Raw genomic sequence first — 63,223 nt, 5'->3', positions numbered from 1 at the left:
AGCAGTGTGTGTAATATGTAGCTATTTTATATTAAAGTGGGATAATGCCTTAGGTTGACATGTTGCATTAAAGAATCCATTATAGGCATCCAGTTTTCCTGTCCTGTGTTCACTTTTCACTACTAAAGCATCAAAACCTTTAAGCCTTGTTGAATTTAAGGGGATGTTAGATTATCATTGATCATCCTAAACACTGACCTGTAGAAAGAACCCTATCTAATGCACCTAGAAGTATTAAAAGCCAACACATGGTTATTTAAATGTGTAGCAATGAAAGGCATTTTCAGCCATTTGGTCCCCCAAAATCTCAAACGGGTGGCAAACACCCTGTGTATAATTGCCCTTAGCATGGTTGCAAGAGCTTAAACTCTAATTTTTTACTATGTCATTTCTTAACCCCTGTTTGTTATTGTAATTCCCGTGCTATAGGATATGCTGATTTTCTTCACTGCTCCCCTGCTAGGGTGCAGGGTGAGCTAACCTATGATATATCAAAGTACCAAGATCCCACCAAGAAAAGTCAGTCCTATAAAAGAAGACCAAAGCTTCTGTGCTTTTTAAAGATATTTGATTTTCAGTTCGCTATTGGCCTGCCCTGTTTTTTATTTTTTTTTGTTTTTTATTCAAAACATTGCAATTTGACACAATAAACATGCAGTCTACTTTTGTCATTAGAAAAGTCACTAAAAACTCTTAAAAGGGATCGAAACCTAAAAATGTAAATGTACTCAGTGCTTTTTGGAGCATCTTTTCTTAGTGGTTTCTGAGATATTTGCCTGTTTGAACTGCTAATACCACACTGACCGTCAAAGAGTACTGTTGAGCTGAAATACTTCTATTAAAGGAACAGTAACACAAAATTTTCACTTTAAAGATATCAATTCTATATACTTTTATTAAGCTATGTAACCTTAAAAAAATGCAATATTGTAAGTGGTTTTTAAAAAAATTACATTGCCACTGACTTACTGGGCCAAGCTCAAAAGGCGATGGGGTAGACTTCTGGTTTAATCCGGCAGTTGATTTAGTGCATTCTTCGGAGTCCTTTCTAAAGTGATTTACGGGCTACCAGTGATCTGGCACAGAGAGGGAAAGGAGAGGGATAGGAGACGGACCTTTTCTCTTCTTCCCCTGCATCTGCATGTCTGTTACAAGGATTGCTGCACGGGGAAAGGGAGGGGGTGGAGGGGGAGTGGAACGGAAGCAGGCTGCGAGACTTGGGAGAGATGTGCTGCCTGAGCTCAGTAAGTCTTTGGTAAAGTAATTTTTTTAAAAAAACCACATATACTATTGCAAGCTTTCTTTTGTATATTTGCTAATAAAAGTATTTAGAAAGGATATATTGAATATAAAAATTTTGTGTTACATTTCCTTTAAAGGAGAACGCAAGTCAAAATTTAAAAAGCATACTGCCCAATAGTCCTCCTATTGTTTAGTAAAAATGCCACACTTTTGGCTCACCTAATCAAATATTTTAGTAAATATTTGATTAGGTGAGCCAAAAGTGTGGCATTTTCTTCACATTCTTCACTTACTTCACATTTTCTAGAACAGGCAGCCATCTCTAAAAAGGTATTCTCCCTTCCTTTCCCTCCTTGCTTCATACTGCACGTGTTTCATTCCCTCCCCCGCCCTCCCCTCTGCCAGATCCGCTTCTGATTGGCTGGTGGGCATGTGTAGCTCAGAACAGGAGACAGGATCAAGTTACACACATGCTCAGAGAATAGGAAGGCTGCCGCTGGCACCTACAGGAAGGGGAGAGAGATTTCAGTGATGTCACTGTAGTCTTCACACTGCTGTAGGCTGCCAGCACCATATCTCAGAGAAGCTAACAGGGATCTGGGAATTTAGATAGGCAGTAAGTACTTAAAAATAATGCCTTTAGCCTTACTTTTAATTTATATTAACCTTTCATTGTCCTTTAAACTAAAATGGCCAAACTTTTAATACCTCAAAAATCTCAAACTAGAAAATTTATGTAAATTGCTAAAGTGCTTAGGACTCTGGGCTAGGACTATGTAGGTTCACAAATTCATTTTTTGGGTTTTAGGACCCCCTTTATCTGGGTAAACGTACTGGGTCATACTTTTACAAATATTACAACACAAGCCCGTTTAGTTATGGTTTAGTGTCTAAAAGAAGAATATTATATCCTCTAAGTACCTTTCATATATAGGCCTGTTAGTCTGACATCAGTAGTAGGAAAACTTTTGGAAGGGGTAATAAGGGATAGGGTACTTGAATACATTGCAGTTCACAATACTATTAGCTTGTGCCAGCATGGTTTTATGCGTAACAGATCTTGCCAGACTAATTTAGTCGCCTTTTATGAGGAGGTGAGTAGGAACCTCGATGCTGGAATGGCAGTTGATGTCATCTACTTGGACTTTGCTAAAGCGTTTGATACAGTACCTCACAGAAGGTTAATGATCAAATTAAGGAATATTGGCCTAGAACATAATATTTGTAATTGGATAGAGAACTGGCTGAAGGATAGATTACAAAGAGTGGTGGTAAATGGAACATTTTCTAATTGGACCAGTGTGGTTAGTGGAGTACCGCAGGGGTCAGTCCTTGGTACTTTGCTTTTTAACTTGTTTATTAATGACCTGGAGGTGGGCATAGAGAGTACTGTTTCTATTTTTGCTGATGACACAAAATTATGCAAAACTATAAGTTCCATGCAGGATGCTGCCGCTTTGCAGAGCGATTTGACAAAATTGGAAAACTGGGCAGCAAACTGGAAAATGAGGTTCAATGTTGATAAGTGCAAAGTTATGCATTTTGGTAGAAATAATATAAACGCGAACTATCTACTGAATGGTAGTGTGTTGGGGGTTTCCTTAATGGAGAAGGATCTAGGGGTTTTTGTTGATAACAAGTTCTCTAATTCCAGGCTACTAAAGCAAATAAAGTGCTGTCTTGTATAAAAAAGGGCATTGACTCAAGGGATGAGAACATAATTTTGCCCCTTTATAGGTCCCTGGTAAGGCCTCACCTTGAGTATGCAGTGCAGTTTTGGGCTCCAGTCCTTAAGAAGGATATTAATGAGCTGGAGAGAGTGCAGAGACTGCAACTAAACTGGCAAAGGGGATGGAAGATTTAAACTATGAGGTTAGACTGTCGAGGTTGGGGTTGTTTTCTCTGGAAAAGAGGCGCTTGCGAGGGGACATGATTACTCTGTACAAGTACATTAGAGGGGATTATAGGCAGATGGGGGATGTTCTTTTTTCCCATAAAAACAATCAACGCACCAGAGGCCACCCCTTTAGATTAGAGGAATGGAGCTTCCATTTGAAGCAGCGTAGGTGGTTTTTCACAGTGAGGGCAGTGAGGTTGTGGAACGCCCTTCCTAGTGATGTGGTAATGGCAGATTCTGTTAATGCCTTTAAGAGGGGCCTGGATGAGTTGAACAATCAGAATATCCAAGGCTATTGTGATACTAATATCTACAGTTAGTGTTGGTGGTTGTATGTGTGGTTTATGTATGTGAGTGTATAGATTGGTAGGTGTGGGTTAGGTGTGCTGGGTTTACTTGGATGGGTTGAACTTGATGGACTCTGGTCTTTTTTCAACCCTATGTAACTATGTAACTATATAAACATATTAGTGGTTCAAATCCCCACAAAATACCCAAAATTTAACTGGGTTACTATATAAAAAATAGAGATAAATGTGTTCTCTAAAGGTGGCCATACACGGACCGATTTTTTACTTACAAACGACCGATTCCCGAACGATCCGATGCTATCGTTAAGTTATCGTATAGTTGGTGGTGTACGAACGATCGTCGGCCCACTAAACGAGCCGACATTATCGTCCCCAAAATCGATCGGCCAGGTTTAAAAATTTTGGTCGTTTAACGATAAAATCTGCCAGTTGGTGTGAGTGTCAGACATTTGTCTTTCAACGATTGTTCTCTGCGCATGTCACGATTGCCAGCAACGACATCGATCGTACGTAGATGTACGATCGTAGGTATTTTACGATAATGATGCGACAAAATCTTTCCCGAATTATCGTTGCCCGTGGATGGCATATCGTATGGGAACTCGATCGCCATACGATCGTTTGTCGATATAATCGTTCATCGCACAACGAGCGAAATCGCCTCGTGTATGGCCACCTTTAGTAACCACATTATATACAGTTGTGTTCAGAATTATAGCAGTCGAACATCACTAACCTGATCGATCACTGGTTTTAGTAGAAATTATTTGTACATAGCAAATAATTTACAAGTAGGTGTAGTAGAGTAATAAAAAACCAACAGACCCAGTTGTCATGACATGCATGCTGCGGATTCTGTGTAACTAAATCATTAATTGATTCAGTTATACAGATTATTGTTCTAAAAAATAGCAGTGTGAAGTTCAATTAATTATGTCATTCATTCTTTGAAAAAACAGGTGTCAATTTCAGCCCTTATTTAAGGAAGGAAGGCAGCAAATGTTGTGCATGCTGGATATAGTGCATTTCTCTCTGAAAATGGGTTGTTCCAGACATTGTTCAGAAGAACAGCGTACTTTAATTAAAAACTTGATTGGACTCGGATCAGCTCCAGGAAGATCAAAGAAGGTCTAAAGTTACCTGTGAGTCCCATTGTTGAATATAAGACAAGTGCTAAAGAGGTTACAATTTGGCAAAAATTGGGGGACTCCATGCAATACAGATGTGCAGCAGTTCTCAGAAACAGTGGTTATACAACTAAATATTAGTTCAGTGATTCAAAGAAAAGCAAAATCTTGAAACATTTATACAGTGAATGTTCGAGTTTGTAAGGAAGAATGCAGACACTGCTAATATTCCCTTTTCTTCACTCTCTGTGAAGGAATAACACATATTTGATACATTTTTCTTCATGTTTTGATTTGGATCAGAATGTGCAGTGTTCCCAATGCATTTGTGTGTTTGGAAATATAAGCTATTACAAGGATTTTGAGCTTTATTCATTTTTTAAACATACTGCTATTATTCTGAACACAACTGTAGTTACAAGGTTTACCAGATTTCAGCACAACATATCTTATAACACGTATGATTGCAGAAAATCATTGAACATGCCTTAAAGGAGACATATTGGATAAATGGGAAAAATCCTAATTTTTTAGGCAATTATGAATAATATACGGTGCTGGTTTCACTTTGTGCTAAAAATTAATCCTATCTGTAAAAATGGCCCCTTTATTGGAGCTCCCTGTAGATCATATTACTTCTCTGCCAGAGTTAGAAATGAGGGGTGGGCGTGTCCTAACGGCCCTGCCAGAAGCTCAGTATAAGGGGGAGAGCCAATCACAGCCCTGCAGTCACACAAGCACAGACAGGCTTCAGTTCCCTATCAGGTCAGCCTAGATGCTGATTGGTTTCTATCCTACAGTTCAGTGTACTGAGGGCCGCCGGCTCCCCAGCTCATCCAGAGAATTCAGTCAGCAGGAAGTGAAATGGATGGGCGGGGCTAGTGGGGTTTTGGGCAAATTCCTCAATAAATCAGTCCAAAATACAACTTTCTTAGCACAATCCTTCTATATCTAGAGGAGTACAATTCCCTGGTACATTGTTAATTTTTATAGGATATGTCTCCTTTAATGGGCATGCACAAAAAACTAAGAAACCTGTTAAGGTAATATGACATGTTAGGTGCATGGAGGTTAAAAATGACTTTCTTTATTCTGTACCCCAACCTACAGACATAAAAATGCTTAACACAAGTGCCTCAAATGGTATAAAGTTTATTGCCAGCATGACAAATAACAAACAAGCTGAGTACAAAAATATATGTAACTGCCCAGGACACCACACGGAAAGCATATAACCTTGCAGTAAAATGGTAGAAAGAGTTATAAAGCCCTAGTGCAATAATGGCAAAGACAGACATTATTAAAGACAATTCTTGACCCAGGGCAGTCAGTAACTGGTGCATGTGCATTTGACACCACTGGCTGGGAGAACAGGTTACCTAGCAGCCCGTATAATCAGTAGAGTGATATCTGGGGCTTAACTGTCTAAATGGGGCATTTGTACCAGGAATTTAACACTGCACTGTGTCTTAATACTCTGTCAGAGCTGTTATTATGTTTAAGGTTTTAAATGCATTTCAAGGCACTCCAAAATCATTGTAATCAAGAAGGCCAGTATTTGTTGCATGTAGTCAAACTGCATTGTTAAATGATAAAAGAGAGAACACAGTGAGGCTGCACACGAGAGGGTGGTATGAGTTTTGAGTTGTTTTTTAAAAGCATACAAGTACACCAGTTTGTGTACAGCCTTTCCTTTATATGTTTAGTTTTTGTGTGCTAAAGTGCACCTCTTCGGTCTTGCTGCTGGAGTTTATGGGTGGATAAAATGGGACCCCATCAGGAATTGCATCTGGCACAGTGAGCATTATTCTCTGTTATTTATAAGGAGTTTTTGTACAAGGTGAAGCAATTACTCCAAATACATTTGCAATTTAAATTTGCATTACAAAACTGATATCTAAATTTTACATTGATCACACAGGAGTATTTTAAACCACATTGGATCAACATATAGAAAAGATACAGCAAGTTTATGCCAGAATACAAATTAGACACCTCTAAATAAAATATATTAAACAAATTCAATTTTGACGGGTCTAGAAAAAAAAGAGCATTGTGCTGTTGAAAGCATAATCCATACATTTAATGTTGAAGATTAAAAGTAAAGCAATCTCCCTTCCTTTTTTTTAGACAAATCATACAAATAAAGAAACTATTAAAGCCCATTAACCACTAAATTCCTCCTGAAGAACTGCTACTAAAAATATTTTGAGAAAAACTGTACGATGACTGTACGGACGATGAGCCAGAAGAAGCATCAAAGCTCCCCCTACGTGATCCACTTCGAGAACCAGATCGAGATCCTGAACGTGATCCTGGGGCAGAGGACATATTGTATGGGCTGCTAATCCCTTTAGAAGAAACTGAAGCTGCTTCCAACATCCGCAAGCTTGTTTTGTCTTCAACCATAGATCTATCAACTGCTTCTTTGTAAGATATTTTTAGTTTAGTCTTAGGACAGGTCAAAATTTTAGGATAGTTGTTCACATCTCGAAGTTTCTGTGCTGCTCGGCCATCAATCATACCTTTTCTGATGGCTTCCTCAGTTGTCAGTCTTCCTTGCGTTTCTGGATCAACTAGACCACCTGTTATGTACTGAAACTCAAGGAATCGTTGCCCAGCTTCATAAGGCAGCCAGTTTACCTTCATTGCTTCTGCTGCAGACAATTTTGTCTGACCTCTGATTCCATCAAATCCAAAGTAAGCTTTTTGAGCTTGTTTTAATCTTGACAACATATCATGATCTATTATACCTTGTGCAGCAGCATCTTGAAGGGACAATCTCTGGCCTGTGACAGGGTTAATAATTCCCCCTGTACAGGCCTGTGCTTCTAGTAAGCGCTGGCCAGTAATTGTGTCAACAATTCCACGATTAATACCCTCTGATATAGAGATTTTTTCAATATTTTCTGTATCAAATATGGCTGCAATGGGACTTGTCTCCTCTAATGTATCTGAATATGAGCCACTTTTTGACCATGAACTGGTACGAAGCCTAGGAGAAGATGATGAATCATGCCTTGAGGAAACTAACACATCATCACTGAGATTTATATTGCAGATCATATCTGCTAATTGAGTAAGGCTTATGGAACCAGCACGATACTGATCAAGTTGAGATTTGTTGATCATGCCCATTTCTATTGCTTCTTGAACATCATACTGGTTTCCGGATTTTCGGTCAACAAGGACAATTCTTGTTGAGCCATCTGAACCTGTAATGGTTATTTCCTCCCATTCACACTCCTGTCCAGAAAGTTCAATGTAGGTATTGTAATCGATGAGACCTTTTTTGTAAGCTTCTTGCACGGTCATTTCTCTGTTAGTATCTGGATCTACTATCACAACTCTGCGTTTTCTCAAGGTATTCTTTTGGGATGTTTGAACTGCCTTCTTCTTCTCTTTCAGAGGCAACAAACAAAGATTTGTTTTCTCATCCACAATGCACCTTTCTTTTAGTTGAAGGTATGTCAAATTTTCTTCTGTATTTGGATCAAAAAAGCCCTTGGTATCATCATCAGGACTTAAAAGAATCCCATTCATCTCTTGGTTAAAATAACCACGTTTATATGCAACATCAACTGGCAAACGGTGGCTTTCTTTGGGATCAATAATTCCACCAGTGGCAATCTGAGCTTCCAACAAGCGAATGCCATGGCCTTTCTCAATCAGTTCTTTCTTCATAGCCTGAAACAAAGATATGATATTGCCTGTTTCTGGATCTTTGTACCCAGTGACGGCTCTTTCAGCAGATAATAACTTATCCTTGAATTCATTTGCAACAAGCCCCCTCCTGTGTGCTTCTTCCACTGGAAGTCTCAAATTATTTACAGGATCCACAATGAACCCAGTTGCTGCTTGGGCTTCTAGAAGTTCAAGTGTTGTCCCAGGCCTCAGCAAACCCTTATTCATTGCATCATAGAATCCTAGTTTTTCTTTTGTAGCTTCATTGTAAATGCCAGCAATACAACTCGACCCCTGTAGAAAATCTTTAATGCGCTCACTGACTTCCTCGACAGTTATCTGACCAGATTCTAGTTGATCCACTGTATCAGGTCGTATAATTCCAGATTGAACTAATTCATCCATTGGAACTGGGTGTCGAATACCCGGGAATGAAAGGCTTTTCTTCATTACAGGTAGCAATAAAAATCCTGTATGAGGTTCAACTCTGCATTTTTTTCTAAGCTGAGCATAACTGATATTTTTCTTAGAGACAGGATCAATAAAATACTTAGCATCATCATTGGGATCATTTAAGATTTTGTATAGATTTTGATCAATCAAGCCACGAGATAGTGCAATAGCTACTGGTATGTAGACACTGATTACTGGATCTACTATTCCTCCCGCAGCTACCTGTGCTTCTAGAAGTCGGATGCCATCATCCCGTGAAATTAAGTTTTTGTTAATGGCTTCCCCAACGCCAACAATTTTTCCTGAGAATGGATCTTTAAAGCCAGTTATAGCTTTTTCTGCAGTATAAATTGCCTCTTTACCCGAGTATTCTATAAGATCTCTAGCCAGGGCATGATCTGCTGTTAGCTTTTCATTTCTTTCAATATCAATTATTCCTCCTGTAGCTGCTTGGGCCTGGAGAAGCATTACTGTGCTCTCTGGTGAAGTAAGTTTTTTACGTTTAGCTTCCACCAGTGAATATTTTTCTTTAGGTGTAACAGATACCCCAGCTATTGCCCCAGCACCTTTCAGAAAGGGCTCTACCTCTGCAGCAACCTCTTCAACAGATTTTTGCCCCTTAATTAATTTTTCATATGTCGCTTTAGTTATTATTTGACACTCAAGCAGCTGATGTGCTGTAACCTTTTTCCGTAGCCCATCAAATAAAAATTTAGAGGGATCAATTGACATGTCCTCATCTGTCTGAGTTTGCTTAATTGATCCAGGTGGACGTCTCCTAAGATTTTCCAATTCACTTTCCAGCGCTAGTTGTTGTGCTTTCATTGTCCTGTTGACATCATCTAATTTACGCCTGTACCCTTCTTCAATGGACCTTATCTCTGCCTGTAGCCTCTCAATTTCACTTTTAAGTCCAAACTTATCTCTCTCACACCTATCAAGATCAGTTTCTATTCGCTTCACATCCTCTTCTTTGCGAGTAAACTGACTTTTCCATTGGTTAAAATCATTTCGGATTTGGTTTTTTTCTTCCTCCAGACGCTGCTTATATCTAGTTTCAGAATCTAATGCTGCCTTGGCTCGGTTAAGTTCATCTTCTAGTCTCTGCAGTCTTACTTTATCTTGTTCGAAAAGCTTTATTTTCATTAGAAGGCTTTCCTTTTCTTGCATAATTTCAGAGCACTTGCTACTGGATTCATGTATCTTACTGGATGCCTAGATAAGAGAAAAAAGTTTGAGGAATATAGTTTGTTGTAATGAAAATTTCCAGTTATTAGCATTATTACATTTCTTCTGTTATTTTGTGTTATGTAAGCTATTCATAACTACCAGGTTTGTTTGCTGTTAGTTTAATGATAAGTAACAAAGTGCCTGCATTTCAAAAGGAACATATAAAGCTACTGCAATACTTAGTTAGATTTACCAAAGCCCAAAATCATTATATGAATTTTATCCAATGTAAAAATGCAGTCAAGGGTATACACAACTAAAATTTTATGGATTTTAAAAATATCCAGTCAAGGTCTAAATAATGTAGTACTTCTGTCTAATAAAATTATGTTTCTGTTTTTACAGTTTTGGGGGTTTAGCAAATCTAGCCTTAAATTATTTCAAACAGTAAACAGAAGCATAATGCAACCGGAAAAACACATTCTTTCTACAGTGTATTTCCCTGCAATAATTATTCTAACATGATGTAATTACAAAAAAGATCAACACAGAAAAGAAAAAATAATTTGACAAATAAAAAAAAGTTTAATGTGATCAGCAAGATATAAGAAGTAATGTAGATTAACATTTGGTTAAACATGATTTTATAAGTTAGAAGTGATTAAAAGCGAATATACATACTGTAGGGTTAAAATATGTGCAAAACGCAAATTTATTAGAGTTAACTGACAAACACATAATTGACTGAAAGATTATTATGGATTTTCCGACAGTGTATTACACACATAATATTTAATGAAATACAAGTACTATAAATTAATCACACTATGAGTTAACTTCCTTAAACTTTAACCTCTATAATAATTATATATTTCTGTTTTTATCTCTATAGGTAAGTTACTAGGTATTTTTATTTGCTTTTATTTAAATATTTTACACCTATTTAATTTTAAATAGTGTTACATCTATATTTTCTGCTGCCAAGTTCTTACAGAGAGAACTTCAACAGGTTTCCAGCATCAGCAGCTTCAGAAACCAAGAAGCACTGCAGTGGGGATGGATAAACAAATAATAGCCAGAGATCTAGCACTATATAATAAGATAATATGACAAAATACAGGTAAATATTATCTGAAATACTTGAAACCTGGAAATTTCTGGATAAGAGATCTTTCCATAATATGTAGCAACATTCCTTAAGGCTTCTAAAGGACATGTAAAAATAAAACCAAGCCAATAGGATTATTTTGGCACCAACATGGATTTATGTTAGATTAGTTATTAAGTATTAAGTTATTAAGTATGAAACGTAAGAAACTGTGGTATTTCAGAACATTATGAATAATGGATTTCCTGATAATGGCTCACAAACCTGCAATTAATATGGCTTATATCTTCATTTGCTGATGTCTGCAGTGCTGCAATATTTAGCTGATCATAAACATGTTTTGGGCTAAATAATCAAATTAATTTTGTTTTAAATGTAAAAGAAATTATTATTAACTATTATTATTGACCCTTCCTTTTGTGTAACTGTATAGCAAGGATATTTAGTTTAGCTATTGTTTTATAAATAAAAATACTCATAAAAGTACAATGTGCAATAAAGAGACAAGTGCTGCTTAAAGGATAAAGATAAAAACCTAAATGTTATTAAATCAATACCTTATCTTTTCTTTAGTAGGAAATAGATCAATAAATATACATGTCTAGATCTGACAAAATATCAATTAAGTGCGTTTGTATTTGAATACCTCTAGTGCTTGCTTTTGGAATTTTTCAATTTCCTGTCTCAAATTTTGTCTCTCTTTCTGTAACTCATTTATCAGGCCCTGTAGCTCCAATGAGCGTTTGTTGCTTGTTTGCAGCTGGTTCTTTAATTCTGTAATAGTTGCACTTTTTTCACCATCCACCTCGTCTTTGCTTTTCTTCACCTCATCATGTTCCAGTCTTAGGTATCTCAACTCTTCTTCTAACCTTAAGTGTTCTTTGGTCAAATTTTCTGTTATTGACTGAAGCCTTTCTATCTCTATTTTACATTCATTTAGGCTTTTGTTTCGCTCTTCAACTGTCTTTTGTAAATGCTCATTACGCCCATGAGCCTGCCTTAAATTTTCTTGTTCTACATGTAGCTGCCGACGTAGACTTTCCACCTCAGCGACCAGTTTGCTCAGCTCATCAATGTTTCTCTGTTTGTCCCTGAGTTGACTATCTAAAGATTCCCTCTGCTGTCTCAGATCATCTTCGGTTTGCTTTTTAACAACAGTAATTTGTTCTATTTGCTGTGTTAGATGTGTGATCTTTTTTAGTTGTTCACTGCTGGTTCTCCGCAAGCTTTCCAGCTCATCTTCTAATTTCTTATTAGTTGTATGTTCATCTGTTGCAATTCTCTTTTGTCTGTTTATCTCCTCTTCCAGTTTGAGTTTCTGTGTTTGTAGTTCTTTCAAGTTGGTTTGAAGTCTGAAAATTTCACTTTGTTTGTCTTGATCTTTAAGAGATAATTTTTCATAATCTGCTTTAAGCCGTATTAAATCTTGCTCCTGAATTTTCAGTTTGTTTATGGTCTCTGTGGCACTGCTGTTGACTTTCTGTAGATCATACTGCGTTCTCTGCAATTTGACATTTTCATCTTCCATTTTTTTTCTTTGCTCCGTTTCAACTTCTATGATCTTTTTCAGCCTCTCAATTTCCTTGTTACGATCCTGAATAGTTTTGGCAGCATCCTCTAGTGATTTTTTGGACTTTTGCTCTAGATCATTTTTAAGATCATTGATTTGTCGGAGCTCAATCTCTAGCTGTTGCTTTTTCCGAGATATCTCAGATGTGTAGGATTTCTGCTGGTGGACATCATCTTCTGTTTTCCTGAGATTATTTGTCATTTGTGATATAGTGGCTTTCAGTCTATCGACTTCTGCCAGATAATCTCTTTTTTCTTTTGCTAAATTGTCCATTTGTCTTCTGAACTCACCAATATTATCTTCTTTTTGAACAGTTATTTCATGTATTGTGGTTTTTGTGATGTTAATTTCTGTCTCATACTTGTTTTTTAAATTTATAAGCTGTTCGTCATAATTGTTTCTTACCTTAGCAAGTTCATTTTCATAATGCCTCTGTCGTGCAGCCTCCTCTTGTAGTTGGTACTTCAATTTTTCAACCTCGCTATTTCTCTCCTGTATTGTCCTAGCAGCTTCCTCTAGAGATATCTTATATCTTGCAGTATCTTCTGAGTGGATAGTAATTAACTTTTGTAACTCAGTTTCTAAATGCTGCTTTCTCTGGGATAGTTCAGAACCAGAAGCTTTGTGCTGGAAGGCCTCTTCTTCTGCTTTCCTACGATGCTCATTTATTTGAGCCATACCATCATTCATTCTTGTAATTTCTGCTGTGAGGTCTCTGTTATCCCGAGCAAGTTTCTCTAGCTGGGATTTTAGGTCATATGTGTCCTCTTCCTTCTGAGCAGATATCTGCTGAATTGTTGTCTTCGTAATAGTTATTTCTGATTCATACTTGGTCCTCAAACTACTGATTTCGTCATTATACTGCTTCCTTACCTTTGATAGCTCATTTTCATACTCCCGCTTCCTCTGGCCCTCATCCTGAAGAAGAATCTTCAATCTCTCTATTTCATACTCCTTCTCCTTATAAATCTTTTCAGTCTCCAGCCTTTGTCTGTTAATAGCATCAAGGTCATTTTGTTTTTTCTTCTGCATTTGGTCAAAATCATTCTTCTGCATCTCACACCTGTCTTCCAGTGCCTTTCTCCTTCTTTTCTCATCATCAATTTCATATGTTAATCGAGTTATCTTGTCATTAAGCTCAGTTATCTGGCTGTAGTATTTTTCTAAATTCTGCTTGGCAGAACTGCCATCCATTTCTGCCTTTCTCTTTATATCCTCTAGCAAAAGGATTCTGGACTTATATTCATTGCATTCAATTTGATACTTTTGAAGATTTTGATCAAGATATTTATTTTTCTGAGAATTGTCTGAATTTGCATCTCTTGCAAGCCGCAACTCCTCCTCTAGAAGTTCAATTCTAGTATTTTTCATCTAAAAAAACAAAGTAATTGTTTTTTAATATAAGCCAACAAGATAAACTGAATTATGACCCATTGATAGGGTCATATTGATACATTATATTGATGCATTATGATACCTTTAAGTCTTCCAAGCTCTTTGATAGTTCATGCAGAAGTCTGTAGTAATCATTTCCCCTGGTAAGGAGCTCAATGTAACGTGCTTGAATCTCAGCAGACTACAAAATAAATAGAATACAACAATTACAGGGTGTTCGTAGAATGTCATATATGTCTTATGTAGCAAAGGATAATTCAGATGCTTAATTTAAATCCTAAAGCCCATGTGTTCTATACACATTAATGCATCAATATTCATATTAATCTATTAATTCAGTATTATTCATGTATTATACATCCTGGTTTCTACAAGAATGTATCAGGTTTTACATGTATTTGAAAAGTAGTTCATAACCTATTCACCAAAAGTTGCACAAGGTATTTACCTTCTGTTTACAGATATAATATATTTATCAAAATGTGAAATCTGGATTTGATTATACCTGTATTTTTAGTACATTTTTGTTTTAGCGTATACGTTTGTAAGAGTCACACCTGAAATATTTATATTTCAGTATATATCTTTAGGATTCAGTGAGCTAATTAAGATAAAGAAAAGCAGATCTATTTTTCTGTCCCCGTACACACATAAAACTGCACCATACTGGCAGGGTATATGAGGTCTTGTGACCTCATATAATGTGTTAAAATGTTCCAAGGTTGTACTTACCTCTTGTGTTATCACTCCTGAAGGGGACTGCACCATTGTCCTTTTGATGGGGATATTGAGTAGTGTTTCCAAACCAGAGCTATAGGATGCTAACTGGAGTTCATAATCCTGAAATCCAGAGATATATTATGAATATATCTGGTTCATGTAACCATGAAAATATAATTACCTTTTTGTGTACAGTATTTATGAAAGTACACAAATAAAGAGCAAGGTATAGATAAAAAATGCATGTACTGAAAAGTGCAGATGAAATAAAGTGTAGGTTTTTCCATTCTACTAGAAAGGCAAAATGTCATGGCACTTGCAAACTTCTGACCTCATATATACTCTAAGAAAAAACACACTGGCCCAACCTTCCTTGCCTACTATCAACTGCTTACCATTCATTTAAATCACTTGGGAAGGGAGCATTCCCAAACAATCCTTAAGTAATATGGCCAATGTCTGGTATTCACGTATTTTTTTCTGTCATAGTGCATAACAGGATTGTATTTGTCAGACTTTATCCATAGATGATTGCAGTGCGCCATAAAGAGTGCTATTTATGGCTTGTATGTGTTATTATTAGTGTAATAAATTAGCAGTTGCTGACCCTGGGCCTACAGTTGGGCCTAGCATAAAGCAGGTCCAATGGGGACAAACAGAGGGTAAGGAATCACATGCACATTTGGGCTGGGGGCCCAAAACATCTTTGCTGAGGGGCTTGGGCCCCTGAAGATATACCACTAGTAGAAAATTAATTTCTTTCATACAGTATGACATTTTTAGATATTGCATTTGCCCACAAACACCACTTATTGGCTTACCTTAATGCCTGATGCACATATGTCTGCAGTTTTTACAACTTCTTCAACTTTATCTCTTTTGCTGTGAATTTCAGCATTCAAAGCCTGTTTAACAGAAATTTAAGTCATTATTCAACAAACTTCTTGACACACATTCAAGCATATATGTAATTTATATTACAGGGATATATGGGCTGGGCCCCTCCACACCAAGTCAGCACCTTATTGGCCCATGTATGAAAGCATATGGGCAGCCTATCTGACCAGAATCTGCCTGAAAATCATCCTGCTGGGCAGGTTAGAAGATCACATCAATACAGTCCTCTACTGACCAGAGAAAATCTGTTTATTTCTCCAGACTGGAAAAGATCTGCTCATATGTGACCTTGATAAACAAGGAGAACTTTTGTGTAAGGCATTTGCTATTTATTAAAATTAGAGCATTTATAATGGATGTGAATACACAGCATTTTAAATTAACAACACAGAGCACATTGTTACCCCAAAAGATGTTACGATATTACAGCTACAAAACGAAGCTCTAAAATTTATACACTGTTTTTACACTGTTTACATAGCAAACAATTCACTCAACTATTTAAAATTGTATTCTTGAACCAACAAATGTATTTGGTTTAAATTTGTAATATTGGTGTGTAGGCAGCCATCTCAGGGCATTGTGAGCTTTCAGAAGGAGCCAGAAGAAGTTCTACATATTATAACTGCTTTCAGGTAACCTATTGTTTCTCTTACTCCTATATAACTGGAAGAGTCCCAAGCCGGACTTCGATTTCTTACTACTGAGTGCTATTCTAATGGGAGCTGCTATCTTGCTACCTTCCCATTGTTCTGCTGATCAGGTGCTGGGAGGGGGGTGATGCAGCAGTAAAGTGTGACTGACGTTTATCAGAGCACAGGTCACATGGCTGTGGCACCCTGTTTTTTAAAAACAGATTTTAATGCAGGATTCTGCTGGAGAAGCTCTATTAACTGATTCGTTTTGAAAATTTTTTTTTTCCAATAACAGTGTTTCTTTAAAGTATTGTGACTTACAGAATATATATTTTTAAGGCTTCTTGCTAACATAAATTAGTACATTAGATGAAATGTTTGTCAATTCAATCATGTACAGTGTAATTACCTAACCATTGTCATGTCTGCAGGGAAATTTTCTACATGTTGTTGGCTTCACATAAAATGTTTTTACTTGACTTTTCAATTTGCCCTATTAAAGACTAGGAACTTACTAGGCTCTATGACTAATTATAAGGATTGTGGTTGGATTATTAACAGCAAGACAATGGTGACTGCTTCAAAAATTTTCAACAGTTTGGAAAACTATCAATAGATGCAACAATTAAATAAAAAAAATAAAATGCGCGTTTAGTACCTTTTGGTCACTTATGCATCTTGAAACAGTGATCGCATCTGTCAGTTTGATGGATTCTAGGGAATCTTGCTTGTGCTTTGTATCACTTATCCACTTGCCTAACACGTGAGAAAGGTCTTTGTAATTCTTTATTTGCTTGCTTTGCTTCTCTAATTCCCACAACCTAAAAAAGAAACTTTTCAGTTATTTTGGTGTGCATTCATCTCAACACTTAAAGGTGAAGGAAATGTACACTGGGCGCCAAATGTTAGGAACACCCCAGTGATTGTAATCACTTACCGGATACTCCCCAGGCCGATGCTCCTGTTATCAGAAAACTGCACCGGCCCAGGGACCTGCAAGCGAGTGATCCTCTTCCTGCTTCTGTCTTTGTGCCACATGCACATGTGCAGTAGAGGGAAAAGCCCAGACTTTAACAAAAAAGCAGGTTTTTTTTCACTCTACTGCTCATGCCTCAAGAAAACTGGAGGAAGAGGATCACTCAGGTGCAGTTTTCTGGTCCAGGGTATCAGGTAGCTGATTACAATTAATAGGGGTGATTGTATATTTCCTTTTTCTTTAAAGTAGGGTGAGCTTTTAGAGGACTAACCTCTTTATGCAAGCCATTACTTCTAGGAGGGTAAAACCAAGGTAAACCCCCTCCCCCCACATAAATTCACTAATGATAATTATTTCTTCTGTTTAATATTAGGCCCCTATAAAATGCTCATTCTACAATCCTAATTATAAATTAGTTCAGATGTCTGCTCATGTCTTCATAGAAGCCATGTGCCGTTCTGTGAATTTTGAAGAAAGGTTTCTTATCATTTAAAGATCAGCTTGATGAGCTCCCTATAAAATATTGATTGAGAGCATGATAGTTCACAATAGTTTTTTTTTTTTAACTGGTGAATAAATTGAGGTTTGCCACATGGTTTGCCTTAAAGGGGATGTAAGGTCAAAAATCATAATCCTTGTGTCTGTTATTTAAACCAAATGAAATAAATCTGCAACATAAACTAATCAAAAATTCTCTGCCTTTTTTAACTAGAAGCCTTTGTATTTTGCATCTTATCCTGTTCTTCTGCTTACTGGTCTTGTAAACCTACATGGCCAGCAGGAGTCCTGATGTTGGAAAGAAAGCAGGGGACTGCTCTGTACCAGACTTGAATACCAAACTTCTATACAATATAAAAAAAAGCCCAGGACTTTGTTTACGACAGTGTCATTGGTCAGTTGCTGATAAGAGCAAGTCAGGCAAAGATAAGAAAATGAAAAAGCAGCAACCACTGAGGAATTCTGAGCTCCTGTTAGCAGTGTTTTAACCATGTTTTCACTGCTCTGTCATCTGATTTTTTAGAACAAGATCTCTTGGTGCTTTCATACCTTAGGCCAATATATAAACACCGCGTTTAGATTTTGACTTTACATCCCTTTTAACAAAGGTCTACACTGCCTTAGATACAGCAACAACTATGCTTAAACCTGTTTGTATACTGAAATGCTTATATAAACAGTACAGCTGCACTAGACACATACCAAACTATATACTTTATCCTTGCTAGAGCCATTATGATGTGTTGTTACCTGTCATCAATCTCCTTCTCTATTCTTTGGGACCTTTCTATCAGTTGGTTTCCCTTGTTCAAGAATTTTGACATGTCCAGATCATAAAACGGATATGTCTGGTTGACACGGTCATTTATTTGCAGGGTGCTCTTCAGCTCAGTATCTAGATTCTTCAGCATGGCCTTTTTTTGTTCCAGCTCCATCTTCATTTTCTAAAGATTAAATGATAGATTAACATGGTAAATATTTGGCAGGCTAATGGTCTAATGAAAAATGTAAATTTGATCTTGGAGTAATAATACTTACTTTCAAAGTACCCCTGTATGCTTCAACTTTTGCTGGATCAAGGGAAATAGTTTCCTCCTCAGTCAGCCTCACTTCATAAACTTTGATTAGATCCTCAAGTTGTAGGATACTCTGGAGCAGCAACCTCAGTGACTGAAGCCTTAAACATAAGTGGACAAAATCTTTTGGCAAAAGCCCTTTATAGAATTCATTACATCCTGCCTCTCTATAATTCTTAGGTGTGTGAAAAGGTAAACTGCTAATGATAACACTGTATGTTTTTATCTTGAGACAGAAATCGTTAGAAGTTAACTCAACTAGTTAATCAAACAAAAAAAGTGAATGGAGTAAAAATATTTACAGATTTGAATAGAAAAGACATTAATATTATAAACTGTGCATAATTTACACCCATTCTAGTGACCAGTAGCACCATATAAGCAGGTAGCATTTACTAGTCCCTTTGTAGATGCAAACATTTGATTGTTTGCTATGAATGATTACACATAGAACTAACTCTGCAACATTTTACATCTAATTCTGATTACTGTAAAATCAGCGAGTACCTGGGTACTTAATTAAGTCCGCTGGAATCAATGCAGACCAGATATGGTGTATGTAAATTAAAAAAATGGTTGATGAATGTAACAGTGATCTATCTGCATACCTCTACTGTATATTTATTGAGCGATCTAGTAGTTAATAAATAAAAAAACATCCTGCATGCTATATGCAGTATTATAATATTTGTAGGGGTTGTTTTATTTAGAGATCAAATGTCAAATTATAAAACTAGAAAATAATAAACAATTTGCCATTAAATGTGTAGTATTGTATATATTCTACCTTACCTTTCTAAATGGTCAGCTGAAAACCCATTAATATTTTCCATCTTCTTTAAAAGGAAACTGAGCTCTGAGTGTAGGTATGAAGACTTATCAGAATCCTTTAGATTCAGTATCATCTCTTTAATCCTACTGAGTTGTGTAGCTACTCCTTGTCTTTCTCCTTTCAGGGACTATTAAAAATATAATAAAGAATGAAGAATATATTAACTTTTAGTTATAATGTATACTTAAGAAAGGGCTCACATACCAAATGATCAGCAATATCTTGTACTTTGTGCAATATAGTTTAGTTTAGTTTACAAATAAATAAATTATAAGTACAGGCCCCCAGGCTGATCAAAGTCATTGAATAAGATATGGGCTTACATATGGCTAAGAGAATCTTTACCCATTGGGCCTCACAGATAATTTTCCTAAAACTACTAAAATTGGCTATTTCGTTTTTTTGCTTGCTAACTAGTTAAATGTTGGGGAAACTTAGAAAAGATGCTTACTTTGCAATGCAACTTTACGAACTGTTTTTTAATGTTTCCTTTATTATTCACATGAAACTTTAAAAAGAAGCCTGTGCATGCAGCAGTAGGAGTTCAGGAGAGCATTGTATGTTCAATCAAATAAACTAGAGGATATTGCCCAGTACCCAGCTGCTGTTTCTTTGCAATATTTCAGTATTACAAAATATTACCATCTTGTAATTTTACTGTGACATACCTCAATTTCACTTATTCTGCGTGGAAAATCTTTAGCAGTTTCTTGGTCCACATTATAGATGTTGTTTCTCACCAGCCTTATCTCATAGCTTTCCAGCTGTTTACGGATCCTCTGCAGCTCAAGCAACAGCATATTCTCTTGTTTCTCCCTGTCACGATCCATCTGCTTGCTGTCCACTTCCACCATGGAAGATGAGACACTTTTCACAACTTCTGTTCATGTTAAAATAAATATTTGTCAGTTATTTCCCAAATCTCTATGATCTATTGGTACAACAGTATTCAGCCTGTCTATAAAAAATATATATGCACCTAAAAGTTGCTGTATTTATCTACAACAATGTAGTTTCCATTTCTTCTTGTGGTGGGACAACAACTTGTTATACCTAATAATCTGTGTGCCATAACCTGTTAGCATGATGGTTACCTAAGGCTGATGTCCCACAGGGCATGTTAGTTGCCCACAGTACATCTCTGGTATAGCGCCGACTAACCGCTCTGAAATGCCTTTCCACCGGCAACAATAGGAGCCGCCTGTGGAAAGTCCTTCACATTGTTTCGGTTTTCCGAAAGTCATGCAAAGTTGCCAGCAGGTTATTTCCCAGTGCACCACTGGCCCAGTCCAACCCTGTGTTTTAGTGATTTGTAAATGAATGAAGAAAAAAATATTTGTAGGGAAGATATTTGTGATGCAAAGCAATGTTCAGACCTTTGGTTATGGGGGCAGCATTCTGCTGAATAATCGTTTCAGTTACTGTGGTTGATCGACTTGGGAGCTGTACAACCAAAGTTTGATAGTGTTTTTGTGCTTCCGAGAACTGAGACTGCATTTTCCTTTTGTCTTCATCTCCAAACATGTTTGAACCTTGACTGTTTCTCAGGAACTCCTGATAATGGATTTCCAAGTCTGTAACCACCTTTTGGTAGTCTTCTTGACGCATAGTTTTAAGCTGCAATGAATAAAAATAAAAATGGATTTAGAATGTATATAGAGCAGTGATCCCCAACCAGTGGATTAGGAGCAACATGTTGCTCACCAACCCCTTGGATGTTGCTCCCAGTGCCCACAAAGCTGGTGCTTATTTTTGAATTCCTGGCTTGAAGGCAAGTTTTAGTTGCATAAAAACCAGTTGTACCAGACTGTACTGCCAGTCTACAAAGAGGCTACAAAATAACCAATCACAGCCCGTATTTCCTACCCCAGGAACATTTCACATACTTGTGTTGCCCCACCAACTCTTTTTAGGTTTAAATGCAACTCACGGGTAGAAAAGGTTGGGGACCCCTGCCATAGAGCATATGACCATAGAATTAATATTTTTCAGTATTCCTACATACCTTTGCAATTGTCATTGCCCTTATTTTCTCAATATCAATCATACAGTAGTGCCAGGATACCAGTGCTTTCATGTTGATGTAAAGCTGATTCCAGAGGACCAAAATTGCTTCATAGAACTGTTCAATTCTGAAGAAAAAAATCAATTCAAATTCATAATTATTATTATTAACATGTATTTACAAAGCGCCAACATATTCTCTAGCACTGTACAATAAGTGGATTTATACATAATTACATACAAAACAACCAATAACCTATACAAAAGGGGGAAAAGGACCCTACCCAGAAGAACTTACAATCAAAAACAAGAGAATAACAAATATTTATGGGCATTTACTACACTCTACAACTGTACAATGTTTTGTGATGCTCATCTGTGGCCATGTATCAAAAATTAATTTGGAAACTACATCAATTTTCAAAAGACATCAGTGGGGGCATTCACAGTCAGAGCCTGAAAGGTTTAGGAAATGTATATTCATGGGGGGGTCACCCCCAATAATTGTAATCACTTACCTGTTACCCCAGGTTAGTGCTCCTGTTAGCAGAAACCTGCACTATCCCGGGGTACCTGTGAGCGAGTGATCCTCTTCCTTCTTCTGTCTTCACACTGCTTGCACATGCACAGTAGAGTGAAAAGCTGAACTTAAAAAAAAATGCCATCTTTTTCACTGTACTGACCATGTGCAGGCCCTGGGATCCCAAAAAAAGAAGACAGGAGGAAGAGGATCACTCTGCAGTTTTCTGCTGGCAGGAGCACTGGCTCGAGGGATCAGGTAAGTGATTACTATCACTGGGGGTGCCTAACATTTTGGTACCCCATCCCCAGTGATTATACCTTTCCTTCTCCTTTAGGTAGTCAAATATGTTCTCCCATGTGAGAGATGTGCTAACACGTGAAAGCTGTGCAAAAGGCCCAAACAGGTACATGAAGGCTTAAAAATTTTTCTACCAACTCTAGACCTGCAATAAATATTGTCTGTTAATGCCAACAACTTACTTTGTAGCCAGATCCACTGCTAATGGATTTGGGGGAGGAATAATCAAACTGACTGAAGGCACCACCATGTCCAAGCCTCCAGGACCAGTCACATTCCATTTGCTACGTTGGGAATTGTTCTTCAGAATGCACTCATCTCCTTTGTGTATAACTTTCTGTACAGAAATAAATTGAAATGGTAATTTGTGGGTGCCATTTATATAAGCAGTAAACATATTTGACAAACATATCTGCAGTGCTTTCTTATTTCATGCCTACTCTGGCATCCTCCCCTATATTAAGGACTGAGGTGAAGGATCAGGTTGGGACCAATTATAAATCATTGTAATATTAGTTCTGCTATACTTTCTGAAAAGCAGTTTAACACTCCTAAAATAAGGGTTAATGTCATACTGAAAAAAACGCAAACAACTTCAACATAAACCCCAGAGAACATCCAATGTTGCTACTAGATGTATCTGCTGCAGGTTGCATTTGCACTATGTAATTTAAAACTGTATAAATATTCAGAAATGCAAGCATTACCATCTTTTATATGCTAGTGCATGCTGGCATGAATTCTGTGCAATTTGCAAGGCTATTAGTAAGCAACTAACCATGCCCCTCCCCCCCAAAAAAAAAACATACCTGATCTTGCTTGTAATCGCATAAAGCCTTAAGAACTATAGGTTTGTCTCTTTTGTAGTCTGGATTACGTGGCTTGAGTTGTACTATTTTCTTGGATTTATTCACCAGGCTCTGCACCTGCCTTTTATATTCATTAATCTTCTCTTTTTCTTTCTGCAAAATAATGAAAAAATCATCACTTCACTGTTTAATTAGAGGCAAACTGCAATAAGAGTGACATTATGGAGGAGATTTATAGCCATAAAGCATCTACTGAATGTGTGAGAATTTCAAGAAAAATTAAAGGAACAAAACACAAAAGCAGCAGTACCTCCAGGTCTTTAATCATATCTAGAACACGTTGCAGGGACATGCTTTTGTCAGAAATATATTTCTTTCGGATGGTCTCCTGCAGATTCATCAAGTAGTTTTCTGTGCTCTGTGCTTCATCAAAAAACTAAAAGGAAAAAATAATGAAATTCACTTACTTACTACAACAGATGCAGGTCCATGGCAGTAAGCATTTTTTTTATAAAGGGTGCCAGGACTGGTCCTTACCATAACAAAATGTAATTGTATGTATGTATATCCTTATTTATAAAGCAATACTTATGTACGCAGCGCTGTACAGTAAAATAGATTAATACAAACAGGGGGTTAATATAATAGATAAACACAAAGTATAACAATAAATACAAGATACAGTTGCAATACATTGAAAGTCAAAGATACAAGAGGATGGAGGTCCCTGCCCTGTAGAGCTTGCATGCACATTTAACATACTGCAGTCTACATTTTTAACATTTTGAACATTTGATAAAGGGAATATAACTATATTCCTCTTGTTTTATGCTTCATCAAAGTTTTACTGGGCAAGCTTAAGTTTTAGCCCTGTCTAAACTGCATTGTCTCAAGCCAACTGGAAACAATCTTGTTTATCATCTCCCTAGTCCTCTTGTTATGATATAATCCCTATAAGGGCACAATGCAAATTGCTGCGGGTAAGTTATTCAATAGTGTAAAAATGTTTCCACTGAATTTTCAGGGTTTTCAGTGATTTGAATTAACTTTACCCGCTGCACTTTACACTGAATGCAATGACAAGTTTTTGGGGGTGTTTTTGTTGCCGGTGATTTTTATAATGCCCCATGCTCTTAATCTGTGGGCCTATCTTAAGTAACTAAAAGGCATTGTCAGCCTTGAATAGTTCATAGCAGGTATAACTCTGTGGGAATACCTACAGGTATTATCAAGTACTGATTACCATTCCATAGAAAGTTGTATAGAGTGGACTTACACTGACATTTTTACATATAACATTATCCCACTAACAGACAGTTTTCCTCCATTACAACCATGAAAGTAACTCACTTGAAAGTATGCAGCATTTTCTTTCAGGTGGACATCGATGCATTTGGTAATCTGAAGTATCCAACTCCACTGAGTCTGTAGGGTATCCATATAAGCCTGCAAGAACATATTTTTAAATCAACTACTTATTTATGAGCAAAACACACATATTTCATGATAACAACTTTTTAAGACCAGTAAACCAATCTCAATTAAACTAAATTACAGTGAACAAGCAAATCATTGAGGCATAATCACACAGAATAGAAAGGGTACTGAAAATCAGAAATCATGTTATTATTTTCTTCTTACCTCAATCTTGTCTGCTGCAGGGTGCTGGTTCAGGATAAGCTGGTCACTTTCCTGCTTAAGCTTGTTAAGTTCCTTTTCTTTGACCTCAAGCTCACTCATAAGTTTCTAATAAGTAAAAGAAATGGTAAGCCTAGCATAAGATGTCACAATCACAGCAAGTAAGTACCTAACTTACAGAGAAAGATTCTTGCTTCTTTGGGATATCTGTGTTGCGGTCACTCCAGTCAAAAACAAGTTCTTCTTCCTCATGGTCATTAATCCACATGATCTCTTTGGATGTTGCCTGGATTATGGCTTGTAGCTGGCGCAGTTGATCCATTCTCTCAAATGAAGCTTTCTACACAGAACAAATTAACATCTGTCATCTTTAGTAAGCAATATATCTTAAGACCCTTAAACTAAACATACTAAATACATCTGTTTTAGACATTCAACCCTGCAATTAAATCTTTTGGGACTGAAATCTCCCCATATATATATATACTGTATCATTGCTGACAAAAATGTTCTTACCAATAAGCAATCATATTCCTCTTCCAATTGATAAATCGCACCCTTTTCTCTCTAGAAGAACAAAACCAAATTACGATTGTGGAGACTTAAGGAAGCCCCTCTACCCCCTAAACTTAATTTTAAATGTATGAAAAAAGTAAAAGAAATCATATTTGGAGGAAAGGCATGACTATTAAAGAGAATTTAGGTTTAAAAGATTACCACATCAGCTTTTATTTTATCAAGATCCCATCGATAGTCAGCAATGGCATTGTGGAATTTCCTGTGGTTGGTAATTTGTTGTTCTACGGAGGAAGCATCAAATCCCCAGTCCACCATCTCCAGTTGGCGCTGGGAAAAAACAAAAGAGAAATACAAATGGACTGTTGATTACCTTCACACTTTATGCACTTTGGGACTGGTCAGATTTTATTGTAAGATGGAGGATAACAATGATACAGGCCCAGATGCTCCGGACCTGGGGTTTTTCTGATAAAGGATTTTACCATACTTTCTCTACTAAAAATAATTCAAACATTAAATAAACTCAATAGGATTGTTGGGATCAAGCACAAAGTAATGTTTTATTATTACAGAGAAAAAGGAAATCATTTTCTAAAATTTAAAAATTTTGAAGTTAGTAGGGGATGTCCTTCATGTAATTTGGAGCTTTCTAGATAAAGAGTTTCCAGATATAGAGTGTTGAATACTGAGAATTGCCTCTGATAAAACACACAGAGGCAATTATCATAAATTATCAGCATTATCTTTTATTGTAGCCGTGACAAGTAATTGCTACTAATCTTCATTGCCGCAAGCAACTAATCTCCCTGCAATGCCATCCCACCGGTAAGAATAAAAATCGCCTTTGGGATGACAAACGCGTCAGTACGATTTGCCGAAATCGCCCGAAGTTGCCTTGAAAGGAAACTTTGGGCGACTTCGGAAAATAGTAGCGGCGCGTATGCCATCCCACCAGCGATGGCATTATTACAATAACAAGGCATTATTACAATAAGCATTGCTTATTGTTGGAGATGTCATAAAATAACTTATCTGACTATTATACTAACAATAAATAAAATGCTATTGCTTATAGTGTAAACAACTTTGCATTATTACCACAGATAAGATCTTGCATCTAATGCAAGTGTCTAGAACAGGATAAGGCTCTGGTAGAAATCTGGTTCTTGGTGAAATACACTGGAGGGATGTACATGCAAAAAACCATCTCGGATCTAATTTTGGCCCAAATGGATTATGATTTGCAATCATATTTTAAGCATCCCACATATTCTTCTGCTGCCATGTGTAGTTGGCATGAAGTGATAAAAGGTGTCAACTTAGCCCTTTCAGGCTGTGTCAGCAGCTTAGGTTATGGAGCCAAATCAGCCAGATATTTACTTGGAATGCTTAAAAGAAGCCTATCTAGTCTATGGTTTTTTCTATTGTGTTTTGTTGGAAGACTTTGCACTATAACACTAACACTATCTAAAATACACTGCAATAACAAGGTGTTTTGTAGCAGTGCTGGACACATGTAACAAATGCTGTCCAGAGACACATTTTGGGATGGGGCTAAGTAGTGCAAGGGCAGAAGTAATTTACATGAATATGCTGACACATGGACTTTGAGCTTTTACAACCTGTACAGAGACAGACTAGACAGGCCTTCTGAATCACAGGTTCTGGCTGAATGCCTGAGCTGGTACAAATTAACAAAGCTAAGTTGCTAAGCGCAACAAACAAATAACATGGTGTATGAGCAAATTAATTGAGTATTTAGGTTAAATGAGTGAAAAATGTGCATGCTATAGGGCACAATCACATATATAATTCGTCTTTGTCTTTTTCCGAGTCAAGTGGCAATAGAAACATTTTCGAAATTATCCACAAGAAAACCATACCTAGTAGTATTACAAAAGCCTATGAAAACTGGTAGCCACTTATTAGCAGGAACAATTTATTTACTATTATTTACTATGTATGTATATGTAACTATTACATAACTGCTTTTTCTCCTTTAGTCCTATCATGCAAAAGAGATCCCTAGGTCCACTACATAGCATTACTAATCATACTTACTCTTTGCTGCCTTATCTGACCTAAGGTCTCTGATGTAATGCGTTTTGTGTGCTCATCCCATCCTGATCCACTCTGGGAAGAAAATCCTCCACTTTTGGATCCTTTACGCATTCGTGGCCCGTGGATGGCTTTGTAGAGGGCACGCATTTGATCCTGAAGCTGAAGTAGTCTAGGAAATGAAGCAAAATGGTGACTTATTACAAGATTAAAACTTTCCTCATGAAGTTCATTTTAAAGATGAATATATAGTGCATAAAGTACCCACTTTTGTAAAATATAAAGATATTTTAAGTCACCCAGGAGTTCCATGACCATATAAAAGCACAAGGCCTTCGGCCTTTGTTACAAAGATTATTCTTGTTCTAAATATCCTTTTAGCTGCTCTTCAAAACTCTATTCTTTAATTTGAATACTATAAGAGGTGTAGATAATGAACATTACTAAAGGCAAAGGGACATCTTGACCATCGCCACTACAGAGGACAGTGGTTATTCAAATTCTGCTGTCCGCCTTTTACAGGTTATTTATACTCAATAAGTAGTCCCTTTGGTGTATCTTACAGGGTAGTGATGGGTGTACCTCTTCTTAATAATATGTTTTTTGAGGGAGGTCTACTGTCACTTCTCTGTGTGCTTCATATATTGCATTTCTCATTTATTAGCACTGGTGGCAGTGACAGGCATGTTCTGACTGAACTTTTTTCTGCCAGATGGTAATAGAAGTTAATGTGTGCCATGAACATAAATTAGCATATAACTGAAAAATCCATCCCTTCCTCTCATAGGGATCCTCTTCAGGCAAGGAAAAACAATGTGAGCATTAAAGGCTCAGTATCATTCTTCCTAAACAATTTAATTCTTATTTTACAAGACATGGTTATTACTGTTAAACTCCTAATTAATACATTAAAAACTGTAAGGCTAAAGTCACACATTGGGGCCGATTCATTAAAACAAGAGTTCAAATCCCAAATGGGAAAAATTCTGATTGGATACGATAATTTCTGAAGATCGCAAATATCACGAAAATGCTTACGAAAAAATCGTATTAGTGACGATAATATTGTATTGGTGATCCAAAAGTCATGAAATTTTCGTTTCGAATGATTGTAAACAGCGGCAGAACCTTTCCGAATTTTTCACGCAAGCACAAAAAAAATCTACGAAAATACGCTTGGAGCATTCGTGTCTTAATAAATCTCCCCCATTGTGTAGGGTTCACTTCTTTCTGCCTGCGCTTTGTAAGAAGGCGGAGAGAATTGGATCAGCTCTCATCACAAGCTCCATGTAGCTGCACTGACAGGAGTGGCAATTGGACCAAAAAACATGAAAGCATGCATTTTCAGGCCGATTTTCACTTATGATCCGATTGCTAGCCTGGTGCCAAACAATCAGATCATCACAATTTGGTCCAGCCTCTTGGTGGTCAGCTTGGGTAAGTATGAATCTTAATGTGTATGCCTAGTTTTAGACACAACATAAATGCTTAGCATATAAGACAAACTTTATAAATTATTATTATTGAGTATGTACTTTCTACTATACTGTTCATACGGCTGACCCATAGCTCTCATTTCTCTAATCAAGCCTTCAACTATTTCAATCTGTTCATTGGCTACTCCCAGGCATTCATCCAGATCACGGTTCCGAATGGTCTGAGCTCCATCTCCATATTTCAATTCCTGGAAAAAGAAAAAAAAATTGGTTTGCATGCAAAACAAAGTCTTTCTAGATTTCACCTACAATATCACCTACATTACTATTGGCCAACATCTATTAACTTTAGTGTTAGGTTTAAATAAGTAACTAATTGCACAAGTATTATCATTGTTTCCTAAAAAATAATTTGCTCTTTTGCAATTGTATCTGCTATATAATCTTTTCTGTCCCATGGGTTAATTAAAACTTGCTAGACACCTGCACACAACATAAAGTGGATGAAGACAGCCACAAGTACTAAGTTCAATGCACCAAGCACAAAACATGACTAAAATCCCGGTTTTAAACATTAATACATATTGTTTTCAGTTATAAGACTTTTTATTCTGACAAGTACTGTATATCTCTTTAAATTCCTTGTGTGCAGCCAAGCAGATAGATGGCTGCACTTGGCAGACATTTCGTTCTGTGCGTATACTACAATACAGTCAAAAGTACAGCTGCTACTGAAAATATTGCTGCAAGAGTTAATATGAGACACCAGTTCCAAATACAGTTCCTGCCTAATAGCCCGGTCTTACATTTTTGTGGCTATAACAGGCTGAGATCAGGTAAATAAGGAATGTAACACATTAGTTATAAACTTCTGGCAATGTAGACATTTAAATAATTTGCAGGCATGGGATTAAAGCAAGTGTGAAAATACCATCACAGTTTGTCATTTTGTATGTATAGTATATTGTGTATAGCAAGTACAGAATTAGTTTTTCTGGTTAATCTCAGCTACTGTGGGTGATCTCCCCAGCATACATTTTCACCCAGGGTCGGACTGGGCCGCCAGGCCCCTGGGAAAAGTCCCGGTGGGCCCCAGCGGTGGGCCCCAGCCCAGACCCGACCCTTGCTGGTGCTCCTTCTGCCCTACCATTCCTCCCCTGACGCGTTAAATTTATGTCCGACCCTGTTTTCACCTTCAATAAAGTCAATCGCTGGTGGGAAGGCATACTTGTTGCTTCGTTTTCTGAAGTCACGTGAAGTTTCCTCCTAACGCGTATGCCTTTCCATTGGTGATTCACTTTATTGCCCGCGGTAGCTGAAATTATCTGTGGGGGACTAACCCCTCTGTGAGCCATCACCCTAATGTGTATCACCGTTGTCTTTATTTGCAGAAGAAACCATACATAAACAGCATCCATGATATTATTCTAATTAGAGATAGTTTTTGTTTTGCATTCTGTTGTTGCAATTCTAAATTAAAATGATAAAATATACCCAGATTTTAGTATCACTTCCCTAATTACAGCTTTCCCTAATTACAACCTTTAATATACGTAGAAGTATAGTATGCATCTATTATCAAGAATGCTCGGCTTGGGCATTTATGATATTTTATTGCATGAGCAACGAGGGCAAAAGTGACTAGCAGGCTTGAAACAAATACCATAACAGCAGCTACATCTCTATTACTATATGGGATTGGTTATCTAGAAAGCTGCCTTTTAGTAAAGTCTACTGAAAAACATTCCAATAGATATGTCTTTTTTTTGTGGCAAAGAAAAATGGATTTGCTTAAAATGTACTTTATGGGAGAGAGCCTTCTCATAATTCAGAGCTTTCTGGATATCAGATTTTCCAGATAAGTGATCCCACACCTGTATACTTATAAACATATTTACTTTTCCAAACGTTTAATAGTCAATAGCTATGTACTGAACAGGAATTCAACATTTTAGGATTTGCCTGAATACCAAATTTGCCACAAAAGATTTGGCCCAGTTCTAATACTGAAACGAATGTAAGTTATCATAAAACATATTTGAAAAAAAAGAGTCAAGTTCTGATCTCAAAATTCAAAAGGCATGTAGTAATAAGGATTCTGATTCTTTTCAATCAAATCCTGCAAAAAAAAAAAAGGCTTGGATTCAGCTGAAACTCAAACTGTATCCAAGATTACTTGCATCCCTAATAATAATAATAATAATAATCCCTAGTACTATTTATGGTTACATCCTGGGCAAGTTCAAATCATGGATGCCTTTCAGTGGGTCCTGTCAATTTTAAGTGTTATTGGTTGCTATGGTTGCTAGCAGATAACAGATAAGCTGTGTAGAATACAATGGGTTTAGTTCTTAAACAGGGGTTAAATACCGTTCATGGCTATCTACAGGACTATAGAATGAAAACCTCTCTCATATAAAATAGGAAGTTTGTTTGCAAGTAATAATTAATTTGTAGATAGTGATGAGCGAATTTTTTCACCAGGCATGGATTAGCAACGAATTTCCGCATTTCGCCATTGGAGAATTGTTTAGCGAACATCTGTGAAAATTCGGCGTAAAAAAATCGTTGTGCGGAATTTTTTTTTGTCGTGCAGCAAAATTCGCGCGGTCGCGGCAAAAAATAGCCGCAGGCAACAAAAAAATCACACGACAAATGTGTTTTGCAAATTTTTCACCATTTCGTGAATTTTCTTGCCGTTTCGCAAATTTTATGGTGAAGTGAAAAGGGACATATTCGCTCATCACTATTTTTAGACATTACTGGGCCTTTACCTTCAGAAAGCTGCGATATATCCAAAATTGCCACAGAACAGCACACATATGGCAGAAAGGCTAAGGCTAATGTTCCACGAAGAGATTAGTCGCCGGCGATAAATCTTTGCTGCCATGGGCAACTGGTATGCCTTTCCACCGGCAATTCACTTTGTAGCTTGTGGAAAGGCATTTCCGAAAGATTAGTCACCCGCAGTAGCAGACAATTAGCATGGGTAACTTCTCTCTCCATGGGGCATTAACCTAAATGACTGGTATTCACAAAACTGGTGCAACATTTACTCTGGTTTAGCAAATAATAAGAATTTTGTTTTTTTTAGCTGCAGTTGTCAGATTTGATTTAATTAGCTTCCATATAGCTTACTATTCAAATACAGGAACTTCTTGTTTGTTGATTTCCCAACTCAGAAGCATATATTGCACCTTTAAAAAAATCAACTTCATTGCCACCCCTTATTTATGAATAAAAATGTCAGTTGAAAATTAACTACTTACATGCTGTACAACTAGTTCTGCTTGGCCCAGGTTTGCAGATATGTTCTGAAGCAGATCATTAACTGTGTTAGGGCGCCTTGCCATGGTCCCACCTTGTCTGTAAAAAAGGAAAAAAAATATTTTGCTTGTCTTATCCAGCATTGCCATTGCTTCAAGGACTGCAGATACTACTGCAGAATTAAATTGTGACTACTGACATTTTTAATGGGTCCACATATTTCCCTGGATTGCACAACTAATGAGGACAAAAATAACAGTTGGTGCAGGTAGCAAAAGCAATAATGCATTAGATATGCACATTTTGACCATACGAAGAACACAGCTCTGTGTAACACAGCTGTATGTATAATAACCAATATGGATAACAGGTAACAGGCAGAGATGGAACAGTGAGAAATCGGGTATAATAAGGTGACCTGACCTCAGTAACAGTGTTGCCAAGCCTGTATCCATTGAGCTCTTGATAAACCACAATTTCCAGTACCCACTGCAGCCTTGGATGTCAAGGAGGGTTAAAGAATTTTACTGCAACAACAACTTTAGGGTCAGGTTGGGCAGTACTGCTTTATTTAAATAATTGCGCACCACAAAGTCTGTTTCTCTCTGATTGTCACTACCACTATATAGACCTAATTGCTATTAATACAGAAGAAAGCAGTCTCATGTTGCAATATCACAGCCCCTTTTGCAGGGCAAAATCTTCAGTTTACTTTGTTGTTTCTACCCCATGTAGACATGGATAACAAGGCAGAAAAAGGGCAGCAGACACTTAACAAAAATTATTTTTATAGCATTTGGCACAGGTAATTACTGGTTCCTGATTTATTCAGGAGGTGCAATGATCCCCCAGAATATCTTTTATGTTAAAATTCGAAAAGAAAAAATAGGAACATATCCGGCACACTAATACCAATATGTTTAATAGGAAAATGTCCATTTATTAATGCAATAGGCTTGGTGAATATCTCTCACTATATTACATAAACACCAATATCATACAAAGCACTGTTAAAAATGCAGCATCCCCAACATAACATCTATAATAAATAGTTTCCTGCAGAGGAAACTTAAGGTGCATTTAGAAAACAAAGCACTGCGTATGCCTGCCCACTGGCAATTCACTTTATTGCTGGTGGGAAGGCATTTCAGGGAGATAAGTCACCCTCTGTAGCTAAGATTTAACTGGCAGTGTGCCATTGCCCTCAGAGACAAAGGTGCTGGAGAGCAAGGACAGAGGCCCACCCAAGGGGGGCTCAAAACCATAGTGGCCAAGGCCAAGATCACAGTTTGTGTTATATTTGATTAGTGTGCTGAATTTTGTGTCCTAAATACTACTCCACTTTAAACATATATTGGAGTAAGATTTGAGGAGGATTTTTTATACTAATGTATCTAGGGTTTGAAGCCCAGGATATGATCAGGGCACCCCCTAGATCATAGGATCTAGGGGGTGCCCTGATCATATCCTGGGCTTCAAAGGGTACCCTGAACCAAATAAGTCCAAAAACAATGCTGTATGGTACTGGGTATTGGAGTTATGTTGGTGCCCCAGTATCACCTTTGTATTACCTCTGTTATGGTGCAGTGAACTGTATTACTTATTTTTAAATGTTATCTTTATACAGTAAAGGGGATGTAGCAAAGAAAAGTGTTGAGATCAGATATTGGTACACTGCACTATGCAAAGCATAGTTTTCTTCCTTCTTTCTGGTTAAGAACGTTGGCATCGGTGGCAATAGGTGGAAGGAGAGTAATGCCTTGCTAGCATGCTCCCTGATTCTTTGTGTCAGCAAGGTACAGTATTTTGATGGTGTTTTAGATTTTAAATTGACAGTATAGAGCTGTAGTTGAAACGACTGCCTGTGATATTAGAACATTGGAAGTTGCCAAGGAGATTATGGCAATGCAAATTCTAATACAGGACATAATACCTGAATCTATTGTGTACGATAGGAACGCATCATGTTACAGCTGGGGATATTGTTCCTGTATTGTACTAAAAGTACTGGCAGTGTTCATTTTCATAAGCCTCCTAAGAGATTATAATGTTACACAGCAGATGCCATTATTTTAGTATCATGTCATGACGTGCCAGCACTCAAATAAAATGGGTGGAGAAGGGCGGTCTGCTTGGTGCAGTGTTCTAACTTGCAGGAACGCTTTCTCATTGTAATACCCTGTAATAAAGGTATGATTATGCTGAATCATCAGAAATATACACACAGGAATACAATCTTTTGCTTGCCTTAAATTTTTTTAAGTTTTTTGTAATATTCCCCTTTTATTATAAAACAATTTAATTTATTACACTTTGTATTAGTTCTGTTTTTTCACTCATGTTAGAGGTCCATATATTCATTTAAACCTCTTATTTCTTTTAAATCTTTGAGGGAGAAAGAAAAATTCACAGTAGTACACAAAAGAATTCTATAAATCTTATACAAGGCATTCTATACAAGATTAGAATAACCTGGAATTCTCTAGTGCATTCACTAGCCCTGCTCTATGCTTTCACCTTTCCATAAATTTCCCTAGGAAATGTATTTGCCCATAAAATCTTAAAATCTTCTGCTGTAGTAAAGTTTACAGTAAAAAGAAAGAAAAGAAAAAGGAGTGTGCTCAGTAATAGTATATATTCAAACTATGGCATACACAGGGTGTTTCCCACCAGAGATTAACAGAATTAGCAAAGAAGCTTCTTTGCTAAAGTTTACAGTACACAGTATAATACATCATAATACATTTTTATTGTAACGGCGAATACCCCTTGTTCAACTTGAGTTCAAGGAATATGGCTTTTGCCGACAGGGCTGGAACTAAAGGCAGACAGAAGAAGCTAGGGTTGCCACCTTTTCTTTTGGTCCATAGAGGGTGATGATGTAAGGAGTGGGGAACAGGTCTGAGAAGGGGCGCAGGGGTGGGGTTGTGTTGTTGCAGGGGCGAGGCTAGAGAAAAATGGACAAAATGAGTCAAAGTTCAGTGAGTGAGTACAGATTTATTATCATTTATTTACGCAGGGTTTGGGGACACACAGGGGGAGGGAAGAAACAAAACTGGGGGTAGGGTGGCAGGCTGGGGCTGTACAACTAGGGATTACAAATTTACCAGCAAATACCAGACCAGGATTGCTACCTGTCTGGTTTACAAGCAGACAGCCCAGTTTTTTGGATCCCATTCAAAGTAACTCAATAACCCCACCCCAAAACATTATAACGCCTGCCCCAACACCACAGGCCCGCCCCCTTTTTCCATTTTTAACTCACAGCACAGCTTGCAACCATATAATGGCCCAGGCCTTGACAGGTGGCAAGTGTAGAAGAGGCATGTGCTTCAGGTGCAACAGACTTGAAGCACTATCAGTGCCAGGGGTTGCAGGCAAATGGAGAGCAAGCAGCAGGGGTAGCCTGCAGAACAAGCATTGGCGGACAGAGGTTTAAGATGCTGCCATGCAGAACCAATAAGAGTAGTCATGTTGTGTACACTGTGGGCACCAATACTACTTGACCCACTTCTGTATGCAAATTACAAAACGCTATGGTGTAGGTTATGTCTTGGGCTAAACAGAGAAAACAGGAAGCTGACCAATCACAGAGCTAAATATGTTTGGCCCTTGTGGGATAGATAATTAAATTACCAGTATACAACCCCCTCCCTTCTTTTTTGACAGTTTTGTAAACAATAGTATATTATACAGAACTGTACTATTTGAACTGTTAAAACTATTTGTCTTCAAAAATATTGTGTTGTGAAAAACGAAGTCTCAAGGCAAATACCAATATGCCAACCACATAGAGGAATAGATGACAAAGCATGCTTTCACGCAACTCCAAACCCCTGCAGCAACTGAAACCCTGCTTGTAGTTATAATGTATCGCAATAACCTGTGCTGTTCAACATTCCTTTATATCTCTACAGCTCACCATGGCAGCATAGAGCTCAGGGTAAGGAAAATGGTAACAAAGAGCAGTGTATATGGAGATAGTAATTTGTGAGGCAGTTAAGGAGCAATTTAAGGGGAGTGGATAATACACATTATTAGTACAACAATTGAATGGCCAAACTATTTGGGTGCTTGTTTGCACACATACAATCTGAATAGGGCTTCAGTTTATGACAGGTATTAAATATAGTACCATGTCCATTGCTGCAAAGAATCTGCTTCCTTACAACCCTCAATCACTCCTGTGATCCATGGCTCTCAGCTACATGGAAATGTCATAAGTCCCATTCATACTGCAAAATTTCTTTGAAGCTGAAGTTTGAAATTATTATTATATTGCACTGTTTGCTGTTGGTTCTGATGTGTTCAGTCATCTTTTAACTATTATCTAAACAAAGCCCCACCCTGACTGTAATCAGATAATACTGCACACACTCATGATGTTATCACACAAAAGGAAGTAATGGACATTTCTAAACAAAATGGCATACTTTATAAATAAAATGTAGACACATTTTTGATAAATTTATAAATTATATCTAGATCCCGCATATGGTGAAACACCATTTGGTGGTGTTGTGGAGCTCAAACACCCTACTGAACCATGTCGGAAAAATAAATCCAATGCAGTTTAATGGGGGTTTAAAGATTCAGTAAAAATTATTCTCGATAAAGTGCAATATAACACAGAATATTTGTCAATCAGACCTGCTCAATTTTCTCTTTGTTTAAAGGGTTGTCAGCAGTTAATTAAAAAAAATTACAGCATAGTAAATCTGCCCCCAAATGTTTATACAGTTTAGAAAATATACTACTGTGTAACTTTGTTTCTGCCATTAATGTTCCAATAAAGCTAATTCCACTGTTTCTCCTCCTGTATAAAGATAGAAAAACAGCCACTCACATCCACTCCATCTGCATTGACAGGCACAGTGTTGGCTTGAATGCAGAAACACAGAGCAGTTCTTGGTGCAAATACACTTGCATTTTTGTGCCAAAATCCGCTTTGTGTATCTGCCTACTGGCCAACACTGTGTGGTATTAGCCTAAGGCTGTTGACCCAATATTTGCATATCAAATAAAAGAAAAGCTGTTTAAAAAACAATGGTTTTAGTTTAGAGACAAACATGGGTCAAACTTCATTTGTTGCTCTAAGCAGAACAAACCTTTTTTTATGTAAAATTGACTTTTGTTGCCATCCTTTATATGTAAACAATATAAAAAACCAATGGTGTTATTAGTTCTTTAAAGTGGGGGAACATGGCATCAGTGGAAGCTGTCAGATTATACAGCAGTTGGTGGCTGTTTGCAGACCCCATTTTGACCCCATTGACAAAATTTTGCATTTAATCTGGTATTGTTTTACTTAATTGAGAAATAAATGTAGTGCAAATGGTAAGAAGAGGTGCTAATATTTAGATCAGGTTTTTGCTGCCGACTTCTTGGTCTGGCTGGGAGCACAGTGCTGGAATCCACCTCCATACAATTATGAAGGCTGCCAAAAAGTCTCCCATTTGTCTTAAATAATAAATGAGAATTGGCTGTATTACTCCTGTATTTTTATACAACATTTACCATAGTGTACAAAAAGTCACAGGACCACACCCAAATAAAAACCATAATTAAACAGCCAGTAACTGACATGCAACCAGCCATTGGATAAATGTTTGGCTACCACTGGACAAGTTTAAGCGCACTTAAAAAAAAAAAAAAAAAACCCTGAATTTCATGGGAACATCTATTCAGTGATATATTGCCGAGTATTAATAACCAGATGTTATATAGTGCATGTGTATTTGAAAGTTGCCATTTTTTTTACATTTTTATTGTATTAATAGTAGTTTATTTCAATGGATAACATTTGTTTATATATATTATAGGTGCTTACCTTTCTTATTAACTATAAAATACTCCATCCATTTGCTGTTTTTATATTTTGGCCATGGTGGTATTTTTGACTCAAGCTATGGTTTGGGTTTTGTACTTCCAGCATATATAAATTTTGTAAACTTTGTAACATTTAACAAAAGGCAAGCAGCGAGCAAAAGCGGCGAGCAGAGAAAAATGTGTGAAATAAATGAATGACAGACCTAAAAGTCTATTTCACATTGAAGACTCATGTCATAGAGACACTACTACATGCAGAGGACCAGACCCAGATTTGTGGAAAAGCTGCAAATGCCCAGGCCAAGGGTGGCATGCCACACCAGAGACTACTTTGTAGATTTGTCCAAATTAGGATTGGCTCATTGGAGACAAATGTGGAACTCAAACAGGTGTCAGATCTCCCACCTGCTAATTATACTGTGTGACTTCCTTGTTTGACATGCATACTGGTCCAGTGTCTAGCATATACTGAGAGTTTTACTAAGGGAAGCTTTCAGAGAGGTGGTGGCAAGACATTTGGCCATGGGGAGGGCAAGAAATTGAAATCCAGCTCTGCAGAGGACATGCACAAGAGAAGGAGGAAATGCTGGGAATAAAACAGCAGATAGTATTGCACTTCCACAACAATAAAACTTTGTAAAAAAAAGTCAGCCTATAATTATAAGTACAATAAGTTACCTGTATTAATTGCTATTGTACGAGGAAATTCATTTTCTGCCTTAGTGACCATAACAGTCAGCCTATTTGATTTGAGAGCTTTTGAAGAGGTTATAATTTGCAAAAGGTTATACCAATATTACTAACCCTGAATGAATAAGCAACAGAATTAGACTTTTATACACCAATAACATGAGTTTTATATGAACTATGGTAAGCTCTCTCATTAATCTCTGTAAGAATCACTTTTGTGATAAACTCATTAATACTTAATGTTGGATATTTTACCAGCATGGACAGTGCTATTGCATGTGGATGACCAAATAGCACAGATTGATAGCCTAATTGAGCTGGAAGTAAGAGCAAGCTGCAATCCATCTAAAGCTGTGCATACATGGTAAGATCATCTTATTAGTCAATTTGGTCACCAACATAGTAAACTCAGGATTATCCTATCATTTAGTCCCCAGTTTGGATCATAGTTGGGGTCTACGGTGACCTGGCAAGGAAAGGACGGCATCAATGCACCAATGGGGCCCTGGTTAAATTGGATTTTCAAAGCTGCCAGATTTTCAGCCAGATATCAATTGGGCAGGGCCTGCCGTGGGCCCTGTACACAGACCAAAGTGTTGCCAATTCATCTGGATCGGCCTGTGTATGGTCAGTTGTACTTACAAATCTGCTAATTCCTTAGTCATTTGAAGAGAAGGGCCTTATTAAGATTTTGAGGCATTCTATAGAGATTAACTACTACTCAGATAGGATCATATTCTGTCCACATCTTCTCTGGTTTACAAACATGCACCCCTGGGCATGCAGTAATCCATATTGATTATGTATGGTATACTGCTAATCTACACAATTACTTTAAATGATCTGAGAATTACAGTACTTCTGACAATACTATTGGTTTGTCATTATATAATTACCTATCTATGAGCAATGTCACAAATGCATTTCAGGGTTTTATTTCCCTTTTCTATAAGACAAATGTCAGGCCCCAGTTTATCTGCATTTGTTTCCCAGAATTCTATCCCTTCCTAATGGAAATAGAGACAGACAAAATGATCTATTTGTAATAAACATATATAGTCCTGTTGATTGCAATGGGTCATTCATATGTGTAAAAATCTCCAGGTGATTTCATCCATCCTTCTGGAAATTAATTGTTAACTCCATTGTTACATTTTAACAGCTGACATTAAGTTTCATTGCATATACTATTTTTTATAAGTATAGGGTTCTAATAGCTAAACACCCTTCTGTCATGGTTTGTGACTCAGATTCCACCTATGTCAATAACACAGCATTCAGACTACATTGAATGGTGATACAAGAACACTTCTGAAGATCATTGTTTTTATCAGGATTTACCAGGATTTTGAGTCCCAGTAACTGGGATAAAGCTGGCCATACACCTGAAGGATATGTCTGTTTGGCAAGGTTTAAGAAACCTTCAGTTAGCTAAGCCGAATCGGGCAGATAGGATAATGATGCTGGGGTATGGGAACCTGTCAGGCAAGTATCACATCAGTAAATCAATGCAGGCCTCACCTAAAATGATTTTATAATAGATACATGGCCAATTTTTAGCTAGACATCAGATGGGCACACAGTCCAGAGAACCCCATAAATTGCTAAATTACTCTCCAGTGGCTGAGTTGGCAGCTTTTTTGACATGTGTAAGTTAGCATACTTATGTTCCACTTGATACTTAAACCCACAGCAGTGTGTTTTTATCAAGCAAAGCTCTGCTCAACTTTTTACATGTAGTTGGGCAGTTACAACTAATCTCCCATGCCTATGGTTCAAATTAAATTATATGTTCTTGTGATAAAAAATAATAATAATCTTCCATTTGGGCATCCTGCAATAGCAGAGTATTAATCTAATGCTCGCACTCTCGCTGAATTTGGCAAATTGTATTTCTAGAGTCATAAACAGGGCAAGCTGTTACAGGGAGGAATGTGACAGGGCAAAGAATGCAAGAAGTTCACCTTTTGTCTCGAATCTCATTTAAGAAAATAATAAAGCTGCCATGGAATGTGAGGCCTTGCAAGAGCTGTATCTTCCTCATCTGTGCAGTTAGCAGAGACACAGAAATGGAGAGGTTGTTTACATTAGAGAACAAACATTATGGTAAAAAGCCACTGGGGAACAAACAGAAATGGAAAATTGATTTCTTCCTGCAGGCTCTTATCTACAGATTAAACACTGCACTGGGAAAAGACCAGAGCTAAGCTGAATAGGAACCCTGCAAAGGAACATTCAAGCTCACTGCCTAGCCCTACCCCTAAGCTATAATACTTAAAATTCCAAACTCTTGCTTTTTACTGTCTTTACTCTATAATCGTTTCACAAAATATAATGCATTGTTTTGCACTACTACATTTTTGGCAGACACCATGCTAGATTTACCCAACTGGCAATAAAAGTTAAAGAGAGATAATTTTAAAGAACAAACCTAATTTTAATGAACTTCCAATTAGTGTTAGCATAGATGCATAGCAACCTGTATATATAGAAAAAATAATTATCACATGATTTTTGGACACAAACTAGCTATATTCTGTCAAAGAAGTTATTTTCTGTTTATACAGGTAACTGGTTTGTATTATTCTCTTTTCATTTAATCATTCTCCCATAGTCCTCCACAGATGTTTTTTTACAGATGCAGAGGAAAGCAGTTCTGGTCTTATGTGCAAACCCCCATAGCCCCATTGACAGGACTGGCGTCGGCCTGTGTGGAGCTTCACAGAGCATCGGAGCAAAAAATTCACACATTCACATTTTTGTACCAATATGAGTTCCATATAGCTCCACAAAGGCCAACGCCGAGCCGGCTCTGTCAATGGTGCTTTGGGTGGTGTGCGCATAAGAGCAGACATGCATTCCTCTGCTTAGTATGCCTTTACCCTAATGGTAAGGCCCTGTGAGGTGAACTGTCAGCCTGCAATAAGCGTGGGCTGGCAATACACCTGTACACTTGAAAAATTTTCTAATTGTGCCTGCACCCGAAAGCACTGAATCCACCTGGGTGCAGGCACACACAGCTGATGGTGTTTGTTGGAGGATATCAGTTGTGGCTTCCTGCACCCAGGCGGATTCAATGCTTCCGAGTGCAGGCACAAATAGAAGAACAAATGTACAGGTGGATTGCATGCACTTATACGCAGGTTGACAATTCGCCTCATTGGCCCTTACCCTAATAATCTTTAGCCTAGCTGCACTAGACTGATAAAGGGTTATTGTTGACTGATTGCCATGGCGGCACTGGTGTAACATTGTTCTTATGTTAATATATGCAAGTAAAGCAGTGAAGTTTAATACATGTCAAGGGCCTTTGTTTTTGTTGATATATGCTCCACTAGTGTATTGTCATCAGTGGAGAAAGGCCAGTTCCTTGCTCTGCTGCCTGACTTTGTCTTCAGGAGCTTTTGGCCCAAAATCCACCTGTCACCAGTGCAAGTGGTGACCAGGGTTCCTCAGTTATTGGAAATACACTGGTAGAGAAAACACCCATTGTGCCATGAGTCTAAGCCAATATACGTATTGCCATTTATAAAAAAAATCCAGTCTGGCAAAGACTACTAATATATTAGTATGGCAGTTGCATATGGCCATGCATTCAGATTGTAAGAATTTGCATGCGGCAACTTTGATTCAGTCTGACAAATCACAAAAGGACTTGCATGGAATTGCATGTACATCATTTTTATGACACTACCCACCTATTATACCTTGGAAAGTTTGGTTTCTAAAAACATTTTAACCATTTGTGTTTTGAAAATAATGCTTGCAGTCACAGCATCAGCAATGAGTTTTGGCTTCCCAAAAAGTAAACCCTACATGGCTTTCCCTAAATTTACTTTTTACAAAATTGCAGAATTTTTACAATGTTCTGAGCACTAATCACTGCTTTATTTTTTGTTTTGCCGATGCCAATGCATTGTGGTTGCCTGGCAGTTGTTGTTTTACAAACACAGAAGCTTTTACCAACATATTATTTTCATATAAAAAAATGTTTCAAGACACATGAACTAAAACCTTTCTAACTTGCCCATCAAATTAAAAATGCAGCTATGAATCACTACCGTTGCCAGTCCAAGGCAAAGTGGGAGTGTTTCGTTTTATATCTTGTGTGAGAAAGAACCTTGCCATTTCTCCCCCACACCACTTTATCTCTCCGGCAAGGGGAAAAAAACCTGTCTACCCAGCAACTACACACAGCAGTGATCTCATTCTGATACGCAGACATGAAACTTCCAACCTGTCATGGGGGAAGGGACGTTTCCTTGGTATGTTGGTGGGAACACATTGTTAGAAAAGCAGATTCCCTCCTTTGCAAGCAACCAAAAAAACTGCCCAAACATCTTCTCCAGTGCAACATATGCATACAGCCTGAGGGAATCTACACACAGACATGGGGTATACAAACCTACCCCTTCAGAAGTAGGCTTAAAGAGGTGGTTCACCTTTAACTTATCTTTTAGTATGTTACAGAATGGCTGATTCTAATCAACTTTTCAATTGGTCTTTTTTTTATATAGTTTTTCAATTATTTTCCTTCTTTTTCTTACTTTTTGCAGCTTTCAAATGGTGGTCACTGCCCCCCCCCCCCCGAAAAAAAAAACTATTGCTCTGTGAGGCTACAGTTATATTGTTACATTTTATAGCTTATTTTTCTATGCAGGTCCTCGCCTATTAATATACCAGTCTCTAACACAAATCAATCATTGGTTGCTAAGGTAATTTGGACCCTAGCAACCAAATAGCTGCCGAAACTATAAACTTGAGAGCTGCTAAAATAACCAACAAACTACAAATAATAGAAAATGAAGATCAATTGCAAATTGTCTCAGAATATTACTCTCTATATCATACTAAAATTTACCTCAAAGGTGAACAACCCTTTTAATGCAGGCAAGGACTACTTAAAGAATATCTAGAAGGCCACAGGTTTTCTGAGGATAACTAAAATAAGGGTGTTTACCAAATTGGTAAAATTTTTCAAAGTTGTCCCCATTTGGCCACTTACACAACAGCCAAGAAGGGTGTGTTACACTCAGTGGAGCAGCTCATTAATGTGCACAGAGCTCTAGGGCAGGTACATTTCAAGTATGACCAGTACATAATCAAAAAACATCTAGCAAAACCAGTGAGACCTCTAAAAAAAAAATTGGGCAAAAAAAAAAACAACTTTTAAAACAGGGCAGAAGAACTGAAATAAAATTATACAGTCTATACGGAATTGACTGTCCTTACCTATACCTTGCCTTATAGTAAATTTGTTCAGCACAAACACATTTACAGTGCAGTGCCAAACAGTGGGGGAACAAAATAAACAGTGCAGTAAAGACTAAGAGCCACATCCACATCCCATTCACTTAATGGCGCAGTAAAAGGTACTGGTAGTTAACTGGCTCCTGATAATATTGTCCATTGTGTGTGTATGGTAGGGAATTTAGATGCAAAGCTCCCTCTCAAGAACTCTCTCTGTAAAGTGCTATGTAATGTGTCAGTGCTACAAAAAGAATGATAATAATATGTAGCAGTTAATGTACCTGTGAGTAAATTGTCCAGCTCAGAATATCTCTGTGGTGTTATATACATAATTATACATACATGCAAAAATGGCAAGGAAATAGCTACCTAATAACCTTATAATTCATGCATAGTTGCTAAATGTTCTTAATTTCCTCCACTAGTCCCTTGTTTTGACCCTGGAAATACCCCTGTTTGCAAAACCAACTATCTGCAAAGAAGAATTTTACTGACCTTTCTGGCTTATCAGACCTTATCTATGATCAATAAAAGGGGACACAAACCTTCCATAGCAGTGTTACTGCACCAGAACTGTTGCTGAACTTCATATTACAGCATTCTCCAACTTATTATCAAGGGTTATAGCATACTGGGTGCTGTAGTCCAGTAATACTAGGGCTGGACTGAAAGCAACACTACTCAATATAATTTTGCCCAGTCTCCAGAGCTAGCGGCCCAGTTTATGCAAAAGGATTTTAGAATTGTATTCCTGATTCTAAATGTGTAAGCTGAGCTACCTGTTCTTTGTTCATACTCACTGCATGCATTTAATATATTTCGTATAGCTCTGTATCAGCCTGATGTTTGACTAGCATACAATTATAATCTCACTGTTAGATATCAGAAATGTGAATGATATAGCGCCAGTAAGCAGGATTCTCAATAGACCATTCGCTTGCATATGTTTTAAGTTTGGAATGCCCACTTTGGATAGCTTAGTACAGATGCAAAGGTTTTAGGGGAGGTTCATGGCCATTGTAAACATGTCAAGTGGTTGTGAGACATGGCATCTTTATACAATTCTAAAAGAATACAAAGTTGCAGTGACAAATAATCCCTGGGAATTATTTTCATATGTTGGCAACCATGTATAGCTGTCACAAGTTGCAGTGTAGCAGTATTTCACACTCCACTATCAATACTCAGAGGGTGCATGGCACACAAATAATAATTGTCCCAGTCCCAACCATTTCTTACCCATAGCTGTCTCCAGTGGTTTCACTGCTGTAGACCTGTGTGGTGTACATAGTCTGTATTCCTGGTCCTCCTCCCACCATCTTGTGGTAGTTGTTCATTTCATACCTCCCGCTAATATCCTGGCCCGACTCGGATCTTGTTAGTCTGCCTAGGGTATTGATCCGGGTGTGGGATCCCCCATTGATACTCATTTTGTTTTCCCGATCAAAGCCTTCTCAGCATCTGACAACAAAAACACATACGCTATGTGCTTGCAATAAGGAAGAGAGTGTGTGAGGAGGGGCAGTAGGTGTGGAACAGCAGGTGAGGCAACCTGTTTCCAGGGCCTGTGCTCCCAGCTGTGAGAAAAAAAGTGCAGCCAAAAAGAAACAGAAAAGCCAAAGTAGATCTAGAAAATGTGCGAAGGTTTCCCAGCACACAGGGCACAGAGCTTTTGCCTGCTCCTCTATCCACAACTCTGTGCCTCTGTGGGTAGGGTGAGCCTGAAGAGAGAGACAGGGGGGAGGAGTGGGAGGTGGCAGGTCTTATCCAGCCCTCTCTGTGTAAGCCCAGAGGCACACCTTTGTTTCTCTCTCTCTTTTTCTTATTCAAGTTATTGTAATTGTTGGTGGTGACACCCTGTGCTCTCTGCTCTCTGTCTGACAGCCCCACCCTCCACCTTGTAAATCTGGCAACCCCATTCATGAAGGCTGTGTGCTAGAGAAAAGAAAGCTATGTCAGCACAGAGCAGAAACTTCCAAACCCAGTTAGTTTTACTGGGCACCCCAGTTAGCGCTTTGGTATCATCCTGTAGTATTACTCATTTATAGTAGCTTGCCTACAGCTTGCTGAATAAGCAAGAATGGTATGTTTAGTGGTACAATCCCAGTGCAGTTTCCTGTATTTATCTAACTAGGCAAGGCCCTATTTGCCTCTTGTAGCAGTCAATGGTTGCTTTGTATGAAAATCCCTATGTTGGTGTATGTACGCCATTCTACGGCACTGGAGAATAGGTATGTGGTAATAACAACAACAACAACAATAATAATAATAACTAATCCTGCTGTATATTTGGTGATTTTATTCATACCAAACACTTTTTGCCATTAAAGGATCAGTGCCCCTTACTACATTCAATTTTAGTTTGATAGAGACAGTGGTATTCAGTGGTAACTCTGCTTGTCTGGGTTTCTTCTGCGTTCACCAGTTTACTGCAGCACTCCAAAAACATAGATAACTTGGCTCATGATAAAAATAACTGTACAGTGTTTGTTTGTGTGATTTAGGGATGTCACCTTACGCCTTTAACACTGGCCACACGGTGAATCCACATCCTGCATGGCTAGTAGCAATTTTGATGCATGTTGCATGGCTGCACATAAATCAGTTCAGTCTGCAGCATGCATGTCAATTAATTGCTATTTAGCCATGCAGGATGTGGATTCAATATGTGGCCATTATTATAGGGGTGAGGTGGCAACCTGGGACCTTGGGATGTAATATAACAGAAGTTGCAATGATCTCTACTAGTCTAGTAACCCCTAGCAATCAATCATCTGGTAGCACTGGTCAGCTGTTTAAAAAGCAAACATCTGATTAGTTGGTGTGAGTGACTAGACCAGGTCAACTTAATGCCTTTAATTACATATGGGGTTGTATTCCACTAGGGCAGGGGACTTGTAGGGGTGATGTATAATCTCTGTAAAGCACCTCAGAATATGTTGGTGCTATTTATATTAAAGGACAATGAAAGGTTAATATAAATTAAAAGTAAGTCTAAAGGCATTCTTTTTAAGTACTTACTGCATATCTAAATTCCCAGATCCCTGCTTGCTTCTCTGAGATATGGTGCTGGCAGCCTACAGCAGTGTGAAGACTACAGTGACATCACTGAAATCTCTCTGTCCTTCCTGTAGGTGCCAGTGGCAGCCTTCCTATTCTCTGAGCATGTGTGTAACTTGATCCTGTCTCCTGTTCTGAGCTACACACGCCCACCAGCCAATCAGAAGCGGATCTGGCAGAGGGGAGGGGGGGGGAGGGAATGAAACACATGTTTCAAAGGAAGGGAGAATACCTCTTTAGAGATGGCTGCCTGTTCTAGAAAATGTGAAGTAAGTGTGACTGAGTAAATATTTGATTAGGTGAGCCAAAAGGGTGGCGTTTTTACTAAACAATAGGAGGACTATTGGGCAGTATGCTTTTTAAATTTTGACTTGCATTCTCCTTTAAGGATAATAATAATTTGTCTAGGGACCAGGGTACACTTTTCTCTGCCTGTGTTTTACATTTTTCAGGCCGATCTCCACTTTGGTGCTGCACTCAGGCAAAAGCTGTGCCTGTCAGTGCAGCAACACAGGGATGCAGATGAGAGCGGATTAAAGCAACTAATTTTTCAAAGAAATACAAGCAAACATGGGTGCCCATACCAAGTACAAATTCCAATACTCCTCTGGAAAATTTGCACCTGGGTAATAATCCATGTCATCCAATTACACTTCATTTTTCTGTCTGGAGCTGTCTTAACAAAGCTGATGATTGATTTACTGAAATGGGTTATTTCCAAGGTACAGATTTGCCCAGTGTTGTGAAATGAGCCTGAAAGGTTCATGTGCTGGTCAGAAATTTCCTGACTCACACCTTCCCTATTAGGACCACTTTATACTTGTGCCCAACCCATCTTGAAGTTGAAAAGGGACTTGATGGCCTGAACTCAACACACCCCTTCTGATGATCAAAGACAACATTTTGTTGTTGGGTGGACTCTGGATAAGGAGCATTGTGCAGCCCTATGTTGTAGCTCCCACCCTTCCCAGCTACAGTCAGGTGATCCCAGTAGAGCCAATAAAAGGGCAACAATTTGGTAGTTTTAACCTTGAAAGCAAGTAAGGTGTAGGTAGTCCCTTCGTTAAATTCATATTGAAGCAGTAGAATTATTAATGAATCGCATAAGTAAGTGTAGGACTGGCCAGAAGGGATGTAAGTGTAGGACTGGCCAGCTTGAAGTATATTGCAATATATGGACAAACAATCCCTGTTTTGCTTAAAGGGGAAGGCATTTCTTGGTAGCTTAATGCACAGAATGTCTTAATGTCCTATATATATTGATAATGGTCTAGTGCAGAAGATTTCTTGTTGTGGTCTATGTATTTTGTGGTCACAACCTCATTGCCCCCCCGCCTAATGGTTTAAAATGTAGTGGCTGAGCACAGCTTTCCCTTTTTTGCTATATTGGGTGAAGTTCTGTTCATTTAGAGACCTGGCCAAATGAGTGGATCTTAACTTAATGTATGGCCACCTTAAGTTTTTATCAATGTATCTCAGTGAGTGTATTGTCTGTGACTGTGACACCAGTAGGGGGATTTTGAAGCTATCTCCCCAAGCACTGAAGCCTCATGCATAGGTAGGTAAGTAACCAGGATTATGATTACTGCATTGCCTGACAGCAGAAGCAACTCAAAAATCTGCTTTGAGAATGGTTTTAGAAATTAAAGTGAATTATAAAGGCAATGCACGATGAACGCACTTAATTTTTTCTTTGTGAGTTCATAATTTTTATGATGGCAGCCTGCAATTAGTTGAATCCACAGACTCACACAATGTACCTATGGAACTTTTAGGGCGTCTCCTGCCACTTACATAATGCTGTGAATCCCTGTTCCCTATTGCAAAATACCTTTCATTGTAGAACCCATACTGTATGTAATTAATAAATAATTACATACAAAATACAATACAATTTTTATTTAGCTACATTTAGCTATATATAAATATTGAATGGGTAAAAAAATTATTTCCAGTCATAATGTATATGTAAATAATACATCCTCCTGAAACAGAGGTCCCAAATCTTTTTTTCCAGTGAGCCACATTCAAATGTAAAAGGAGTTGGGGAGCAACACAAGCATGAAAGATGTTCCTGGGGTGCCAAATAAAGGCTGTGATTGGCTATTTGGTAGACCCATGTGGACTGGCAGCCTACATGAGGAAAACTTGCCTCCAAGCCAAGAATTCATGTTGCTCACGAACCACTGGTTGGGGATCACTGCCCTAAACTCTCTATAGATGCGGATTTGCCACATCTGCTAGTCAGTGCAGATACATAGTATATTGCTTGCAGATGTGAACTGGCTTTTCTAACAAATATAATTCTTTATAAATAATCAATTGATAATTCTTAACAAATAAAGTAAATCATTTTTATTTACATAACCTTTTATTTGACTCCCTTACTGCTGAGAATCAATCTCTATGTAGGCATTCAGTGATGGCTTAAAGCAGTGTTCTGGAGTTTGGAATGTTTTCCTAGCTGCTCCTTCTTTGCTTCCCAACAGAGTTTTCACTTTGATCTCTCCTCTGTAATTTTAATTTCTAAATTTTGTGTGTTTATTGCCTGTTAATATTCTAACTACAGATTTATTCTTTGTAACTTTCCCATTTATGGGTCATTTAATAGTCACTGCAAGATTTAATTGCATGAGAACCTGAGCAAAAGACATTCATTTATAGTTAGGTTATAACAAACACATTCATTTTATTGCTTTTGGAATAATGCCACAGTGTGCATCGAATGTAATTTGTCTATGTGATTGTCCAATTTAGTGTGTACCACACAAAGATATATATGTACTGTATATTGTATTTTTGCCATTTGTTATCCTGTAAAACACTTCCTTAATACATCCTTAAAACTTGTGATTTGTTAAAATCCATATACATATAGCATATATATATTATATATATAATATAATATTATTTAACAGATTTTAACAACTTTCCATTGGAAGCACAAATAACCAGAAACAAAATGTCGTATTTGTTTGCTTAGAGTAATGGGCCAGATTTAACTTAATGACAAAAACGTCTTATTTCCGTTCCAGTTATTGCCATAGACTTTAGTAGTGATGAACTAAGGGATATTTTCTTTCTTAAAATTACATTTGGACCAAGAAGAGTTGAAGAAAAACAAGCAATAGGGCAACAAGATTGTCAATCATTTATGTAATAAAACATTTCACTGCATAGCCTAACACTCAAACAAAAGGGAAACAGCATCCATATGGTGACTAGGAGTCAAAATCAATTTGAAAACACATAATGGATAACTGATAATAAAAAAAATATTTTTACATGTAAAACAATATCCCCAACTAAACAAAAACAATGTACTGGTAGCAACAGACTTAACCTCATATGTAATAAAAGGCAAAAAGGTTTCCCAGGAGCAGTAACACATCTCTAATCCTAATTTTAATGTTTCTTAAATTATTTTAAGGCCAAGGTTTGTAAAGGGCTGTGTAATTTGCTGCCGCTGTAAATAAATGATGATACAGACATACGAGGTGATATATCAACATTTGAGTTTGATTCAAGTTTATTTGAGTTCGAATTTGAATTCGATTTAAGGTTCAAAAACTTGAATGTCTGGTATTTATTAAGTGCAAAAAACCCGAAAACTTGAATGTAAAACATCGGCATCTAAAAGCTTTTAAGTTTGTAAACTCGAAAATTTAAGGTATTCAAGTTTTTTTATTCAAACCAATTTTGCTAATTAATAAATAAACAAGCATTCGAAATGTGAGTTTATTCAAATAAGAAAAACAATCTTGAATTCACAAATTCTAAAATTGATAAATAAGCCCATTAATAGTAAATGGGCACTGAGAAGAGTGAGCAGGCACTCTTTGAATCATCATAGTACAAAACCTAAAATATTTAATGATAATTCATTAGGAAAATATGACCTCCATTACATATGGGGGTGGTCTGAAAAGGGTTAACATGATACCTGTCACTGCACGTATTCTCTTGTATATTAACTCATATAAGGTAAAAGCACCCACCCATGAACACATCTAACAGAATGAGTAAACATATGTCTAGGATCCTGTAATGATTCATTGTGATGACTATCATGTTTATGGATGGGGACTTTTAAGTCACTGAGAGACTTGTAACAAGGGCTATAAGTAGTTCAGTGCTGCCAACTTAAAGGTAAACTTGTGAAACAAAGACAAAAAAAAGGCATTTTGAAAAGCTTCCAAAGAAATCGATTAAGCCAATTTTTCCTGATTTAACAAAATACTTTACTCATGGGTTAATCCTGCAGCCCTAACTGGTCTTATCTCTAGTAAGTATACCAGTTAAACATGTTTGTTTCTTTGCAGTTAGTTTTGTTTGGCCATATCTGGAGGCCTAATATGCCAGTTGTTCCTGCTGTAAAGACTGGAAGATGCACACAAAACATTTCTGTGATTGTAAGAACAGGTGATTACATTCCTGTCCTGCACACACACCAAAAATGCCTAGGGAATGCAGGGGGAAGTTTAACTGCTTGCTGAGCTATTCCCCCCTTTTTGTTTCGCTTATTTAAGACCTATTTACCAATATAGGATTTTTGCTCTTGAATATTGAATTAAAAGAAAAGTGGACATTTAAGGAAAACTATAATCACCCAGTTTTATAATATAGTATTGTCTAGTGGAAAAATAGTTTGCATGTACTGTACCTTTTCTGACATAGTTTGCATGTACTGTACTTTGAATATACAGTGAAACCTCACTTTTACATCCCCCGATTTTAAGTTTTCCTGCATTTTAGACCATTGTTTTGTGGTCCCAGTAATATATAACACATAATAAATTTCACCTATTTTACATTTTCCCGGATTATGCACCATTTTTTTCTGGTCCCCTGAAAAACTTAAAATGGGGGTTCTACTGTATTGGTCATATATTCAATACACACACACCCTGTTCTGTATTGCTGTTATCCGTTTTATCAACTTGTAGATAATTCACATCTTCTGGTCCTTTAGGCCCTCGTTCCTGCATTGAGCACCTGCTATTCCTTCTGTTCATTTGCCTTTAGAGAAAAGAAGGTGTTTGATAAAAGCTAAATGCGTCAGTACTACAATATTTATAAAGTGAAAATGTAGAGGTGCCTGAAACAAGTTAATGTTAGCTCAGAATATACACTTTGGAATAATGAGGCATATGAACAACTGCTCACATAAGTACTGCACTCAGTTTATTGTTATTACTTCCTTTATGTATGGAATGCAGCTCTGTAATATAGGGCAGTATTTTATAGTTAAAGGAACAACCATAAAAATAACTTTATAATATACCCCTACCCTCCAGAATCTCTGGCTCTCTGGTCTGCATCAGTGACGCAGAAGTGTGTGGGTGACAGATCAGAGTAAAAGCTGATTTGCTGTGGCATGTCATGAGGCCACACCCCTCAACAGCAAACATGCACAAAGGGAAAGTAAAGGAATGGAGCTGGACTAGGCTTGATGCTGATTAAAGGAGAAAGAAAGGTAAAAACTAAATAAGCTTTATCAGAAAGGTCTATGTAAATACAGCCATAACCACTCACAGAAACGCTGCACTGACTTCTCTGAAAAAGATTAGTTGTGTCTATAATTCCTGTGCCAGAGACACGCAGCTTTCTGTTCTCTGCTCTTTCCTGCTCCCCCCTCCCTCAAGAATGCTAAGAACTCACCCCCCCCCCTTAGGAATGTGGATCTGAGCCATTCAGCAGGAAGCTGATAGTCTTACTAACTGAGCATGTTCACTTGGTCTGGGTGTCTGTGCAGGAGTGAGGCATTATGGGAACTTTCTTTACACAGCTCAGTGTTTTTTCTTCCTGTTTGGCTTCAGATCTTCTGAACAGGAGAAATATTGGGAGACTTAAGGGCATTATTGAGACAACTGAAGGTATGCCTGCAGCTTGAGATTAACTCTTTACTCGCCTTTCCTTCTCCTTTAAGCAGCATTTGTACATACAACAGTAAAGCAGCTTATTGTTTATATTCTCATACACACAGCACTTTAGGCTCTTTTGCATTTGGGTTTTGTGCTGTCACCCTCCTTCAATTTACACATGCACATACAAATCTCACTTCAATAGCCAGACACAAGTGTAACAAAAAAGTATATAAAAGAGACTTACCCCATACTAGTGATTAGGGATGCACCGAATCCACTTTCTCAGAATCGGCCAAACCCCTGAATCAATTGTAAAGGATAATTAGACTTTTTAAGGGTTAAATGCGCAAACATGGCAGCAAAAAAATTCTGTGTTCACGTGACAAAAAGGCACATGATTTTTAGGATTCGCATTCTAAAAAATGCTAAATCTTGGCCGAATCCTGTACTGAATCCTGGATTCAGTGCATCCCTACTAGTGACACATCAATTGCAGCAATATTCCAGACCTCTGGACAGGCTACTGTGTGTGTACAGGCACATAGATTCCTGTATGTTGGATTCACTGACATCTCTCTATGTCTCTCGGTCAGAGCTCTTCTATAGGCTGACTAGCCAGGCTTTCAGGCTTCTTGATTGGCCAGCTGATCAGGCCTACCTGGGCAGTCTGTAGCATTTACTCTGCTATAACCTGTCCATGTATTCTTAGGCTAATGCCACACGTAGCATATGTAGCGTGTTCTCAACAAGCCAAAAAACGCTTGCCACATATACTTTAAAATCCTGCTACCTGGGCCTGCTCCTGATAACATTAAATACAAACGCGTTTTCGGCAGTTATTGGCTACATGTGCCTGCAAAGGTTGGAGGATTTTGAAGTGTTTTTCAGCTTGCCAAAAATACGCTGCCTACTCTACATGTGGCATTAGCCTTAAGAAATGTCCGTATATTCTGTTATCTATTAGCTTGCATACATATAAAGAGTGATTACAATGCTATTGAACAGTGACACAAGTTACTGTTCCTACAACATTTATTTCTTTTTTTTTTTAAAGGTTGATTTTTATTGATTTTTAACAATAAAATAAAATAACAGGTAGAAAAGAAAGAGAAAGAGAAAAAGGAAAGAGAAAGAGAAAGAAGGGGTTGGAGAGTAACCCATTATTGTGCTGTTGTGGCTGGTGAGTCCGTCCAAGGCGACCAGATATAGTCAAATTTTGCTGGGCAGCCTCTGGCGAGGTAGGTAAGTTTGTACAGACCCAGTTGCGAGTTGACCAAGTTGATCCATTTACGGAGAGATGGAGGTGTCGGACCCATCCAGTGCAGGGCAATGGTTTTTTTGGCATAGAAAAGTAGTAATCGCATTAGTAATTTTGTGTTCTTTCTGGGTACCAGCGCGTCTAGGATGCCCAATACACAGGTGGTCGGGTTGAGTACTTGTGGTAAATCCAGCTCTGTCCCCATGAATTCTGTAACTTTGCGCCAGAATTTTTGGATTTCAGGACAGTCCCATATCAAGTGCATAAAGTTGGCCATGTGGGTTTTACATCTTGGACATTCAGAGGAGTCAGTTTTCCCCATAATATGCAATTTATACGGAGTAAGGTAGGTCTGGTGAATGATTTTAAACTGTATAAGTTTGTCTCTTGTGCTTATTAGGGGCTGATATAAATTATCTATAACTTCTTCCCAATCCTCGGGGTTCAGTTGTATCCCCGAGGTCTCCCACTTTAGCTTAACCCTAGGCCGTGGGTCATACCTTTTGTTAATTAACAGTTTGTATGTGTTTGAGAGCAATTTGGCTTTACTTGGCTGTATTATCAAATGTTCCAGGTCCGAGTATTGTATTTGTGGCTGTTGTGGAAATTGTACTCTGCAAAGGCTTACAATCTGCGCATATCTAAGGTCTGAGAGGCCGGGTCGGGGGGTAATTTGTTGTAGCTGAGGTAATGTATGGAGTTCTCCGTTAGAGTAGAGGTGGTCCATGCGTTTGATCCCTAGCTTGGCCCATATTCCTGCTTCCGGGAAAGATGCAAAATGTGTTAAGTTGCTATTCCCCCATAATGGGGTATTGGGGGAGATTACTCTTATTTCATGAATTAATTGTGCCATGGAATCCCAAGCTTTTTTTGTGGCATCTAAGACTGGTGGCAATGGACTAATATCTTTCCTTGATCTGTATAAGGCATTGTGTAAGCTTTCTACTGAGGTGAAGTGGAGTGCTTCTAGGATCGAGGCTGGGTTTTCGGGGTCAAAGACTTTCCAGTTTGCAATGTGTGCGCATTGGGCAGCTAGATAGTAGAGCTCATAGTTAGGAGATGCAAGCCCTAGTTGTTCTTGTGGGGCATTCAGAGTACTTCGAGATAGTGTTGGAGATTTATTTCCCCAAATAAACGCAGATTGAGTACGATCAATTTCGAGCAGGGCTTTTTTTGGTATATGGCAAGGGGTGTTAGTGAATTGGTACAGGAATTTAGGGAGGAAAATCATTTTACAAATGTTGATTCTACCTATTAGTGTAAGTGGGAGTTTAGTCCAGAACTTAAGGGTATCCTCAAATTTGTTCTGGAGCGGGTGTAGGTTATGTGTAAAAAATTGTGCTGGTTCTTTATGGATCGTTATCCCTAGATATTTAAAGGTGTTAGCTATTTTGAGAGTACATTCTGGATCTGCCATTACTGGGACCTGGTCATCTAAAGGAAAGATAATAGATTTTTCCCAATTAATCTGTAGGCCCGAGAATGTGCCAAAGGATTTAATAATCTCTAAGACCGTGTCAAATGAGTTATAGGGGTCTGCTAAGTATAGTAGTGTGTCGTCTGCATATAGGGAGATTTTCTCCTCAATAGTCTTATATATAAATCCCTTGATTTGTTGGGAGTGTCTGACTTGAATTGCCATAGGCTCAATTGCTAGGGCAAACAATAATGGGGAAAGAGGGCAGCCTTGGCGGGTGCCTCGGGTAAGGTGAAATGGGGTAGACAGTATTCCATTTACCTTGACAACTGCTTTAGGTGCGCTGTATAGCAGTTTGAGCCATTTGACAAAGGAGGGGCCAAATCCCATCCTAGTAATTACCTCCCAAAGATAGGGCCACTCTATGGAGTCAAAGGCCTTGGCCGTGTCGAGCGATACTATTATTCTAGAGCCTTTATTTTCATGTGGTAGTTGTAAGTTAAGAAATAGCCGTCTGAGGTTAAAGTGCGTTGATTTTGCTGGCATAAAACCAGTTTGGTCTGGTTCGACTAGAGTGGAGACCACTTTAGCTAAGCGCTTCGCTAAGACTTTTGCAAGGATTTTAACCTCCATATTAAGTAAAGAGATTGGTCTGTATGAAGTGCACAGATTTGCATCTTTCCCGGGTTTAGGGATAACTACTATTGTCGCTTCTGAGAATGTCTCAGGGAGGGAGAAAGTCTCAAAGGCGTACATCAATGTATCATGCAGTTTTGGGATTATTTCGCGGATGTGGGTTCTGTACCATTCTATAATAAAGCCGTCTGGACCTGGAGATTTACCTGACTACAACATTTATTTCTAAGTTATACCTAAGGCAATTGTAATTTTATGGGAATGTGCAAGTGGATGCCCTAAAGTTATTGGTTGACTACAACTCCCACATCACCTGCCAGCTTACTTGGCATGTGTGTTTCAAATGCTGGGCCTTTGTGCTAAATAACTTTATTGCTGCTGCTCAAAAGATCAAGTGATATGTGGCTTCTTTCATGTTTTTCTCAAGAAATAGGTTATAAGTTCCAGGTGTTTGTTAGTGACTCAGGTGAGTAAAATGGAAATTGTAAGACAATATAAGGGTGAATTGGGTTGAATTTTTAGACCTTCTGCAAAAGTATTTTCCATGTTTTCTATCAGATAGGAAAGATTGGCAAGTGGGAGTTGAACTTTAGATGTCAGTAATGATGGACAGAACTCAAGCTGCCTGTCAGGCTAAGCAGATTCCCATTCATGATAGTTCCCCTTTAAAAGTTTGCCACTCACTCATTCGCTGTGGACAGTGGGCGCAGTGGGGGGCCTGAGGTCAAGGTATGCCACTGCGTTATGGTAATCAGTGGCTTCAGCCTTTTCAGGTACTTAAAACACTGTAGCTTATAATATATATATTATATAAAATATACATACAAAAATACAGCCCATGCTAGGTGTTTTCAAGATAGAGTGCAGAGAATAGCAAAAGGTAGATAAATGATGCTTTGAATAGCAATTCCAAAATAGTATTTTTAGGTTTACAACCCCTTCACATAATCATTGAAGACCAGCTTTAATCTGGATTGAATCATTGTATTACCTTAAAGTAACCCTTAAATATAAGGCTAATTTATTTTTTTTTTACTATTGACTAAGGATCAGTGGATGATAGATGTGGTCAAATCTATAACAATAGCTTAAATACATACCCTTACATACATAGATAAAGTGACGGACAAGGATAAAATATGTTTCTTAACTTTTCAGTGGCAGAGCAGTGCAGTGGCCTCTTAAAGTTACCCAGAGCAACTTAATGACTTGGTAACCTGGGGGGTACAGCTGACTGAGGCACATTTTTCAACTTACCCCATGTCTGGAGCATCTCTGTACAGCAGTGTTCCCCAACCAGTGGCTCGTGAGCAACATGTTGCTCACCAACCCCTTGGATGTTGCTCCCTGTGGCCTCAAAGAAGGCTATTTTTGAATTCCTGGCTTGGGGGCAAGTTATGGTTGCATAAAAACCCAGAATAATGTCAAACAGAACCTTCTGTAGGCTGCCAGTCTACATGGGGGCTATTAAATAGCCAATTATTGCTCTTATTGGCACCACCAGGAACCTTTTTCATGGTTGTGTTGCTCCCCAACACTTTTTCCATTTGAATGTGGCTCACTGGTATAAAAGGTTGGGGATCTCTGCTGTACAGCATTTGGATTTAACAGGGTCATTCCAACTACAAATTTATCGCCATCAACTTAATTCAGAAAAATAATAGCCTTCCTATATTTTTATCTTTCATTACTAATAATAACATTGGCATCAAGCCTCATATTCACAGGCCAAAGGAAAATACAAGTCACGTGGCAACCTTTCATATGGCTGGTTGTATAGCATGCCTTTGATACAGTATCTTGATAAATGACTGCTGTTGGTCTTAAACGTTGCTAGTGCCCATGTCAGAACCCTTTCTTTAATAAAGGCTTTTAAGGAGATATTGCCTTGGTCGTGCTGTCTATTTTAAGGATACTGGATGATCAGATAGATGTTGGCTTTGTGTGACTTGCACCCAACATCAAGTTTCATATCTGGAAGCTGATTAAAAATTGCTGTAATTGTTCAGTATGCCTAGCAAATAAATACTGGACACATGCACAGGTGTGGTTGTAAGCATATAGAGTAGACAAACAAATTAAACACCCTGGAAATACAGAATATAAGCAGAACATAACAGTGAAAAATTGTATAGTGCAGTGCTGTCCAACTGGAGGCCCGCAGGCCGCATGCGGGCCGTGAACCCCTCTGTGTGGCCCCCCCACCTGTCTGGCTGCTTTGATGGCTTACCTTTGTGTAAACTTTAAATGGTATCAGTACTGATCTTAACTGGCCCCCTGCATGGTTCTCACCTCAGATTCAGGCTGTAATCCCCCTGTATTGTCTAAAAATGTAATCCCCTGTACTGTTCACACCTTCTAATCTCTGCACTGTTTACCCCCTGTAGTGTTCACACCTCAGGCTCAGGCTGTAATCACCCATATTGTTCTCCTGTTCACACCTCAGACATTGTATGTACTGCCTGGCTTATGCTGCCTGTGTGTAGACAGCATAGGGCAGGCAGAGTATGGCACATAGGCAGCATAGGGCAGGGAGGGTATGGCACACACAGGAAGCATAGGTCAGGGAGGATATGGCACACACAGGCAGGGTAGGGCAGGCAGAGTATGGCACACAGAGTGGCATAGGGCAGGGAGGGTATGGCACACACAGGCAGGGTAGGGCAGGCAGAGCATGGCACACACAGGCAGCATAGGGCTGGCAGAGCATGGCACACACAGGCAGGGTAGGGCTGAGTATGGCACACACAGGCAGCATAGGGCAGAGTATGGTACACACAGGCATCATAGGGCAGGCAGAGTATGGCACACCCAGGCAGCATAGGACAGGCAGAATGCTGCCTGTGTGTGCCATACTCTGCCTACCCTATGCTGCCTGTGGGAGGTGAACCTGGCAGGGGTTTATTTTGGGAGTTTGTTAGCAGTTGGAAATAGCGATGAAATGGTCCCTAAGGTGTGTAATTATATGCTGGGGGTTGCTTCCACAGGGGAGGAGGAGGCATATGGATTTAAGGGTACGTCTTAATATGACATAATATAATTCTTTCACATATGAATGATGGTGTGAGTGAGGATGAAGCATTTGGGTTTTTGCTGCACTACCACCATTGTGATAAAATGGGTGTGGTTTGAAGTGGTTGTGGTTTAAAGGGGGAGTGGTCAAACTGGCTTCCATTAGCGGCCCTCCACTATGTATGCGAGAGAAATTCTGGCCCTCGGCACCACAGAAGTTGGACAGCACTGGTATAGTGTATAGTCATGTCACTTGCCTAAGGCCAGGAGAGAGAAGTTGGCATAGAAATCAACTAGGCTTCCTGAATCGGTGTACAGTGTCACACACTTTGCTTTTTCCTCTGTAAATGTTCAGTGGAAATGTATGATTATTTTCATGCTGCTGATTTCCTAGTATTAACAAAAACATGCAAAACCAGATATAACCATGTAGCTTTACTCAAGGCCTGTACAAAGAGATAAACATAAAGCTTTTAGGTGCTAATGTAAGAAAACTCAAGTTTACATCAGATGTAGTAACTCATAGCAACCTATAGCAATCAGATATTCTGGCTCAGTCAGAATAGGATGTGTTTTAATCTACTGGACAGAACAAGTGCAACTTAGCACTTGGTGCAATTGTGTCGAGTGTGTTAAAACAATTTGCAAAGGTGTTGTTTTATGAATCAGTAAATGTGCTCAAAATTGTCAGAATAGGGATTTTGTCATTTCTGGCAGTTGGTGATAAAATTACTGTGCATGTGCCTGAATGAATAATATCAAACAATTGCATCCATTTTGTACGATTTACGGAGCCCTATTGAAACAGGTGGATAGTAAATGCTATGAGCTGTTTTGTTGCCATGGATTACAAGATGGGATACACAATTTTGACCTTTTTTCACATGATTTACTTTTTATCTAGTACAGTATATGTTTTCTGCTACACTAAGAACATTTCAGCAAGAAATGCAAGTTTAGTGTTCCATTCTTTAGGGGGGATTGCAGGTCATGTGTTGTGGATGTTGCCCCTGATTTTTTATTTTTTTGCTGTGGGTCATAGGAACGTCAACATCAGCCTTACTCCACCAGCCTTTATATATATTAAATATAATAAAATTAGGATAATATAATCTGTCATTCATTCTGATTCACTGAAGATTATTTCCTGTGGCTTAAAAAGAACACTGTTGTAACCTTTCCAGAGATATTACTACAATTGGTTGAAAATATTGCAAATCTGCTCTTGGCCTTTTGCTTAATTTATAACATGTGCTGAACTGCTAATATACTTATGTGTGCTTATATAAAAAAAATCAGTGTACTCTGGCATTTGTGTTTTAAACCAAGGGTCCATATAATGACTATTTCCAAATGCTAACGAACTCCCAGAACAAACCCCTGCTAGTTTCATGTATGGCACACACAGGCAGCAGAGGGCAAGCAGAGTATGGCACACACAGGCAGCATAGGGCAAGCAGAGTATGGCACACAGGCAGCATAGGGCAGGCAGATTATGGCACACGCATGCAACATAGGGCAGGCAGAGTATGGCACACACATGCAGCATAGGGCAAGCAGAGTATGGCACACACAGGCAGTATAGGACAGGCAGAGTATGGCACACACAGGCAGCATAGGACAGGCACAGTATGGCACACACAGGCAGCATAGGGCAAGCAGAGTATGGCACACAGGCAGCATAGGGCAGGCAGATTATGGCACACACATGCAACATAGGGCAGGCAGATTATGGCACACACAGGCAGCATAGGACAGGCAGAGTATGGCACACACAGGCAGCATCGGACAGGCAGAGTATGGCACACACAGGCAGCATAGTACAGGCAGAGTATGGCACACATGCAGCATAGGACAGGCACAGTATGGCACATACAGGCAGCATAGGGCAAGCAGAGTATGGCACACACATGCAAGATAGGGCAGGCAGATTATGGCACACACAGGCAGCATAGGACAGGCAGAGTATGGAACACACAGGCAGCATAGGACAGGCAGAGTATGGCACACACAGGCAGCATAGGACAGGCAGAGTATGGCACACAGGCAGCATAGGACAGGCACAGTATGGCACACACAGGCAGCATAGGACAGGCAGAGTATGGCACACACAGGCAGCATAGGGCAAGCAGAGTATGGCACACACAGGCAGCATAGGACAGGCAGAGTATGGACACACAGCCAGCATAAGACAGGCAGAGTATGGCACACAGGCAGCATAGGACAGGCACAGTATGGCACACATAGGCAGCATAGGGCAAGCAGAGTATGGCACACAGGCAGCATAGGGCAGGCAGATTATGGCACACACATGCAACATAGGGCAAGCAGAGTATGGCACACACAGGCAGCATAGGGCGGGCAGAGTATGGCACACACATGCAGCATAGGGCAAGCAGAGTATGGCACACACAGACTGCCTGTGTGCCATAAGTATGTAACACATATGTTTGTGAGAACATTGCTTAACCATGGAAATAAAGCGCATATAGCAGGATATTTAGACTTAATTCACGATCTGGAGAAAATGCCCAGATACTCATACCCTCCCAATGGTCAGTGCATTACAGGGCCCCATACATATACATTTTTAAAGATTTTAGATAGATTCAATGTAGTATTGGAACAAAATTTTGAAATGAACATTAAGTACTCAGTATGCAAAACTTGTGGATTAGGTGTGTAGTCTAGGACTAACACTGACAGCTGGATAATCTTTCTTAAAGGGAACCTTTTAAATGTGGCTGGAGTTTCTAGTAGACATTTACTTGTTTGTTTTCTCACAAGGCATTTTATTATTGGTGTAAACCATCCATTGTGTTCATCACTCCAAGCAGCCTTTAAAAATATGTATGTGATTACTTGATTGGTTGCTATGGGTTACTAGAACTGGAGCAAATTGTACACCAGTTATTATATCTATTGGACAGGTTTGGGAAGTCTGCATAGGCAAATTAAGCACATAGAAAAAATCAAGGCAAGGATCAGCTTGTTTGGTGACCTTGCCAAATGAGCAGATCTTTATGTGTATGCCCAGATTTATATGCATTTTGCTGAGGGTGTAACTTACTGTAACATCTACTTATGCTTTTTTGGTAAACCACAATTACAATGTATTGTTTTAAGAAAATGTTGTTACCTTAGTTTGTGTTTCTGTTAACTTCACCACCACCTAATGCCATCAGAAAATGTTCCTGGCAAAATGAGGCTATTAGCAATTTTGCACAGAAAGTGTAGTTGGTAATGTAATGAATTTTGTACAGTTAATATAGTGGGCACTGTAATCCATATACAGGTCCTTCTCAAAAAATTAGCATATTGTGATAAAGTTCATTATTTTCTGTAATGTACTGATAAACATTAGACTTTCATATATTTTAGATTCATTACACACAACTGAAGTAGTTCAAGCCTTTTAGTGTTTTAATATTGATGATTGTGGCATACAGCTCATGAAAACCCAAAATTCCTATCTCAAAAAATTAGCATATCATGAAAAGGTTCTCTAAATGAGCTATTAACCTAATCATCTGAATCAACTATTTAACTCTAAACACCTGCAAAAGATTCCTGAGGCTTTTAAAAACTCCCAGCCTGGTTCATTACTCAAAACCGCAATCATGGGTAAGACTGCCGACCTGACTGCTGTCCAGAAGGCCATCATTGACACCCTCAAGCAAGAGGGTAAGACACAAAAAGAAATTTCTGAACAAATAGACTTTTCCCAGAGTGCTGTATCAAGGCACCTCAGTGGGAAGTCTGTGGGAAGGAAAAAGTGTGGCAGAAAACTCTGCACAACGAGAAGAGGTGACCGGGCCCTGAGGAAGATTGTGGAGAAGGACCGATTCCAGACCTTGGGGGACCTGCGGAACCAGTGGACTGAAATGGCGTGTGCAGGAAATGGGCTACAGGTGCCGCATTCCCCAGGTCAAGCCACTTTTGAACCAGAAACAGCGGCAGAAGCGCCTGGCCTGGGCTACAGAGAAGCAGCACTGGACTGTTGCTCAGTGGTCCAAAGTACTTTTTTCGGATGAAAGCAAATTTTGCATGTCATTCGGAAAT

At 38.4% G+C, this 63,223-nt stretch overlaps 1 non-coding gene across 3 annotated transcripts; it reads right to left on the bottom strand.

Moving 5' to 3' along the window:
* Nucleotides 1-5,709: 5,709 nt before the first annotated feature.
* dsp lies at nucleotides 5,710-45,674 on the bottom strand. Of its 3 annotated transcripts, none has more exons than XR_001171073.3 (24): nucleotides 45,151-45,674; nucleotides 32,145-32,241; nucleotides 28,975-29,123; nucleotides 27,443-27,611; nucleotides 25,580-25,708; nucleotides 25,379-25,429; nucleotides 25,041-25,202; nucleotides 24,866-24,970; nucleotides 24,575-24,670; nucleotides 23,535-23,660; nucleotides 23,225-23,377; nucleotides 22,598-22,752; nucleotides 21,597-21,723; nucleotides 20,968-21,208; nucleotides 20,260-20,471; nucleotides 19,552-19,718; nucleotides 18,722-18,860; nucleotides 18,434-18,627; nucleotides 16,868-17,030; nucleotides 15,499-15,582; nucleotides 14,690-14,797; nucleotides 14,040-14,138; nucleotides 11,639-13,933; nucleotides 5,710-9,929 (listed from the first exon to the last, which is right to left on the bottom strand). It is a non-coding gene; the product is annotated as a desmoplakin (transcript). The 3 variants fall into 3 exon arrangements; XR_004223205.1 differs by having other exon boundaries at nucleotides 12,968-13,933; nucleotides 45,151-45,672; XR_004223206.1 differs by having other exon boundaries at nucleotides 13,436-13,933; nucleotides 45,151-45,671.
* Between the last annotated feature and the right edge of the window lie 17,549 nt (nucleotides 45,675-63,223).

This window comes from Xenopus tropicalis, chromosome 6 (genome assembly GCF_000004195.4).
Source record: "Xenopus tropicalis strain Nigerian chromosome 6, UCB_Xtro_10.0, whole genome shotgun sequence".
Lineage (NCBI taxonomy): Eukaryota > Metazoa > Chordata > Amphibia > Anura > Pipidae > Xenopus > Xenopus tropicalis.
Note: the sequence above shows the minus strand (reverse complement) of the source record. Positions and strands in the feature narration are given on the sequence as shown.